At 44.6% G+C, this 60,948-nt stretch overlaps 2 protein-coding genes across 3 annotated transcripts; one reads left to right on the forward strand and one right to left on the reverse strand.

Annotated features, from left to right (window-relative positions):
* Positions 1-4,407: 4,407 nt before the first annotated feature.
* On the reverse strand, positions 4,408-16,819 carry LOC119174478 (serine/threonine-protein kinase 40). The gene is made up of 8 exons (XM_037425392.2): positions 16,542-16,819; positions 14,694-14,779; positions 14,320-14,454; positions 13,842-14,069; positions 12,027-12,195; positions 9,975-10,119; positions 8,599-8,718; positions 4,408-4,902 (listed from the first exon to the last, which is right to left on the reverse strand). The coding sequence occupies exons 1-8, from the start codon at positions 16,669-16,671 to the stop codon at positions 4,497-4,499; spliced, it is 1,419 nt and encodes a 472-aa protein (XP_037281289.1). The 5' UTR covers positions 16,672-16,819; the 3' UTR covers positions 4,408-4,496.
* A 286-nt stretch (positions 16,820-17,105) lies between these two features.
* Positions 17,106-56,752, forward strand: hd (humpty dumpty). 2 transcript variants are annotated; one of them, XM_037425393.2, is made up of 11 exons: positions 17,106-17,231; positions 17,424-17,525; positions 17,976-18,168; positions 20,344-20,431; positions 23,763-23,855; positions 28,700-28,873; positions 40,225-40,594; positions 44,858-44,954; positions 49,972-50,073; positions 51,829-52,018; positions 56,272-56,752. In XM_037425393.2, the coding sequence occupies exons 2-11, from the start codon at positions 17,516-17,518 to the stop codon at positions 56,617-56,619; spliced, it is 1,665 nt and encodes a 554-aa protein (XP_037281290.1). In that variant the 5' UTR covers positions 17,106-17,231; positions 17,424-17,515; the 3' UTR covers positions 56,620-56,752. The 2 variants fall into 2 exon arrangements, with proteins under 2 accessions (XP_037281290.1, XP_075751695.1); XM_075895580.1 differs by having other exon boundaries at positions 17,205-17,345.
* Positions 56,753-60,948: the final 4,196 nt, after the last annotated feature.

Genomic DNA, 60,948 nt, shown 5'->3' on the forward strand with positions numbered 1-60,948 from the left:
GGTCTGATTAGTAGCAGTAAATAGCCAATAAAGTTGTGGACCTTACACCTCTGTTTTCTGTTCATTGCATGTGGTTAGGCCTTTAAGTGCTTTAGAAATGCTTAATTGTGATAAAATCAATGCCTAATCATACTGTGTGGTGTCACCTCACCCAGAGTCATCTATCTGAGAACTTCTGATAATTCAAGCTTCTTGATAATTCAAACAAAATTCAGAGGTTTTGTTCTGTTTAAATTAACAAAGGTCACTGATAATTGTGGCATGTTGTCAATTAAATATAATGGTAATATTGTTTTGTTATTGTTTGTGAACAACTGTTTGAAAAATAAAAAGTTGTAGGATTGTCAGGCTGCCTTTAAAATGGTTGCCTTGCTATTTGCAAACCATTCTGAAGTATTTGGCTGGTATTTGCATTCGATTTGATATGATCACTATTCAAATCTTATTTGATTCGGCCCTAAATTCCACCATTTGCAGACCCCTAGCAAATTAAATTACAAGTGAAAACCCCATGTGAGGTCGAAACTGCCACGATGGCTTTCAGTTGAGAAATGAGAAAGGGAGGTCTTCATGAACGTTATGCCAAGGGCCGCGTAATCCTGCCCTACGAGCCACGCATTGCCGAACACTGATTTAGAGGCACCAGAGGATCAGCGTATTTTCTGAATTTGCATGTTTTTTTTTTGTATTGTCATGGTTCTGCAAGCTACATGACAAATATATTTCGATATAAAATATCGGAGCACCAAAATATATGAAAGTCTGCAACACCAAACATTTCATTTGTGTTTGTACTTGAGCGCAAATAGGACACATCGTTGTTGCACAAACAGTACTTTTAATTGATACTGAGATTTTTAAGAGATTGCAAAGAAGATCGCACATAGAGTGTGGATGGAAATGACAATTTACAGTGTTACTGAAAGAGCAGCGAGTTAAGAGCTTAAATTTACAGCATATAAGCCCTGGTAAAAATATAAAACAGCGCTTATTTTCAAGCACGAGACGGAGAAAAGATGAAACACAAACAGCGCCGAACTTCAAAGAAACGGGCCAGATAAATAGGGGAGACTAGAGTGCTTGCACGAGGCTAGCGGTTTGACATGCGATTCCTCTTTGACAGTGAGCATGCGCGCTCGCCTCGAGAACAGAGCATGAGTCATTGTTTTCACTAAACCAGTTGCAAGTTTCAGGGCTGGGTGCGCCTCACCTTTCTTTCGACCTGTATATAAAATAAGCGCTGTTATATATTTTTATCATGAAACCACACCCACTCGCCGAATTCGCGTCTTCTTCGGCATATGTGCTCTGTCCAGGGATTTTTCACGTTTGATCGTATGTCAGAAAAGTTATGCGTGGGTTTGAGGCAACCCATGAGTTTATGCATAGTGATGCTGTGGCCATAAATTGTTAGGAGAGTCTGGTTATGCACTTGTGTGAAAATATCGTGAGTTTGTTTATACTCACAGTATGCATTGTTCTTAAGTCACTGTTGGTCATCACATTGACGAATATTCCCTTCCTGACAGTCAACTGCTTGCTTTGCATTAGCAAAATGAAGACCCGTTTCAGCATAAAAATGAGAAATGATCTAGAGATTTTTATAAGGTGCGGTGCTACAAAGATGCACTGTTTTCATGAAAACAGGCAAGTGATGTCAGCAACACGAGAGAAAATCTGCCATTAGCTTATGCGATGAGTCGTGTGTCATGGAGTATAAATATGCAGCACTGGGCTGTATATGCCAGATTGTGATCCCCACAATGTGTTGTTACCTTCAGTTTCATGTATTTTATGCAGTAAAACAGTGAACATATAGAGGTAGTATATGAAATTTATACAAATATTTCATTTGAGTGCATTTGTAAAACTGTACTACAACAGATGATAATTTCACAGGGACACATAGGGAAAAAAAATTGACGAATGCAATATGAGGTGAACTTTGCTTGTGATGATGCTTGTAATTACACAGCACCATACGGAGTTGAATACATGAGTAAACAAATCATTCAAGCTTAAATCAATAACTAGACTTACAACAAATAATCAATGCCGATTGTAATTGTCACTACAGTGTTGCCACTACTGCTATAATCGGAAAAAGAAAAGAGAGAGAAGGTAAGTGTTTTTGTGAGAAGTAAAGTCTCCTACACTGGAAAATAAAGACAAATGTGAAATTAAGCCAAGCCCAAAATGTTACACGACTACAACTTCCTAAAAAAACTTTGCACAAAGCTCAGTGGACTTTTAAGATTCTTTGCACTGTTTCTGCAAATGTTTCTTTAGTATTCACAAGGCATATTGTCCAGCAGTAGGTAGCCCTATACTTTTCCAGAGCCCTCTACTACAGCCTCTGTCATAATGCTATCGTGGTTTTGGGATGTAAAGCCCTGACAATTATTAAAGTGCGTAATAAAGGAAAGGTGTAGGGGACCATGAAATGCTTTTACAATTGTTTACAAACCAATTGAGCGAGTAGTGTACAGGTAGATATGGTTTTACACATTTTATCGGGCATTTTGCATAGTGCACCAGCAGAGAGTCGCGCAAAGCATAGTTTAACCTTGAGTGCTTGATGAAGGAGTGCAGGAGAAAAGACAAATGAATATTGTGAGGAGGGCAACCTTCAAGTGGCTGGAGCCTTCTTTATAGTACAAGGTGCTTTGATTAAGTTATGTGACAAACGTCTTTTTTTTAGTTGTAGCATAACTGCTCACACAATTTCGAACAACTTTTTCTGCGTGAAAATAAATGAAAAACATATAAGACAAGTATGATACAAAAGGCATTGAATGCACAAAAAATTGTTCTCACAAAATGACAAAGCTTCTGACAAGAACAAAAAATAGCTGCACTTTATCTCGTACACCCCTGTAGTAGCCTTTTTTTTTGTAACGAAATGATCGTGCAAAGAAAATTTGTGCAAGGAGGGACAGTGTTATAAGAACACTCATAGTGAAACGACATCTGTAGCAGAAGAATTACATGAGTTATGATCTTGTCCTAGCGCATTCCAAACCACAACAAGTGCAATTAATTGCCCTATATTACATCTTACCAATCTTTAATAAGGAAGTACAATTGTTTCGCTTGAAACATTACAAGCCAGTAATTTATGCACTAAAGTTATCGCTAAGACTTCAAAATAGCAGGTGATCGTTGCTGCTAGGGGAATTGTGGCGGAAGCCAACTTGGTGTAAGAGACGATGACATTCCAATTGCTTGCAAGGCTGGACATGTCTGTATTAGATGGTTAGGTCCCTACAGCAATGGAGGTGAAATTGCTTCCACCACCAAAAATAAGCTGGTCACACTAAGCACACCTCAGTAAGTCACCGGTTTTTTGTAGCATTGCTTTCTACTGGGGTTCTCATTGCTCAGAGAAAAGTTTAAGAAAAAAAAAAAGTAGCTGTTAAGTGTAGAAAACACTGTCTCCTGCTTGGGCAGAGTGATCATCTTAAACCTGGCTGCCTTGACACATAGATAGGTAGTACAACCAGTACATCTTCCACAAACTACCTCAAATTTCTTCTGTAAGCAAGGCTCGAGCCACAAGTCAAGGGTGGCGCAAATCAATTATGTAGCACTGTGAAAGCATGGAATACATTCGCTTTACAGCACTATGGAATTCAGTAAATGTGGCTGCTGGAATGACAAACCTGATCAGAGGGCACAATGATCTGTGGCAGAATATAGACAAATCTTGGCGAGTAGAAAGTTGTAACCCGTTACCTTACCATTACCACCTTTGTTCCGAATTCCCAAGGACAGCAGTAACTGTCACTAGACTAAACTACAACTTAACCTCGACACAACAAACTCAGACAAAAAGGGGAATCATAAGTACAGTGAATAAAAAAAGCATGTTTTTCTGACCGACATCCACGCTCATCAAACATACATTTATAACAAATGCAGGAAACAACAGAGCTACCTTTGTGTGTCAGACGAACCTTTGTTACGGCACAGTTTTACTGTGCAAGTAATGGGACAAGCGAGTGACAGAATGATGTGTATGATACAAACAAGTAAAAGTGTGACAAGAGAACAAGTGGTTGTGTAGCTTGCACCATATTTTTGCCCTGAGTGTCCAGTCTCATCTTTCGTGGTACACTGCCAAAGAACAAAAAAAATACACCGGTTGAAGCTCATGTTGAACCCAATTATCATCGTCCAAACAAAAATTGTCGCCATTATCAGTGCCTTTCGCTTCTACAATGCTGAACGTCTGGTACCACTCGGCCACAAACAGCATGCCCGTTATCAACATAACACGCATTCCCGACAAGAAAGTTGCGCGCTTGAAATTTTCACGAGAAGAAGTGCAAGCGAGACCGACGATTATTTGTTTGGAGATGCTAATGCGCCTCCCAAAGGTAGTACAGACACCACTGGCTTTTTGTGCACAGACCAGCGTGAGGGCTATTTTCACAAGCTTTTCCGGTGGGGTTTCACACTGATATTGAACGTTTCCTCGACTGTCAGTGTGGACATCAGGAGGACGACGAAGAACTCGAGGAGGAGGCGGTGTGGCGCAGCATGTTGTGGTACTGCATGCTCTCGATAGCGGTCAGGGGACGGGCGTCAACGTGCACTCGCTGGATGGGCAGCACGCCGGGCTGTCTCCTCTTGGCGGGAGGGCTGACTACAGGGGGCTTTCGAGTGTACGGCGCGTAACCGATGCTGAGGCGCGTACCAAAGATGAAGTCCCCCACGTTGCTTCCTGAAGGGTGTTGCAGTTCGGCCAGACCGGAGGAGGACGGCGACGCGGCCACACTTGCCGAGGCAGAGGACTGCTCTTGACTCTTGAGCGTGTTGGCTTCCTCGCTGCGCGTGTTATCGTCCTCATCAATGTCTGGCACAACTTGGAGAGGCTTTCCACTGGTTGCTAGGGAATTCCTGTCGAAATAGAAGAACGTACCGAGTTGGTAGGCCAGCAAATAAACTAGAGTCAAGGTTTCCAGGCAAAGCGTAAACAACTGCTTTAGTTGAGCAAGATTTACAGTATCTTGAACTGCTTGAACAGACCAGACAATACACAAGACCTTTGATGGCACTCTTACTCTGCCATACAAATCCCCCGTTGGTAGATACGGCTTTGAGCAAGAGTGAAGCACAGCGAATGCTGATAAGATATTCTAAATTGATATTAAAGTAATTTTGTCTTGGGCCCCGCTTCCGACATGGATACTTGCTTAACGTCAGGCTACAGTACTGATTCTGGTGATTTCACACAGTGGTCTGGCTAGTTCTGATGACGTTTGGTACGAAAACTTCCAAAATGTCCACTTGTGCGTCACAAGAACATTCAACATGGCCACTTCAACGTCACCGACGGAGACACAGTGCGGGAAACGTCACAACATGTTGCGCAAGCATGTGACAAGAAGCTCATGCCACGTTGTGATGTCATGGTACGAACCGAAACTAGTTTTTACACACCGTAATTACGTTTTTAGAGTGCACTGACGGTTAGCAGTACATTTGCCAGGCTTTTGAAGACTTGCCCTTTCATAGGAGACAGAAAAGGGACAACTGAAAGCTTTCATGTCAGTGCCCCTTGAAGAGGAGAAAAGAAAATGCAACTGGGAATAGCGTGTCCCTTGGAGAGAGAGAAAAGACATTATTGGACACAATGGGCCGGCAATTCGGTCTCGGTTTTAGGTGGCGGCTCGTAATTCCAGGACATGGGCGACATCCTTGGCCTGCCGAACGGCCCAGAGTTGGTCGTTCAGCTCTGGGCTTTGGAGGGCCGCCTCCCAGCGGCAGGAACGAGTGATCTCGAGGCTCCCAATGATTTGGTATTGACGGCCGCTATAGGGACATCGCGATTGGTGGTGTTTTCACGACTGTCGTCGCCGGCACATTCCGAGAGCATGTGGCTCAGCCTTGCTCTATGTTCGCATGCTTTACACATATCGGTGGGGTATATGTTCGGGTAGAGGTGGCGTAGAACGACCGGGCTAGACTAGAAATAGGTTTGGAGTAAACAGCATCGCGCCCGTTTAAATTCTCGTGTGGTGGCGGGAACCTACGCCTTTCGAGCCTGTAGGGTGATGTCATGGAACGTTGTAAAACGATCACCCCATGACCATTCTGAATCTTGTTGCTACGTGCCTATCAAAGAGCCTTGATCCAAGAGATGCATCGCCCCGCTGTCGGAGTCAGAGGCGGTGGCCACATTCTGAGCCGCGGCTTGGCGAGTGAGACCTCGAGCCGCGACGTGGACCACCTCATTCCCCGCGAGCGGAACGCTGGTGTGTGCCGGGGTCCATAGGAGGAAAACTGTTGGAATTCGGGGTTGTGAGTGCGACGTCGAGTCGCCATATTTGCACATTTGAAGGATGCGGGCCACTTCCCGCGAGGTACGGCCGCGCGCAAAACTGCGGACTGCCGCCTGCGAGTGGCTTATCACAATCTCTGCATGCAGCGCTGCGGCGAGTGCTAAGGCTATCGCGGCTTCTTTGGCCACCTCCGTGTGTCCCATCGTCACAGTGGCGCCCGCGAGGCATTTGCCCTGAAGGTCAACGACCACAGGTGCGTGGGCTCTTCTCCCTTCTCCATATCTCGCAGCATCTACGTATACCACGTCCGTACTGTTACCAAACTTCTTTTGAAGCTGTCTAGCACGCTCGTTACGCCATCTGATGTGGTGCGTCGAGTGCATATTCCTAGGAATCGGCAGAACGATCAAGCGGTCGCGGACTGAGGCAGGGACCTCCACCTTTTCTCCTTGCTGAGCGTGATATCTGATGCCCAGCGACTCAAGGATGTGTCGACCTGTCTTTCATTTGGTTAAGCGTTTGTATTGCGCAATGTCATGGACCTCAATTAACTCGTCGAGTGAGTTGTGAAGTCCTAGCTCTAGAAATCTTTCGGTACTCGCGTTGATCGGGAGGCCGATAGCTCCCTTAAAAGCCTTTCGTATCACGCAGTTTTTTTTTTTTTCTGAGCCTATCCACTTGAGGTAAGGGGCAACGTATGTTATTTGGCTTATTGCGTAGGCTTGCACGAGACTAATTGCGCAGTGTTCACACAGACCGTTACATCTATTCGTGATACGACGCAAAAGTCTGATAGCGTCGTCTACTGAACGACGGAGTCGGCGCACAGTCTCACCATTATGGCCGTTTGCCTGTACGTATGTGTAAACCCAAAATTCGAATTCTGCCTACGTGTGGTATGGGAGTGGCGTCTGCCAACAGAACATGTATTTTGAAGAATTCCCTTTCCTCGCCACGTGGGGTTTTGCGGCCTGTGCTTGTGGGATTGTGGATTAAAATTTTGACTTGGTTGCTGAGCACTCGAGGCCCGTTCCTTGCAAGTACTCCTGAACTTTGTCTACACCCACCTGTAGCGTTCTCTCGACGTGACCGTCACAACCTCCTCCTGGAACCCAGAGGGTGATGTCGTACGCGTATATATTGTGATAAAGTCTGGGTATTTCCATTAATTTCTCTCGTAGCCCCAATAGCACTAAAATAAAAAGTAATGGTGATATTACGGAGCCTTGTGGCGTCCCTTGGAATTATGTTTTTTTTTTAAATTCTAGCTGAGCACCAAGGATTGTGCTTGTGCTGTATTTTGCATAAGCATTCATGGAGGGCCTAAATGAATGGGTACTAATCTTCATGATTAGACGTGCTGTAGACATGGCTGCACCATAAACAGTTAAACACTATGAACAGTTTTTTTACAACGGGTAACTTAAAAAAATATGTCTTGTATTACTATATTCAGAAAAGTCTCTTTCAAGCTGCTAGGAATACAGTTGACGTCCCATCGCGTTCACTAGAAGCTATAGGGAGCGAGCTGTGGTAAAGTGCTTTTTTAGTTGGGTCAATGGCGCTGCTCTCAAAGAAAAAGTTGAGTGCCATGAATTGGAATGATAGCAGTGTTTTGTAATAAAATTAACAGGTGGTGACAGCAAAGGAAGACAAAGTTTGTGAAGTGCATATAGATAGAGACCAGAAAGGAACACATAATGTGGACTGGCACGTTCCTACACTTCTCCATGTTCCTTCATTGTCTCCATTCATGTGCACTGCAAAAATTGGATACCCAAGAATACTTATCAAATAGCCTATGAGCTGATTCTTTTCAAAAGACAAGAAGACTCTACCATATGTGCTTCTTGTATAGCATTTTAAGCATCTGTTCAGCAGTGTACGCACACTTCACAGTTCATAGTGGTGTCAATTTCCACAAAAAGGCTCATTATGTACACTAAAACTCTGAAATTATGTTTTTTGAAAACGGTGTCCTCTGGTTCATTATTCACGTATGCACAATAACACGCACCAATTTCTGGGGAAATTCAACTCATCTCAAGTAGATGCCTTCCTCGGCTACTTACTGCATTTACTTGCGTACTGGCAGCATTAAAAAGTAACTGAAATTAAAAAACACGTCTATGTCTCGTGTGCTAAGCAATACACGAAAGAATATAAACCAAACCCTAAAAAACAGATCTAGTTAGAGCAACACACACAGACACAGTGTAGACTGGAGAGGATCAATCATCGAAGAGTGTGGTTAAAGTTTACATGACCTTGAAGCATGCTGTTTCAATACGCTCAACAAAGAAAAACATACCACACAGCCAATGTGCTTGTGACGGACTCAAGCACCTCATCAGCCTTCATCCTCTGCTTGGGGTTGAGAACGAGAAGCTTGTGAATGACCATCCGCGTGTTCTCCGAAAGAGGTGATTCCCTGCACAATGAAGTCAGGGGCAAAAACACCTCAAACGCTGTACTGTATGACAGTGTGCCAGGCAGTTTGCACTAACCAAGCATGCATGATCGATAGCAGAATCGTGTGGACCACGGCATACCAAGAAAAGCTTCGCAATCTCCGAACACAGCCTAGAGCCCAAATCTTAAAGGGGCCTTGCAATACTTTTCCAAGTAGCCATAGAATGGATTCACTAAGGTACTCATTCATGACTTCTTTGCGCAAACACGTACACGGACACAAGGAAAAGAGGCAAACAACACGGGCGCCTTGTGTCCGTGTACGTGTTTGTGCAAAGAAGTCATGAATGAGTACCAACTCGCCCAACTTTCAGTACTGTTGTCACTAAGGTAGCTTATTGCTTCGTGAATTCACCACCGCAAAAAATTTTAGAGCCCGTCCAGAACGAGCATAGTTACAAAGATTTGTTGCACGCTGTAATTGTTTCCTTTCTTCTCTCGTTCTTATGAATGTGCTGGAAGCTAAGCAGGTATAGTTGGCACGTGAGAAGAAGGTACGTCACGCGCCCCTGGTGATCTTAAGCACTTTCTTTTTTTCTCTTTTTTTTTTCTTTGAATGCGCAGCGTTTAAGTGCGATCGCGCGCGTGCGCATGGACAAGTTGCGGTCTTTCGCGGTGGCCCCAGTAACTCCCAAGCACGCTACACTAAAATCAGCCCGTGGTGTGATACTTGAGCATATACCAAAATGATTTTTTTGGTATATAGCACCATTTGACAAGAAAAGAAAAGCAATTTTTAGCTCACTTTTACACTGTCTTGTGAATTCCAGGCCACGCACTACACAATAAAATTTCGCTTGCGTGTTTTTGGGAGCCTTGACTACCGATCAACCGCATTTTCTGACCATGCTCAAAAAGTGTTGCAGGGCCTCTGTGTACTCAATGAACCATTCCTCGGCCATTTATAATAATTCATACTCTACTGCTGCCCTGCTACATGCCCAGTGTATAAGAACGTCACATATTTGGCACACCAAAAAAATTCTCAGATTTTTTGGAAGATTTCATGGCCACTCAAGGGTAAAAGAAAAAGACAGATGCTGACAGTGGTGTTCAATGGTTTTATGGGCTTATTCTAGTGTAAACTGCAAGTCTTCATAATAGCATTGCTGCTGCTTCAATTTACACTGCACTGTGGACTGCAAAGGCATTGTTATGGTGCCAAAAGAAAGAAAGAGCAGATGGCTGTGCATGCCCTAAAGAAACAACACTTACTTGGGTAGGGTGAATTCAGCAGCCTTGATTTTCCTAAACAGTTCCTGCGGGTTGGAGTCATAGAACGGAAACTGTCCGTAAAGCATGGTGAACAGCACCACACCCAGCGCCCACATGTCACTCGGCTTGCCCAAGTAGGGCTTCCCTGCAAGGCAGATAACACCACTGCAGTCACTAAAGACAATGACTTCTTGGGCCTCTTCTATCCAGTCTCTGCAATGGCATACGATGGTGATAATTTCTGACAGGACTAAGCATGTCTCAAGTGAGTCCTTACTTGGCTACATTTGGACAAAAATAGTGTATCTGGGGTACACTTCGACCACACGACAATAATCACCTATCTCGTGTGCTTTCCTTGGGTCATAGTGACGCGCCACATACTTCCCAGTTGTGAGCAACGCGCGGTTATCGGCATGACATAGCTCTCTTTATTGGAAGTAAGCACACATTTTTCAAGAGAGCAAGCAAGTCATTACTGTTGTGTGGCAGAAAGACACCCTGTATACATTCTTTTGTTTTAGGGTGCAGGCACTTTATGCAGCCCAGTCAATGTAAACCAAAGTGCACAAGGTACACAGCGTGTTGAGGGGAGCTATTGTGCAACATTATTTACATTTCTTTAGTCTAGCCCTCTACTTAATCCAATGATGCGGCAATAAATACTAGTTGAACAAGACTATGAAGATCCAACACTGTCCTAATTCATTGTCAATCATATGAATGAGACATAGGTGTAACACTTCCTTTTTACTGGAAAAACAGAGAGAGGCCAGCATGGCTTGTGAAATATGGAACTGATTTTCATGTCCTCTTCTGATTAAGAACTGATGGCTCAATATTAAGGACAAAAGAATTCTAAAAAAATGATTGATCAGTCTAAACTTATTTGGTAATTCCCATTAGTGTACGCCATGGAAGATGAGTGAATTACATTTAACATATGCATTCAACAAGCGATGCCTTTAAGGGGCTACACACTGTGCCTGCACTGGACACGAGAAATGACAGGAGGGTCATTCCACGCCAAACGTACCAGCTATTTCGGAAACCATCTCAAATGTATGAGAAAAAAATCGTGCTGATTTACTGTATTGCGAACAGTAAATTGCTAGGATATTCTGGACAGAAAAAATTTTTCGGTCATGTGGGTGTCTTCTGAACTTCTCAGAATGTCGTCTAAGGTGTTGTTCGGGAAAAGCTTTTTTTAAAAGTACTGTTTTTTGTTTCTATATGAAACTTGGTCTACATGGTAAGTAAAAGAGCCTGTGTAAGGTATTTGAAGCTAATAATATTAATGCAATTTTTCTGCCACGCACGTCTCCAAGAATTTTGACAAAATGTGTTATGTTTGCGTTTTTTCCATTCTATCATTGCAGTTTGTATGAATATCTGACCAATGAATACTTGCTCAACAGAAGGTATGTTTTGTGGAAAAAACACTTTGAGACCTCTTGAGCTCCTAAACTTTACGATAAAAAATCACTAATTTCACAAAATCGCCATTTTTGTCCATATTGAGATGCAATTGTCACGAGGTGGTGGTTCAATTAAAAATCACCTTTATACCTAGCTCGAAAGGAAATAAACAGTTCTCTTTATGTGGCAAAGTTTATCATTACAAGTTTCGTTTTAAGGAAGAAAATAATTTTTGAAGTTTCCCAGCTATCTTCCCACTTGGTCACACAACAGCCTTTGCCTTGAAGTTCTCCATGCGAAAGCTCAAAAATTATTTTCTTCCTTAAACTAAAATTGTAATAATAAAACTGCACCCTTCTGATTAAAGGTCACAGATGTTGTCCAAGCAAGCCTCCATACTGCCGCCTCTTCACGCTCTTTCGCTTGATGTAGCTGGTCAGCACATCCCTGCTTGAGATGCCCATCTGCAGCCTTTGCAAACGTTTGCTCGCACACAGAAGATACGGGGTAAACTTACCAATTTGAACTTTATAGAGTGACGACAAAAATGTACCTCGAGTGTCCATATGATTGCTATTGCACTAAAACAAAACCCACGTACACATCCAGACGTGCAACAACATTCTCACCTACCGCTGAGCACGTCGGGGCTGATGTAGGCGGGACTTCCGCGTTGGTCCTTAAGAAGGTCATTCTCGTTGATGAGGTGCTTGCCAAGGCAAAAGTTTGTGATGGTGACCTTCCGTTTCCGCTTGTCGAAAACCATATTGCCCAGTTTCAGGTCCCGGTGAACTATGTTCAGCTGCACGAGAAGCCAAGGGGCCAGAGAAGCGAGTGATTTCACAACGCAGTTCTTTGAATCCCGTTACTGGTCAGGAATAAAGACACTGTCAAATGAGCGGCGAGTGCGAGATAAACACGATTGTGCAATGTTTGGGGAGAATTTCAATTTTAGTTTCACAGACTGTTTTTAAATCATCACTTCGCACTTCCCTTTATGCCAACTCTCGCTTCCATCCCGTCACATTACTTCCATGTAGACCTTTTTCACAGACGGCCCCCTGGGCACAGCCACAGGCCTTTCTGGACCGTGCTAAACAGGCGTGTCACAGCTGGGTCATTGCATGTCAGCCTTTGTACTCCCATGCCAAAGCCGATTGGTGTCTTTTCTCTCTTCTGTAGAAATGTCTAAACTCAAGCCACATGCAGGCCTGCATCAAACAGAGGGTGAAGAGAAACTCACAGCACTGATAAGCAGGGCAGCAGCTCACAAAGGGAAGTTACATGTAGCATGTAACAGCTTGCCACAACGGCGAAAACGAAATGCTGCACCATTAACTAACAACCTAATGTCGCAACTTGTAAGATACATTCTCTTGAGACACCATACAATTGAAACAGCTGGTACAACAGGGAATTCAATATCCTTTCCACAACTATACTTTTTCTGGACAAAGAGATGAGACATGCACTGCTGGATAGGAAGCGATGGTGACTAGTCAAACTAATAGGAGCGTGGTGTGCACATGCCTGAGCCAAAACAAAAGAACTGCTTCAGCGCTGCCAGTCTTCCTGTTCCTGTTCTGTCGCTTCTTCACTAACAGCCTTTTCCAATGGGTCAGTCCTACTGCTAACACAATATGAAAATTCTTTGCATACGTATGCTAATCTGACAAGTGATACTGTTACGAGACTGAAGATCTAAGCAAATTTTCAGATGTACAAATGGTCTGTTTGCTGGCTCACAGCTTCAGTCGAATGTAGCCATTTCAAGTTTTTGCTGCCTCTCAGCAGCCTGTCTGACCACACTTCTGCTTCTTGCGGGCAGACTACCAGTGTACACCTGATAGCTTTTCACACCTTCAAAATAATACAAAGCCTCTACCTCCCTTTACAGCAGTGCCAGTGTTTACTGACCACAAGACAAACAATTGCTATAAACAATCAGCTTCAGTTGATTCAGGGTGCTGCCTTAATAAACAATCGAGGCTTTAATGCCTGACATGAGTGGCATCCCTGCAAGGTTAGCAAAACTTGATTTTGTGGAATGTTCCACTGGGCAAGCTGAGCTTTATTGACAAGAATCCAACAAGTTTGTATTGTAAGCATGGAGCTATTTAAATGTAATTGTGTAATCCGGTGATCAAGCGGGCCTTGTCACTGATGAGAGCATTTCAGACCCACAACAAGTGGCAAGGCCTTCGACGCAAGCGCTTACATCAAGAACAACTCAAACATAACAAAAGGGCATCGTCATGAGAGTGACCCTTGTGGCTTATCGGCTTAGAACGTCCATTTGATACCTGCCTGATGGCACGTGCCCCTAAGTTTAGGTGAACATAAAGAGCTTTGAGTGGTAAAAAGTGATCTCTAGGTGCACCTTCAAACTGCATCTTTGTTTTGGCACAAAAAGTCCCAAAAGCTGACGTAATTTTTAGTGGCACTGACCTTGTGCAAAGCGGTGACGATGCGCACAATATCCTGGAAGATGAAGAGGGCCTCCCGCTCCTGAAGGCGCTTCTCCCGAATGACGTAGTGCTGCAGGTTGACCAAGTCGGCCGTGGCCGTGCCAAAGTCGTGCCTGCACAGGCAGTCGAGCACGAGGCACAGGCGCCGCTGCTGCCGTCCCGTGTACACGAGGCCTTCTGCAGTCTCTCGCATGTCCCAAGCACGGTCCTGAGGTGTCGAATGTTGTTATTATGTAGAGAGAGTCGCAGGTTAAAAACAACTGCACCGCTATACAAGTGACATGAAAGATCTGCGAGGGATACACTCAGGTAGCTCCTACAACTTCAGTGTCAAGTATTTTAAGAACTTTATACGCTGTTCATTCTCTTTCAATGCATGTGCTTAGTTGCAAGTGCTCCAAATCAAAATAAAAAAAACTAAAAAGACAACTAGTTAAGAGGCACTATTATGAACTCGCCTTAAATATTCCATGGTGGTGCACAACACCGTCCTGATTGTGAAGCATGGAGAGCAACGAATACTCGGTATGCAATAGCATTTTGCCTTGGCGGTCCTCCTGGGTCTCTTCTTCTGGGCTTCGTATGATGAGAACCTAAAAAGATCACAGCCACAGGTAGGTGCAGCTGTACACAATGGTGTGCTAGAAACAACATAAGTTCATGCAGGAACTTTATGATCTTACAGCTTCCGCAGCTTGTAAAAAAAGTTTCCAGAGTATGCGCGTGACTAGTACGGTTAAAAATGAAGTTGAATATGCAATAGCTAAATATATTTCGATTTCACATATCTGATCACACACTGCGATCCACTGAAGCAACAAAGGATCATTACCTTAATAGTATAAAAGTCATCAGTGCCTTCCTTCTTGGCCAAGCACTGCGTTATGCTGCACACTGGAGAAGTTCCCAACTTTGGACCTGCGATGAGCAGGACACTCAGAGATCGCTGGATGTGGGTAATCAGTATAAAACATAAGATAAAGTGGGAAGTAAGATAAAACACTGAAAATAAAAAGAATGGGCACCTTTTTTTAGGTCTATAATGATGAAATGACCACAAATACATAACATGCAGAGTGCTTAACTCCATGTAAGGATGTATACATAATAGCAAGATTGTTCTGTGTTTTTTTTTGTCACAATAGTTAGGACAACACATCTTAAACAAAATTTTAAAAATATGAAATTGCGTGAAAGACTTAGAGCAAGAAAGATGGCCAAAATCAACCTAAAAAAGCCATGTTACAAGGTGAAAATGAGCGAGCTGTGAGGTAGTGTTCGGGGAGCAAGTTACAGCAGTGTTTTAAAGTAACAAGGGGAAAACTTCGTTGAACTCGCTCCTCGCATAACTGCAAGGCTTCCGTGTCTGGTGCATAAAGGCAGTGCAGATTGTCATTTATATATAATACATCAAAAATGGTGCAAAGAGCTGTTATAGAGAGGGGTTGGCATATATGCAGTCTCAACAAAATAAATGTGATGATGATCCTCACATGTTCTGGTTTGTGGATGTGCAAAAAAAAAATATTGCGTTCGTAAGCTATTTGAGAACTTGAGAATACACCTATGGTAACTTATACGGTCTAGTAAAGGAGCTGTGAAGAGGTAATGCAAGAGTAAAGGCAAGGCCTAGAGGCAGTACATTATATTTATAGTCTGAACATCTGACATGGCTACTATACACAAATTAACAGGCCCAACATATGTAATATGTCAATGTATAAACAATAAATGCCCTTCTGAGAGTCATGTCAAGGTTCGGGCTCCGGCATGTGAGCAATAATGTTTTCTTTCACGTGTAACAAATGTACAAAGAAAGTGGTGTTGCATTTGGCATACAACATATTTTACAAGGTGAACCTAATGCCACTGCTCACCAAAAAAAAAAAAAAAAAAGGTTCAGCAATTACTACAAGCTACTCGGTGCACAAAGTATTATTTTTACTAATGCAGCAGTACTAGCAGCATCCCTACTGATAACAAAACCATTAGTTTTTCATAGATTGTAAGCAAAATGATTCTGAAGAACTATCCGAAAAGAAGCAGCCAAAGGTTTTAGACTGAACTGTGCCAGGCAAAGCAACCCAGAGAAGCTGAGCAATTCAATGTGTGAAGCAGGGTGGGAAATACTTTCATTTCGGCGAAAAATCGGACACGTTTGCAACGAGCCGCGAGGAAGTAGCAGGAAACTAAAATGTTGTTCCGGCAGGAAGGAATATGAATAATGTGACAGACAGGAAGTGACACTTTCGGTCGCGATCCAGCCCGATTCGGATCGAATTCCTCGACTCTGATTGGCTGCCTTCTGCATCTCGCAAGCAAATCACGATTATCAAGAAACTCGACTCCGATTGCGGGCTCGATCGCGACCACAGGTGCTAAAGTTCTAAAGTTATGAGGAGATAGGTTACAAAAGCTTCTGAGGTAATTGGAGTGAAAAACTGTTGGGAACACCGGCGAGATTTACTAGCGTTTTTAGCGTGTTGCGTAAGCTACAGGCTTATCAGTTGGCTTCTTGCGCATCAACAAGAAAACACCGTGCAATTACACGAGGCGTTTTTTCCCCAGCTATGCACTGAGCCAACTACGAAGCTAAAGATGACTTCGATTAGTCCAGCAGTCGCTGTTTTCCGCGCTTATCGTCTCAGTGCGTCATTTGAGACGCACTACGGCTGCTTACCGAGCAAGTATGGGCCCGCCTTCCTGACTCCATTCAGCTTGACGGGCGTGCCTTCTTTCGGGCACTCGCTGTTCGGGCAGTCATCGCTACGAGTTGAAGGACCGGCTTCGTCGTGCGAAGTCGTTTCCATGATCGCACGGACCGGATTACTCTACAAGAGGGAACCGCTTGACAGCACAGGCGTCATTTACGTCGGGTAGCCACTAGGAAGTAAAATCTGCTGCCCGTATGTGCTGAGCGCTCTTTGTCAACCGCTGGGCGAAGGTCTTTTCAGGCACGAAGACGTCTCCCCGTGCGAAGAAAGCGAACATGACTGCAACAGATCGACCAAGGCAGGGAAAATTTTGCCAACAAACTGCAAATAAACATAGCAGACATACATCATAACGCCGCCATAGATGTTAGCTTCGCAGCAACGCTAGTGTCGGAAACAACGTTGTACTTTTAAAAGGCGCATTTAAGATATAAATCAACTGTTAAATAAACATAATTTTTATATTGACACTTGTGAACTATTTTTTTGTTATGTTAAGCACTATATAACTTAGCGTCTTCATTTTCTGCGTGGCATCTACGGTGGCGTGCGTGATCGTTTTGTTTGTGGCGGCTGAATTGGTACGCCAACGGTTTATCGTTGTAGCTTTACTTTCAAACTAGTCTTCGAACAGTCTCGCACAGCAAGATGTTTAGGTGAGTGCCGTTGTGCCAAATCTATCACACTGGAACGTGTAAATGTTTACCTTTCTCCTTCACAAGCGTCGCTTGTTATGCTTCGGCGTCAGTCGTGAGAGGCGCCAATGGAGGGTGGGAGGACTTGGCTTTGTACTTCGTGTGTTCGTTTCTTCCCGAATGTGTACTAATTTTGCTGCTTTCTTTTTATAGCACGGAAACACTACCCTGAATGACGCACAATCAGCCACTCTGCGTCATAAGTCACCTAAAGTTTTCTTTCAAGCCGAGAAACAAAAAAAGCGATGGAGTCCGGTAAGTTTTTCTGGCCAGTTCAAATCTGCGTAGCTTGACAAAAGCCCCATGCATCGGGGCGGTTTTTCCTCTCTTAATGCCTTGTAACTTGTGTTACTGGGCCTTTTCAAACTTGACAATTACCTATCCTTGCCTATTTGACTATGGTTAACGTATAAACATATGCGGAAGCCGTGTTTCCACTTTGTGTGTTCGTTGGATGCTGTCATTTAAACACCCGTTGGTGATGCCCCCATACTATATTCGCTATTGAATTTTAGCCTTTTTTTACTTAACGTGGATATAGCAAGTTGAGGAATTAATGTTCCAGCTGTCGCAATGAGTTACTGTAGCCAAATACCTCATTGCAGCGCAACCTGAACTCAAGTCAACCCACATATCGAATCATTTTCCGAGGGCACTTTCGGAGCATTGAACCAGCGGTGCTCAGTAGTGCGTTTTTTGTTTCAGCCCCCTTAAAAGACGCCGAAAACGCAGCCGCTCCAAAGACGACGCAATGGATGAAGCCTAACGATATCCTCAAGCTAAGCAGGGCTGCTAAGCGTCGTCTCCAACCCAGAGCTCTACAACCGGTCAGCCTGAACGCCATCAACGGTGCTACAACTGTCCCCGTCAAGCGTGAACGCAGTACCAACCCTTTCCGGTAAACTAGCATTACTATGCTTATTTGCAAGGGCAGTGCTGGCATTACGTTTCTGGCCTTGTTTTGTGCACTAAGGGATGGTCTTTCACCTAGAAGACTTGCAAACGACAATAGCAAACATTGGAGTGCTTTCCAAAATAACTTACATTAACAGCCATTTTGCAAACAGTTAGATTTCTCAGCAGACATGTATGTGTTGTGGTCCATGACTGCACAAAAATGATAAAGTGAATGAGCCAGTAGAAGCCGTTGGTGTAGCAGGTTTGGGAAGGGGAGGATTGAACCTCTCCAAACTTCAATTTTGCATGCATATGTATACCCACGCAAACACATGCACAAGCGTGCATAGAGGGAAGTTGAATTTTCCCCTCAAAAAAATTATGTGTGGCTTCTGCTATCACTCACATCAAAGACCAGCAGAGCTGGAAGAAGCCCAGTAAAGTAGACCAAACCACACACTTAGACTAACAGTTACTGGGCTTCTCGCAGCTGAACTGGTCAAGGGCTCGTGTCGCCAGCCTCTGGATCTCCATTTCTTCACCTATACAAACTCTGCTTTCCTCAATCTGAACTCGGGAGCTTCTGTGGTGCTTGGTTTCAGCTTCCACAGCTCTCTTCACGATTAGATTTTTGTTGCCGCTATCGCTCATGGTTCGCTGCTCGATGGCAGTGCGATTGAGCAGCTTCTTCTTCCTCGGTAGTCCCGACCGCAGTCTTTGCCATTGCTAAGCAAATGCCAGGCCACTTGTATTTTCACTGTGGACAAAGGGACCGCTAAAGTCGTCGCGTAGGTTTCATTCTCGAGCTATGAGATTGCACCACGTGCGCCCGCCAAAGCTATGGAACTGAAGACCGTGCCTGCTAGCTGCCATGCCAAAAAAATAGTACTTAAGGTGACTGATAATTTTTCTCGCTAAAATAAATCCTTACTTACTATGAGACCAAAACAGTTGCGGAATGTCGAAGGTAAAATAGTTATTGATCTTTGTAAGAATGCCTTTCTTTCTTTCCATTTCTTGGACGGCACCCACTTTACAGCAGGCCAGTTTTTTAGTCGGCCAGTTTTTCATGGCATTCATGACATAGTGGGTCAGTGTACGGCCGTAAACGTGCTGTTTAGTTCTCCAAGCAAAATATAGACATAATGTGACATTAAAATGTACACTGAAATATCTAAATTCACCCCGCCGCGGTGGTCTAGTGGCTAAGGTACTCGGCTGCTGACCTACAGCTCGTGGGATTGAATACCGGCTGTGGCAGCTGCATTTTCGATGGAGGTGAAAAAGCTGTAGGCCCGTTTGCTCAGACTTGAGTGCACGTTAAAGAACCCCAGGTGGTCAAAACTTCCGGAACCCTCCACTGCAGTGTTCGCATAATCATATGGTGGTTTTGGGACATTAAACCCATCAATATCAACAAGAATCTAAATTCACATTTATTGTGTATACAATTCTCTAAACTCATTAACGATGCCAACGAGCAAAACCAAAAGCAACCTTAAGCTGCTGTACTATTTGTGGAGCAACATAAATTTGCGGAAGCCTCATCTCTGTAGCCTTTGCTTTAATGTCAAGTTGTCACCGTGTATACCACATTCCTCACTCCTCCTCTCCACCTCTCATCCATCAGCTCAGTGAAGCTGTGCATGACGTTGTGGAGCAAATAACAAAATTCTGACAACTCTGCTGTACTATTTCTGTCCATGACCCTGATGGGGGTACTCTGTAAAAACGTTATTGCACTCTAATGTCCTCTGCTCATTGATGACATCAAAACTTCTGGTATAACAATTGGTACGTACAATTCCTAAGCACATGGTGTCATTGCGAATCTCTCTGCTAATGGTCATCTTAGCTCTGATACGTAAAAGGCTGAGTCAAAATTACGCCGATATGACGTGGACTAAAGACAGTGCTAACAAGTGTATATGTATTAGTTGGACCTAAAATGTTGCATTTCAAGCCGTGAGCTCTGTTTACACTGAAGAACCCTGGCTGCTTGAAATGAACCAGTTCTTCCTCCTGCTCCCATAGCTTGAATGTTGATTCCAGATGAGTGATAAAAAACCCACGATTTCACTAACTGTGAACATCCTGCCACTTGACAGAGGTGCTCATGCACTTTGGTTGTTTGATTACATGTTGCACTTTGAGGTAATGTTGCTTATTCTGACAGGTGTCCAGTGCAGAAAAAGCCTCGGTTGGAAGAAGTTTATGCACTACTTCACCGGACAACAGCATCTCCACCAACTTTGTCGCCACAGGTCAGTTTGTTTTTCGTGCTGGCCTGAGTGGATTGCTTGGCATTAACCGCCATTCACGGCCAGCTTATAACTTGGACGTGGTTGGGAGGTATCTTCGAGCGGTGGTGACCTTGACATGTCGCTTGAACATAAATTATCCAGCTAAAATTATTGATGTTTTTTTGTGGCACCACATTTATGACAAGCTTGGGATGATGTTCAGAGGTGTATCTCATATAAATAGCCTTGGAGTCCAAGCAGTGGCTACTTGAACAAATGTCTAATTAGTTGAACTCTGCAAAGCAACTTGCAAGCCACAGGGTTAATGAAATGCACACCTGCATCAAAAAAATTTCTTTCAAATCTTGTGCACAGGATGCCTGTGCACAAACTGGGTTTTAATCACTGATATTTCAACTTATGTTAATGAAAGCCAAGTTCGTGATGATACACTGGATCCCAGTTTCTGCATATTTCTCAGTTAAGGGGAGTTCGGGTCGAAAAACGTGAGTTTTTTCAAAATTATCGTTTTTTTCATTTTTGCCTGTGATAAGATTAGTACCTCTACTGTTGTGAAAAAAAAAAAAAGTACAGGTCGAGACTTAACTGGAAATGCTTTAGGATTGCATCTAAAGAGCACAAAGTGCCTGTTAAAAGGTCCAAAGTGTGCAGTCTTCGAGCACCTTGCCGCCGATAATGCGCCGCCATTTGCCATTGTTGATCGCATTAGCTGAAGAGTCGAGCCTCACTCTTCGAGCAACAACAGTTTCCCTCGCTGATGCGGCGCAAGAAATAATAAAAAGAAGCACACTTCTGCGCGTTTTTCGAGCGCCGCGACTGGCTTATCGCGGCGTACGAATCGGGGACCGCCATTGGCCGCTGCGCGCCTGTATGTGCTGTGAAGCCCATTTGCGGGGTCCATGTCTTGTCGAGCAGGGCAGCTGAACAATGCTTATCTAGTATAATTATCTCCGTTATGAAAAAAAAAAAGCATTGCTCGCAAGTGAAAGCCCTTGTGCGATTGTCACTTGCGACCAATGCATCAAAATAAACCATCTTGCGATCCCTGCCAAACTTGCGGTCAATGCATCAAAATCAAAACCTATGCATCAAAAGTCATTCACACCCGTCAGCCGGAAAGTTTGTGATGCGGCGATGGATGACGTCAGCACCAATCTTGCGTGATTGAAAGAGCTCGCAGTGAGAGAACTTAGAAGGGACGACATTGCCATTATGTACGACGGTATGTGGCACAAACATGGCCACAAGATGACATGACACTGGACTTAGTTTGGATTTCGCAGTCCCGTCGAACTTCTTCTTAGCTTGCAGTTGGCACAAGACTCTGCCAGATGGAGTGGAAGTTTGGCTAGCATTTCATGGCCCTGTCTGTGAGGAGTCAGTTCGAAAAAGCCGAGAGGAACAAACTCATGGGGCTGGCGTATTTTAGTCGCAGTAGCAACTAAAAGAAGGATTGTTCTTTTTGTTGTGCAAATTTCATCAGATTTAATGACATCGTTCATAAATATAAACTCAATTTTAACTTAAAAGCTTGTTTTTTTCGAAACTCAAATTTTTTTTCATTGTGCCCCTCCTTTCTTGGGCACTTCTAGTGCTCGGATCTGCATGAAATTTTGCCCAAATTTTTCTAAAATAGGGTAGATGCAATTATCTAGTTTAAATTTCAATATTTTATTGTATAATAAAAAATTTTATGTAAACCTTTACTAGGGTAGGTGAAATAAGGACTTTTTATGTCTACTATTTTTCACGCCTATTACATATTTTGTATGTGCTTTCTAATTAGTTATTTGCACTCTACACTTAATTTCAAACATTATGAACTATGAATGGTAAAAATTACGGAAGTTCATGGATGAAAAGAGAAGGGGCAAAAGGGTTGAGGTTTTCACTTTGTCATTTAGCAAAGCTAAAAGTAAGCAACTTGAAAGAAAACTAATTATATATTTGAAATCAGCATAAATTGTTCCATAAACAACTCAAGTTTCATTGCTCTAGGGTGAATATTAAAAAAAAAAGTGTCTTCGAGTAGCATCTCCCCTTAAGGTGTGCTTTTGGGGCACAAAGATATAGTGCTATGGTTATTTCTTCGATTGTGTAAATTGTTACTCTATTTTTATTGTGCTCCAATTTGTTTAGCAATAGTTTTTTTTTTAGATGTCATTGTTCTGTGTTATGTAACAGAGGTGCCTTGTTAGAAGGCAAACTTTAATGGAACTGAAAATTGGGCTAGTCGGAGAGGCTTCATTGTGGCTTGTAGCACAATGAATGAAAACATGGTTCTTCTGTCTTTGTTCATTGCATTACTGGGCAGACATTAAACCTGGGCCCTTCAAAAACTATTTCCAGGCTCTTCAATGCGCTTGTTTCTATCTGACAAAACTGTTAATGACAGGTTCTTGAACATTATGCTGGCCTTGGGGAACCCGAGCAGCTTTCATGGAGTGCCGCAGATCTCTTAACTTTTTCCCTCATTGCAGTGGTGTACTTTTAAAATAAAAAAAGTGTATGCTGACGATGTTACTGCATTCAAGTAATGGATCCATTAATGCTGCTGTATTAGTTAAGATATCGTTATTGATATTGAAGGGCATCGCGGTTGACGCAAAACTTTCAGTCATACAGTAAAAGCTTGTTAGTTTGGATTAGACTAAACAAGCACAACTGTCCGTATTAACCAAATGCTAAACTATCGAGAATGTCAAGAAAGCAATAAGTATGTGCCTATTATGTTAATGCACTTTTCATTTTCCTGAGATGTAGCTATTATGCATAAGAGCAGTGCAAAAGTCACGATTTTCATCATTTCAAATTTTCTTCACTACTTGAATGCAGCTCAGGACTTCTCTGTCTTAATCCTAAACGTGCCCTCACGAAGCAGCAACATCATTGTGGGTGGTAACCACGCCTTTCTGAAAAGCCTACAGCCGATTGGCCTTCCATGAACGCGTTTTTTTTATCTCTTTGTGTAGCACATTCGCAGCGCTTTGCGCTAGGCACTCTCCGAGGGTAGTTCTAATATAACCAGTTTGTGGCCAAGTATGACCGAATCGAGGAGAGTTTAATGCCATTGAAGAGTGCATATGTTGGCTGCAACTGCAAAACACGTCCAAATTATAGGGTTTCCTGAATTAATGATTGTTGAAATAACGAGCTGTTACTGTACAGACTGGCTTGTCGAGAAGAGAATGCGAAAACTCTTGTACATATTGTCATTTCCCTGCGTCTTGCTTGCCCGAAGTGATATAAATTAATTGATGTGTAGCCTCTGACCAAATGTTATTGCTCAATCATTTCATTATTTTCTTCTTTTATTTACTGCACTGTTCAGAGACTCGTGGTTTCAAAGGTTGCCGTCGACTCCTATGATGATGAAACAAGGCACTCTCTAGCGGATGGCGCAAAGCCTGAACAGGCAAAAAAGGTGAGCCCACTGTGCGTTGTAGCATGTAAACATAAGACCTGTAGCACTTCCTAGTTCTCCGCCGTCTCCGACTACGTTTACCTTCCGGCACCAGGTCAGGTGCCCCGATATGGTCTGCACAGCTCCATTCATTTCCTCTGAATCCCATACGGAATGAACAAAGTTTATAAAGTCGGCACTTTATTTCATTACATCGAAATTTCGTTAAAGTAAAATTTGACTCCTGTGTGCTTCGCATAGTGGTAAAAGGCTTCTTTTTTGAACAGGGAGTGGCGGTAAAATGCTTGAATAATACTGGACTACAAAAAAAAAAGATGCTGTTAACATAAACAAAAGCAATTTTCTAGAACCTGAGATTTCTGGCCACGGCTTGATGCTGCGCCAGCGAAGATTCCTTCGCTGCGGCTGCACGTCTCGCGTAAACCTGAAATAAATGCAGGCCCTACTTGCTGTGATAGTTTGGAATATGTGAAGCTGGCTTGCCTGTACTGCAGCTGCAGCTTGTAGAGGTGGGCGAATATGAAATCCTGATAATTTTTCAAATGGTGTGTGCTATTCGATTCAAGGTCGACTAGAATTTTGCAATTCAGAACTATTTGGACTTCCCGAAGACAAATGAAGTCGTCAAATTAGTAGTGGCCCCTTCAGATTTTTTAATGTGCCTGACGCCATCCTACTCGAATTGTGGCAAAGTTGCCTTTCTGGCTCTGGTACAGTCGCAAATGTATTGAATCATGAAACCGCTGGGTCCGTTGTGAAGACGATAAATGTGGCAGAGGGGGGGGGGCTCCAGTAATGTTGTTGTTATTGTTGTTGTCTTTATTTCAGAAAAATGTATGTCTCAGATACAAGGGCAAAAGGCAGATGTCCTCTGCCTGACGGGATCCAAGTATCCGAAAGCACCACTCAGAGCATACAATATAAAAAGAAATACAAAATAACACACTAATAATGCATGCATAACATTGTTTTTGTACAGAGTAAATGGAGTACATACTTGTACAGTAATAAAAAAAAAAAGATCAGTGAATCGCTTTTCATCTATATTAGAAAGCATTTTTTCTTTTATGCTGAGTAGTGCCATCTCCGTTGACTTCCCTTGACGAAACCCAAACTGCCCTTTCACAAGGACTTGTTTACTGTAAAATAATTTACATAGTCTATCTTTTATCAAGTATTCTAACAGTTTAGAAAACAAAGGTAGGACAGATATAGGTCTATAATTAGAGATGTTGTCATTAGGCTCACCTTTGTGCAAAACAACCACTCTTGCGATTTTCATACTGTCTGGAAAAACACCCTGACCTAAAGCATCATTACATATGTGCTGTAGTGGGGCACTGATTAAATCGGCAACAGCGATAATTGGTTCAGCCTTGATTTCATCTGCTCCTGCCGCAGTACCTTTATCTAAATTACTCAGGAAAGTGAACACTTCATGCTCACTGCACGGTTTTAAAAAACAAATACTGACGACTGGAGCAGCCATGTACCCATTAATTTCATGCTTTCTATCTTCATTGTGTGACGATTCTCCAGAAGATAGGAAGTGCTCATTAAATTTGTCTGCCAAAGCACCGCCACTATATTCGACATTATCGAGTGTTAGTTCACTAGGGACATGACAGGTAAGCTTGCCCATTAATTCGTGGAGACGATTACAGATTTTTTTTTGGACAGTTTGAGACTGCAGCAAATTTATTCTTGTAATATTCTTTCCGGTCTTATTTAATGTCAGAGCCTAACTTGTTTCTAATTTTTTTATATTCGTTAAGTAAAACTGGGTCTTTTACTTCAATAAATTTGTGAAATAGTTTATCACGTGCCTGAATTAGTTTGTATAACTCCCTTGTTACCCACGGCTTTCAGGACTTTTTGCTAGATTTTTTCACCAATAAAGGAAATGCGCTATCATATTTGTCTTTTATTAACTCAACGAAGATATCACACGCAATACTAGGATTTTTTTCATTGTAAACGTCGCTCCACGAGATGCTTTCGACCATAGCTCGAAACGTAGCGAGATTATCCTGGTTATAACTACGGTATAATATTTGTTGTGTTGGTGGTTTTTTTCGTTTGCTCATTAATCTGGGAAAGAAACAAAATATAGGTAGGTGATCACTTAAATCAAATGTGAGCACTCCTGCTAAAATACTAGACAACTCATGATTTGTGACACAAAGATCTAGTAATGTATCACTCTCCACATTTATTCTCATTGGTGACTGGATTACATTAGAGCAGTCAAATGTATTAATGACCTCAAGAAATAAACAACGTGGCAAGCTGTTTTTTTTAAAGATCAATATTAAAATCTCCAACTAAGATAACAGGCATATTGAGGGTACATGCATATTCAAGGAGGTCACGCATGAACTGAACAAATTCGACAGTTTCACTTGATGGGGCGGTAAGCACAAGCAACCAGAGTTCCAGAACACTTCACAGCAATAGATTCATGAGTACAGAGAAGAGAAAAGTCTGACAATACCTCGTACTGAAGATTTTCTTTGAAGTACAATGCAATGCCACCACCTTTGAGACTTTTTCTGTATACCCCCTCAGATTTGTATCCAAAAAACGGCACATCAGTTTCACTTGTGAACCAAATTTCCGTGAAAGCGAGTATATCGAATTAACGTGAAAAAGCGATATCCTGTCAGTTTCACAAACCAGGGAACTGCGCACCGCTAAATTAAAAGATGAAGCATCGTAGTAAGGCTGCGTGTTTTGTGTTGCCATGAAGAAAAAAAAAGTAAAACAGATAAGAATGACAAGAAAACAGCGGCGATCCTCTAGATTATCTTTTCTAGGTCGGCATCACATGAAATCTGTATTGCTGGTTCACCGCTGCGCTTGCGCACAAACAGCTTCCCATGGCTGTGCCAGGCAGTCATATTGCTTTTCTGTAGTCTTTGCCCTCATCATCCACATAAGCTTTTTGTTCTGTGCCGTCAAATTATCAAGAAAGTACACCGTTGACTTAGACTGCCGCATACCCTGTCTTTTTGCCATCCACTGATCTTTTATTACACGCGAGGAAAAATGGACCAGTATTGCTGGGGTTTTGCCACGTTTAGTTGGCAGTCTATGAAGGCCTTCCACGTCATGTTTAGTTAACTGAGGCAGCTCTAAGTCCTGTGCAATTGCATTGATCATTAGTAACAGATTTTCATTTTCAACCCGCACAAGTCCATGCACTTCCAAATTATTCCTTCGACTATATGGTTCGAGGCTGTTTGTTTGTTGTCGCAATTCCACGACTTCCCGGTCAGCGTTCGTGGTCTCAATGTCTTCAACTCTTTTTTTTGAAAGCAACAATCTCAGTTGACTGAAGCTTCATTTCTGCTAATACTTTATCGTTCTGATCTGAAAAATGCTGCACAGACTTTTCCATACCTTCCACGGTTTCCTTGACCCGGAAAAGGACATCGAGCTTCTGCTTGATTTCGGGCAGTTCATTCAGCTTTTTCTTGATTTCTATGAGCATCTTTTCAGAGAGCGACTGTTCGTTTTGTGCATGCCTCGTTACTTTTGGGGAGCCTCGAGCGGCTAAGATCACGCATGTCTGACATTTCCAGCTTTTTTTGGCAGTGTCTGCCATTGCTTTGTAGTTTGACTTACTCGTACCAGAACAAGCGCCCAAATGATAACCATAATCACACTCTGAACAGATACACTCTGTTGGCAGCAACTGATCACATACCAGGCATATATCGGAAGCAATATTAGTCATTGCGCTCACATTGATGCTCGAAGGTAACAGTGCGGACCCAAGCGCAGGAACACACTTATGGCTGTGCACTCAAAATGAACTGGTAATGGTGTAACTGGAATAACTCAGCAGCATTGGCCCACAACGTATATATATGTGTATATATATAAAAGCAAACTAAGAAGGTAAAGAAAACCAACCTGCGTATTAACAGATTTCTTAGTTGCTTGAGAAGGACCTTGTTGGTGCCACTGCCGCTGAGCGTGTGCTGATCCTTCGTCGGTACAGCAGTCTTTTATATCTTCTGGTCTGGGACGTAGGAACCGTGCCGGCTTGATGGCCAGTGATTATCTACCTTTGCACTGGGGCGTAAGGGTGGCAGTTTGCAGTGTTGACGGAAGGTTCCAAGGTTTCCAAGATTCCTTCGTAGTAACAGATTTCTTAGTTGTTTGAAAAAGACCTCGTTGGTGCCACTGCCGCTGAGCTTTGGGCCTGAAAATTAGGGCAGGAAGTCTAAAAAAATTGGACGCTATAGATTTTAGCATTTAAAATTTGAGATGTTCTTACATATATTGACGTCCACGAGGCAGATTTGAAACTCTGAACTCTGGGTGGAGCAGACCCTTATCCACCACATCAGCTGGGCTTCCTCAGAAGTTGAAAGAGGGGGTGAGACTGAGGAAAGAGCAGCTTTGCCCTTCATGTGTGAAGTGTTGTCGCAACACCTTATTCGCTTCGCACTGAACATTTTTCTATTCGCGCAGCTCTGGTGGCTTGTCACCGAAATTTTGGGTGTCAGTGCTACCCGAATGCTATATTATTCGAGAAACTGCACTACTTGCCTTCTACTGGCTTTGATGAAATTGCAACTATTGCATGCCACAAAATCGAGGGCTGCACTTTAAAATTTATAAAGCAGGGTCACCAATCTAATTGACGTACTATGTTTTCCGTGACTCGAGCACTAGTTTAAATTTATTGTCTCAATCTTTCGCCGTGAAGTTCTTTATGTTGAGAAGTTTGATATAGTTGAACTTCATAACGTTGAGGTCCACCTGTATAGTCTACCCCTGTTGGCAGATTTGTCTCCACGCAAACAAATAAAGATGTCTCCGTGACTGCGCAGCCACCAAGACTGCCAGGTCTTCCCCTGGACTGGAGCCTGAAGACGCGCATTCGCTTCTGCTCGACAAGCCACTTCCCCTGGAGCGGGAGCCTCAAGACGTGTGAAGAGGCCAGTGGAACCACAGGTTTTGTGCGGGCCGTTCACTCGACAGGCTGCGAGGAGTCTGCGGCGGAGGTAAGGGCTACTTGCTGGAGAGCAACTGCCACCTTTCAATCAACATGGCTGAAGCTCCTTGATGGAGTGTACTGTTGCATCCGGTAGTTTTGCCCCTTGAGGAGTTCAGGGGGACATTGAAGCCTGAAGAGACGTAAAATTCATGAATGGGGGTGTCAAAATGTCTGCTCCAGTGACACCTCGTGTTCACGAATTTTCATCCCTCTGAGGAGTTTCATCCCTCTGAGTATCTCAATATCAATCACTAAATCGTTCTTGTCTACAGTGACATTCTAGATGTTCTCAAGTAGTCTATATCAAAGTATATTCTACAGCATAGTTCCAGTTCTGCAGTTTGTAAGGAAGTTTCTGTGCTCACCGAGGCTGCTGAGGGCATGGATTCGATTCCCAGCCACTCCAAAACAGGTCACATGCGGCCATGCTGGCTGCATGTGGTCCAGAGTGGCTCGTTTTTTACCTTTCTGAAAATGATAAAGAGCAGGCATGGCAAGATGAACTTGTGCTCTGCCTACCGACAACTGTGTCTGGTACTGAAGTGAACCTTGGAATTGTCCCGTAGATTTGTCAGTTTCAGAAATGGGAGATTCTTGTCTTAATCACTGTGGGAGAGGGACAGCCTGAAAATATTTTAGGCCCCATAACTTTCTTCTTTGGGCTGAGTTATCAGCAAGCAGATGGAGTGCCTGCCGTGCAGTCATGGCTTTCCAATCTTCATTCCCTTATGATTGTCAGCTGATAAACATCGTTTACAGCTGCTTACCGTGGGGCTGAATGAGAAGGGAATCTGTGAGAAAGTGCTGAAACTGTGTGCGCAAATGAGCTCGCAGGAATGTGCGTTGCTTGTGTGTTGAAACGAGCCCATATGGATCGCACTAATACGACGTCCTTATGGAACTACGGCCCCGCCGCGGTGGTCTAGTGGCAAAGGTACTCAGTTGCTTACCCGCAGGTCGCGGGATCGAATCCCGGCTGTGGCGGCTGCATTCCCGATCTAGGCGGAAATGTTGTAGGCCCGTGTGCTCAGATTTGGGTGCACGTTAAAGAACCCCAGGTGGTCGAAATTTCCGGAGCCCTCCACTACGGCATCTCTCATAATCGTATGGTGGTTTTGGGACGTTCAACCCCACAAATCAATCAATTATGGAACTACGGTAAAAGCTTGTTAACTAGTATTTCATGGGAAACAAATGAAGTTTTTGCATTACAGAATGCCGAATTATTGACTCTTTCAAATGGACCCATGATTGCTGTTCTTATTTTGCACAAAAGCACGGTTTAGATCATCTCATGACAGACTACATTCGTTACCCCATTAGTGTTTTTTTTTTTTTTTTTTCCAACGATGAAACAGTTAACCCCTTTTCTAAGAGGCATGCTCCAGGCAGCAGTTCTTGTCTCTGGGTATAAGACACTGGCGCCTCTTATGCCCATTCGTCTCTTATACCAGTGCTTCTTCGTTTATTGTACTTGCCTTTTGTTACTTTAATGCCTTTCATCCAGTACATTGTGGTCTCAGCATGCACGCTGTCAGTGTAACGTAGAATTCTTGGTGGGAAAATTGTGAGCAAAGATTTTAAAAGGAGGCAACGTAAGCCAGCCAGATGGCACTTGTTATTGTAGGATAAGAGGCTCCCCAATGATGCAAGCTGCTTTTACAGTGTCACGCAGCATTCGAATTCACGCAGCTTGTTTCCTAAAGCCAGTTCCACGTCTTCATTAAGATTTGTGCACACATTCTGGTTATACATTCAAACTCCGCTACAATGAAAATCCCGCTTCAACAAAGGTTTTTCGATTCCCTGCCCGCATCCCATAGGCCCCAATGTATTAAGACTCCCTCCACAACGAATCACTTATTTATTCTCCCGGTTCACTGAAAGTTTCTCGGGACACAAGTCGCTCGATGTGACTCAGACTGAACCACTCTAACTAATTTTAATAAGTTCTAACAATGTAAATTATATAGTAGCAACATTTTTCATCATAAAAACGGCGCGAGAAAGGTACACATGACAGCGGTTCTCCTGTGCACTTGTCCACTTTGTTTTTTTTCCAGAGTTGTTTCTAACAGAGAATTCCTATCAGCTGTCTCGCATTCAGTTTCTACATAGAACATTCTCCTCATTTTCTGACAGCTAAAACGATCGCAAACGTACCTAAGTCGTGTGTAATCCGTCGAAAAATGCAAAGCCAAGCATAAGCTAGCGGACTTGTGCGGGAAGTTCGTGCGCGTTCGCTGCCAGTGACAGTGGATACCATTCGCAAGAAAGCCGTGGAACTCGCTCGGGAAGCTGGGCTCACGAGAGAAGAGTTTCATGCATTGAACTCTTGGGTTCGTCGATTTATGCGACAAAAAGGATTTTCTCTCCGGCGGCGCACATCCATCTGTCAAAAGTTGCCGGAGGAGTTCGAGGACAAGCTCATAAACTATCAATGCTTCGTAAACCGGCTTCGGGAGCAGAACGACTACATGATGGGGCAGATTGGCAACGCCGATGAGACCCCCGTGTGGTTTGACATGCCCTCGTCGACCACGATCACGCAGCGCGGCGCCAAGGATGTGAAGCTGCTGTCCACTGGCAACGAGTACTCGCGTTTCACCGTCATGCTGTCATGCACGGCAGATGGTAGAAAGCTTCCGCCTTTCGTCATTTTCAATCGCAAGACAATGCCAAAGGAAGTGTTCCCGCCCGGTGTTGTCGTTCGCGTCAACAAAAAGGGATACATGGACGAGGCCATGATGCTCGAATGGATACGAGCGGTGTGTAACCGTCGGCCAGGTGCACTGCTGCGTCTTCGCAGCATGCTGGTGTTGGATGTGTTTCGTGGCCACTTGACGCAGTGAAACGCGCACTCGGGGACGGGAAAATGGACCTCGCAGTGATACCATGTGGTATGACGTCCACCCTCCAGCCGCTCAACGTTGTACTAAACAAGCCGTTCAAGGACAGAGTGCGGCTGGAATACCAAGAGTGGATGTCCGGCGACAACCCCAAAACACCGACGGGCCGCCTACAGAGGCCTCCGCTTGCGACTGTTTGTGGCTGGGTGCTTTCCGCCTGGCGCTCCTTGCCGGGTTCCATGGTGGAAAATTCTTTCAAGAAATGTTGCATCAGCAACTCGCTGGATGGCATTGAAGACTACGCACTGTGGGAGGCGGCCAGCGACAAACTCTCGTCTTCAGAAGACGTTGGTGCTTCGTCGGACGAATAGGAGCAGTTGCGATGGTGGTAGAGGGGAGTTCCGACGATCGGGATGCGGTGCGCCAATTCGCGAATAATTGTGGTTCGGCAGTTTTGGGTTGTTTTCTTTTTTTTTCTTTTTCGGTAACCTGAACTTGGGGGGTCGACCTATATTCCCACTCGACCTATAGTCCGGTTTATACGGTATTGACTGCTGGCTTGGCTATCTTTGCGTGTGCCTTTTTTTTTACGCATGTTTAGTGGCTGAGCACCATGCGAATCCAGCCGCATTAGTCCTCGCCCAGTTAGCTCGCTGGTCCTGCACGCTTCGCTTCGTCAGTTACGACCAATGCTTCTTTTTCTCGATCTCTGTCTACGGTTGCCAGGTCCTATGGCAGCGCCGCAGAGCAAGAAACAGAAGTTTCTTTCGCTCGGGCAAAACGCAGAAATTGTTGTGGCAGCAGCTGGACGAAAAAACGGACTTATCGCGGAAGAGTACGGGATCTCGCCAAGCTTGCTGTCGACGATACTTAAGTCCGATGCGAGTATTTCAAAGGTGCTAGCGTCGGGCACATCTGCTCAACGCAAGAAGACGACCCAGCCAGCCCACGAAAAGCTTGAAAAGGCAGTGTATGCCTGGTTTTGTGAAACGAGGGCTAAGAACATACCAATCAGCGGCAATATGATTCAGCAGAAGGCGCTGAACTACACCTGCATTTTAGCCCCGCCGCGGTGGTCTAGTGGCTAAGGTACTCGGCTGCTGACCCGCAGGGCGCGGGTTCGAATCCCGGCTGCGGCGGCTGCATTTCCGATGGAGGCGGAAATGTTGTAGGCCCGTGTGCTCAGATTTGGGTGCACGTTAAAGAACCCCAGGTGGTCTAAATTTCCGGAGCCCTCCACCACGGCGTCTCTCATAATCATATAGTGGTTTTGGGACGTTATGCATTTTAGGCATCACCGAGAACTTCAAGGCAAGTGCAGGGTGGCTGAAGCGCTTCAAAAAATGCCACGAAATCATCGGAAAATTGCTGTGCGGAGAGTCCGCTTCGGCAGACTCTGGCGGTACGTCGTCGTGGATTGCGACGAGTGCTGCCAGCATCGTAGAAAAGTACTCTGCCTCCAACATATACAATGTGGACATGACCGGGCTTTTTTATGAAATGCTGGCAGCAAAGACGCTCGACTTGACAACGAAAAACAGTGCCACTGAGGCAAGCAAAGCAAAGAGAGTCACCGTGTTACTCTGTGAAAATATGGACGGGTCCGACAAGCGGCCCCTTCTCGTCATCGGCAAGAGCGCCAAGCCGCGGTGCTTTAAAGGCACAAGAACTCGCCAGTGAAATACGTCGCGAACAGCCATTTGTGGATGATGCGGGTCATTTTCACTGACTGGCTTTTCTTGTGACAATGAGATGAAAAGGCAAGACCACCGTGTTTGCTCGCTGCTGGGCAATTGTTCAGCGCATCGCCTGAACGGCAACGTCTAGCTGACGCACGTTGAGCTGAAGTTTTTCCCGCCCAACTGCACTTCGCTGATCCAGCCTTTGGATCAAGGCAAGATCAACAGCGTGAAGCATGCATACCGGTCAAGACATTTAGAGTGAATCCTGCTAAATACGAGCATAGCCGTGACACTGAAGTGGACTTGTACATCTGTACAAATGTTGGCCGTCGCATGAATGTCGGCGCAGTGTGAATTTCTCAAGAACTGTTTCGCTCAAGCGGGGTTTCGACCAGGAGTGATGTGCAGTACAAGTGACTATGCACAAGATGCCGACGACCTTGGACCGGGGCAAGACGCATCAACGGTTGCAGCATGGGTAGGTCTCAAGGAAGCCGGCATTGTTTCATAGAACGTAGCATTGAGCGACTACGTAAATGCTGACGCGGACGTGATCGTCTGTGAGGAGCTCAGATATGCTGAGATCCTCAAGAGTGCTCGCGCCGCCGCCGATTCATGCGACGACGAAGAAGCCGGGCATGGTGTTCCGACGGTCCCGACGCCAGTGACCGCATTGCAGATCATGGACTCCTTAGACGTTTTACGTAGTTATCTTGGCGCCCATGACGACGATATCGCCATTTAGCCCCTCACAGACTGTGAGCAGCGCATTCTTTCGTTGCTCGTTCAAAAGTCCAAACAGTAAGAAATAAGCGATTTTTTTTTTCAAATTTGGGAAATGAAATGCTCCCAGAGTGTCGTGCATATCCAGTTTTCTTTATTTACAGCTTTTTTTGCGACAAAGAAATTCTCGCTACAACGAAATTTTCCGCGATCCCCGTGAATTTCGTTGTAGTGGAGTTCGACTGTATCTTCTTTCGATAGTGGGCTGGTTGGCAACAAATTGTTCGATATGGCCAGCAGAATTGTTGCCAGTCTGCAGTGCTACATTGGAGTAGTAGTTCGTCTTCAACAATTGTTTGTATGGCATTGCACAGAGTCAAAACAAAGTTGCCGTATGCTGCAACTGCTTCGGACAAAACGCCGTCCTCATGAATTGCGACTGTGAAGTTCTCAAGGCGTGCAACCAATGCTGTGCCTTATGTGGTGATAGATGCCTAACTGTACTAGAGGCTACAATGACATGAATTGGCATGGGGGGTTCTGTCATTCCTGTTGTTCCCGTTTATATTGTGGCAGTGCAGGCTCAATCGCATAGTTTGCCTTATGCTCTTGACTTCCATGCTTGTTTGTAGCAGACATTTTCACTGCTTGATGCTGCAAGAATAGTGTAAGAGATAACTGGGGTATGGCCAGATATGTTTCAATCTGATGCAGTTGCATTGCACTGCCGAGTGCTCATAGATTGAAATGCAACAATTTAGGGCTAAGTAATGCGCATGCTTTCTTTTCCACTGCCTTCACTTGATGCCAATCGGTGTGATTTTTGTTTGGAACACTTGCGTCAGAGCCATCATCACGTTTGGCAGCTAGATTCACAGCGACACGACATTGTCACCTCGAGCAGCTGTGTCATGACATTGCAGCATCAAATCTTCTGGCATAGCATCTCAATGAGTAGCACTGTACATGACACTTGCAACGACAGCGTTCAGCAAGACTTCTTTTCAGAAATGAAGCCGGCTTTCGTTCCCTTGCTGAGCTGTTTGACACAAATGCAGTGCAATTTGTGAAGATTGCTGTACGAGACTCGATATGGCATATGCCGTTAAGTTATGCGTTTGCTTGCTAGGACTAGGGGACGAGTCTGAATCATCATGCAAGATTTCACAAGATTTGTTTACAACTTCCACATATTACTGTATTTACTCGCATGATTTGCACCCTCAAAAGTTTTGCACACCCCTAATATTTTTTTGCCTTTATTAAAAAAATATATTTACTCTCGTATCTTGCGCTTACACGAACCAGCTCGCCGGCGCGTGCAGTAAGTCTACTGAAGCTTTGGACGAATGCACCGAGCACAGGTTGTACAGAGTAGGCGACCACGGTCATACATAAAACAGGCTGAGAGTGCCAAGTTCCTTCTTCCGAGGACTTCCCCACGGACTATATGGTCCCTAAAATACTGTTCTCTCCCCAAACCTGTTGACTGCTCGAGCGTTTGCCTCCCTCTATCTTTCCATCTCTTCCACAGTTAGCCTCCCCTTATCTCTCCATCTCTTTCACCGTGGGAGTGCCGGCTTGCATCACAGCATGGGCAATTTTCTGCATCTGAGAAGTGCGAGGGCCTGTCGCGCCTACTGCTCCCCTCGTTCTGTGCGTCCGCGCTGCAACGCACGCTTGGTTGATTTCGGAAGTTTAGATTTCGCCATCCATCCGCTGCGTTCTTACAGTTTCCTAGTAATGGGCTTCGAAATTCAAGCTTGCTGTTATAACATTTCTCGAAAAAAGAGAAACCTGCCGCTGCCGAGCACTGCAGCCCGATTGGTACGCAAGAAAGCAGCAGAGGCTGTGCTTGCCAATACAAGTTTCGTGCTGCGTGGAAGACCTCTTCAATTATGTGCGAAAGCTTGGATCCTACGGTATCGTTGTGATGTGGGACCCGGTTTCTCTCAGCAATTTTGGGAAGAGCTTCAAGAAATTGGAGCATTTGAATGCGCTCAATGGAACCGAGGACGCGCTTTGGGAGGGTGGTGACAGCGGCCGCGACGGTGAGTCTCAATTAGACTTCTCGACCAGCGATTCCGACTAAACAGCGCATGATCGGATCTGGCTGGTTGAAGTACATGCTAATTCTGTTAAAATAAACACGTGCACTCCGTTCATGCTTCAACTTTTTTAAATGTATATACTGCACGCATACTACACTGCACGCATACTGGATGCATTTGTGAAATCCGTGTAATTTGTGAACCCCCTTTTCAGAGCTCCAAAAATCTAAAAAAAAAATGTATGAAAATTATTCAAGTAAATACAATACTTTGTTGAAGGCTACCTTGAGAGGTACGTCTGTAAGCACACAGTGTGACTATGCGAGAGTGTCTATAAGGCAATAATGGCAGTGAACATAAACATAGCACATTGAGTGCACTGCAGTACTAGCTTCTCATAAGTGACATATTTGTTTGCTGTGGCCTATTAATAATTCAATCCTTAGGCGACCTCAGGATTTCGTATGAATTTGCAAAAGTTATTAGAAGTTCTCAAAATTATCAGTCAGTATCTAGCGTTGTGATGTTTGTTTCTCAGGGCCACAGTGACATCATAGGTAGTTCTTAGAGATTGCCAGTAAGTTTTCAGGTGCCAGCGATTATACTAGTTCCCGTTATTATGCAATCTGTGTAATTAGGGGGTGAAATGTGCTGCGTCCTGCGAAAGCTGCTAGCCCTTTTTCATTGCTAGAACGCTTCCTGCCATGACACTAGTGTACGGCAGAGAAAGTGACTTTAATAAGTGTTTGGCATGCTAAAGACCAAGGCCACACCGTTCCAGTAGTTATTTCCCACTTCGTTTGCGATTGTCAGTGCTTGTGGTTCGGAAAATTTGACTTTTGTAGGCTGACAATTGGTTTTATTTGTGACTGTAAGTTGCATAAAAATGTGATTGTTCAAATAAACAACAGAGGCATCGTATATTTTCATGCATAGATAAGCAGTAAACCGAAATGTGCAATGTTTGAATCAAGTGATGTTGAAGCACAGTAAAAGCTCGATAATTTGAGCTCTGTAAATTTGACCTTGATGTTACAGTAAAAGCTTGTTAACTCGGATCTCACGGGACCGGAGAAAATGTCCGGGTTAAACGAATTCCGAATTATCGAACGGACCATGAAAGCAGAAGGAAAACGCACACGGTACAGACAAACCTTTATTTCTTAAAGCGTAATTTTTGCCTGCCTCGCCGTCAGAATTTCTGACAGAACTATCTTATTTAATCGCATCAGTTGGTGGTGCGCACGTTCACTGTCGCGAGAACAAACGCAGAACTCCTCGAGGACAGTGAGGGCTTCGGCCGCCTCCTGCACGGTGCAGCGACGTCCCGTCGGCTCATCATGTCTTTCAATATCATAACCTTTGTTTCAAGAACATTTGGTGGCTGCTGTGGCCGCTTGTGTGACTGTCGCCATGAAGCGCGACGGCGGCGACAACGCGCACAAACACAGCTGCAACATGCGAAGTCGCAACACAAAGAACCAAGACACGAAGTAGTACACAAGTAGGCATAGCATGGGCGTAGCGAGCAGCTGTTAGTAGACACTAGATGTGCCGGTGGCCCGAGCGCTTTTGCCGGGTAGTGACTAGCGCCACCTAGCAACTTCCCCCTCATTCACTATCATCATCCTCACATTCTGCTGCAGTTCGCTCGGTTTTGGTTTCTCCAAAACTCCGGTTCTTCCGTCGGTTACGGCAAGCGGTGCTTGAGCCTCCAAGCCGCAAAGATCGCGAGACTCTGGAGTCCCGATAGCCCTCTCCGGAGTTGTCCGAGATAACCGGTGCGTGGCTACTTCCCTCCGAATTAATCAGCATTTGACCTCATTTAAATATACACAGTTTACCCCTCATTTAAATATACACAGGATAAACGAGCTTTTACTGTATTTCAAACTGACGCCCTAGTCCAGTCAGAGCCCTGTGTATCTATATGGGCAGACTCCCAATAATTTGAACAGCTTGCTCTTCATGACGGTTAATTAGAACTCGGTGCCTCCGCTTTTCGTTGCTCCACGCATAAGTTGGCCCAGAGAGTGCCCCGCCGTGGGGGTCTCGGCTGCTCGGTACTCGGCTGCTGACCCGCAGGTCGTGGGTTCGTATCCCGGCTGCGGCGGCTGAATTTTCGATGGAGGCGGAAATGTTGTAGGCCTGTGTGCTTAGATTTGGGTGTACGTTAAAGAACCCTGGGTGGTTAAAATTTCCGGAGCCCTCCACTATGGCGTATCTCATAATCATATGGTGGTTTTGAGATGTTAAACCCCACATATCTATCAATCAAGTTGGCCCAGAGGGATCACAGTGTGTTGCAAAACCAAACTGAATTCATTAAAGAGCCAAAAAAACGAAAGGGCAGCATTTCTTAGGAGATAATATTTCGGATGCTCCACTGGAGCACTTGGCAAGCTACAATTGATGCTCATGGGGTCGCGACAGAAGAATGCAAGCAAATAAAAATTACGGATGGTTGTTGTTGAATGAACCTTGTTCTGGTTCAGAGAACACACAGGAGAGACTCCAAATACTTTTAAATTTCATTGCATTAACCCTACCATGTAATAAATGCATTTTGGAGCATAAATAGCGTCGTATAATTCGGCTTTTAAGGCCCACTGCTCCCTTGTATGAATGCTGGAGTTTGTCTGTGGTGTATTGTTGACTGGGGAATGAATTTTGTTTGCTGTTACAAGCTCCATTTAATCAACAAAATCGCCTGCCACAAAGGTGTAGTAGTGCCTAGTTGGTGATAACGAGCCCAGAAGTGGCTTTGCGTTCTGCATGTGCATTGTGGCACATTGTTTGTGCGTTTTAGTACCCGCCTACTAATTTGAACTTTGCTTAATCCAAACCAGTTTATAGTTTCCCTCGAGTTCGAATTAATGAGCTTTTACTGTACATTGAAAACATAGTGGATCAACCAGAAATTCAAGATTTGCTTAAATTAACCGAAAGTTTTGAGTATTAGAGTTAGAATTATAATGTATGTACACCTCTCTGCACACACACATCTCCGTTCGTATACATATTATGTATACACACATCATACATCAAGTTCAAAACAAAGTTCCCAGTTCATATGCAGCTCCTGTAGTTGTTTGGCAGATTAAAGAGACATTAAAGTCAAATAACAACTTACGTCAGAGTGAAAGCTCAATGTATGACAGCACCTAAAATGACAATATTATCAACTACAGTACCCTACTTACCGAGAAATTGAGGTAAGTGCACAAGAACACAAGCGCCGCAGTAGGACATGTTCAAAATGATCCCGATGACATCAGACGGACTGCCTACAATTGATCACTAGTAATCGATCTAACTGCATTGAATAAAGCACTTTCGGTACATTAAGAGAGGCAATAAAATGCAGCTTATTCGTTTCTGTTTGATTCATGGAAAATAGAACCACCGGACGTTACTATGGGAAATGGCGTGAGTGGTTTGAAAATTAAATTTTCGCGTGGTTACATGAGATGGGTGGTGCCATCTAGCGGCATGCAGTTGAAAAAAAAGCGTCTACAATCTCTGAGCCAATGCAGGGAAATTTATCAATGGCCGTTTTTGCTGCTGTGGCTCTCACTGCTTTCGGTATGTTGCTCCTAGCGCAGTGAAGCCGGGCAACTTTGTGCACGGCAACAGTGATGTGAGATGGACAGGTCGGTCCGCTTCTTTGAGGCAGGTAATTTAAAGCGCACTAACCCGATGCGGACCACTCAAATGTGATTTTATTTCAAAATATGTCCTTCCTTAGCACAAAAGTAACACGAGGTTTCTGGAATGCCATTTCAACAATCGTCGACTTAATAGTTTACTTCAGTGTCCCTTTAAACACATTTGAATCTGTTGTGGTGGATCAATGAATGGTAGGATGCACTTCTCTTGATAAGATAATTGTTTTTGTTGTTTTGTTTTGTTTTGAATGACATTGTTTACCTGCCTTAGAGTATACAGTACTAAAGAAACTGAAGCCCTTCATCATGAGGTTGTATTGTGTGAATTTGTTGAGCCTCATTCTTCCTCCAACAAAAGTTTTGCCATATATTGTTTCTGGTGCAGCGAGGGAGCCTAGACAGCAGTCCACAGGCACGCTTCCACCAGAACTGCCTTGTGTGGATGCACCCGCACCTGCCCTGGATGCGGCTGTTTCCCCGACACGGGGTGATGGCTAACGTGTCGAAGTCCAAGGAGGCGACCTCCCTGTTTGCTGACCCCGCCAGCCCTGCGCGGACCGCCTTGCAAGGGGACTGGGCACAGGGATTCCGCTCCCTGTACCAGCTGCTTCGCGCCCGCCAGTGCCCCTACTTCTACGTCTGCGCGCCCACGTTCACAGTGTTGTTTCGGGCTGCGGGTGTGGCCGGCCTGGCCGACTTGCATGCCTTGATGACGCCTACAACACGGGGCCTCAGGCAGGCACTCCGGGACGAAGGTTGGTGAAAGCATTGTCATGTGAGGATGAATTGTAATGGTAGGTTTGGAGAGGCTGAACTCTGCTAGAACAGCGTGGTTACATGGTACACAGTCGTGCCCTATTCTGCGTGCAACCCATTCTGACAGTTCAGGTTGACTCTGCTGATTTCCATGAAGTAGAGTGCTGCTTTGTGAAGTTGATTTGGTGGAGCAGCCGCTGTGAATCCACCAGTGAAAGATATGGGAGGCGCTTTCAATGTGCCAATGCAATAGACTTTCTCTGGACCAGGATATCTGATATTGGAAGTGTTCTGAAATTCACTAAAAGACAATGCTCTTCTGGTCTTTTTAAGACTTAGCAGGAATGTGCCTCGAATGCTGCAGAATTCTCTCACTGGCAAAGATATCCAGACATTCGTATTTGAGAGCTTTCTTTTACTGTATATATGATGCTGAGTTCATACGCCTGCAGAGACTTAGTGGGCAGTGTGACCAAAGGTATCTATCTGCAGGAAAATGATGCAGATATTTAGTGGAGTACTTTTGATGGCCAGCACAAACAGTACATAGGGCTAGAGGAATGCAGACGACACAGTCGCTGCATCTAGTCCTGTGTATTGTCTGCACTGGTCACCATGAGCATACTCCAACTCGCCCACTTTGCCACCTGATTACAATTCTGGGGCCCTTTGAAACTGCATGAAATTGCTATTCAGAACAAGAGAAAGGCAATACTAAATAGAACTACTAATGCATGAGCTGCATGGTAAAGAGACATGCGGCTTAAAGTTTTTCAATTGGAAAGTGTTCCATGTTAGGGTCCACCATGGCTCTGCTGATGTACCGTAATTACTTGAATCTAACGCGCACCTTTTTTCCGGTTAAGCGAGTTCATAAATCGCATGCGCGTTAGAATAGAGTACGAACAAAAAAATTACGGCCAATCTATTGCCATCGGCAAATCTAAAATGGCCGCCCCCTACGTGCGTCGGCATGGCGCATCGTCCATTTCTGCCTATGTTTCTCATGTGCGGCACTTCGTACGTGTGCTGAGGAGTTCGTCATCTAGTAGTGCATTAGCATCGACGGCGTGGAATGGCCGACTCCAAAAACTCGAGTGCACCACGATGCCGCTTTTACAAGAAAAGTCATCGCGTGTGCAGAAACGGACGGAAATCGGGCCGCATCGCGGTCGTTCGGAGTTCCCGAAACGTGCGTGCGGGACCGGCGGAAACAAAAGCAGAAGATTTTCGACAGCAAAGCTTTACGCAAAGGCTTCAGTGGACCACAGCAGGGTCGGTTTCCGCAAATTAAAGAGCTGCTCGGCGAGTATGTGCTTTAGCAGCGAGCAGCACAGCAGCCCGTGACGGCAGAACTGCTCCAAGTGCGGGCTATGCAATTAGTCTTAGAAAAAGGTCTAATGCGGAGCCAGTTTGAAGCGAGCAGGTGCTGGCTAACTAACTTTACGAAGAGAAAAGGCTTTTCCCTCCGAAGGGGAACATGCATATGCGAAAAGTTTTGCGGAGGAGTACGATGAAAAGCTTCACAGTTTTCAGAGGTTCGTCTTAAACTTGCGGCGCAACAACGACTACCTGCTTGGGCAAATCGGGAATGCCGATCAGACGCCTCTTTACTTCGACATGCCTGGCACCACAACCGTCGAGAAGAAGGGGGCGAAGCAAGTTCGTGTGCTGACATCGGTCCACGGTAAAACTACAGTGACGGCAATGCTCTGTTACACGTCAGATGGGCACAAGCTTCGCCCGTACCTCATATTTAAATGGAAGACGCTCCCGAAAGGAGTCGTTTTTTCGAGTGGTGTGACCGTGCGGGCCAGCGAGAAAAAATGGGTGCGCGTTGCAATCGATGTCTTATGTTTTTTTTTTTTTTTTTTTTTTTGGCGGTGGAAATTGGGTGCGCGTTACAATCGAGGGCGCGATAGAATCGAGTAAATACGGTACTTCCGCATGGAAGTGATGTTGAGATAAATACTAAGAAATTGCAAACAAAAAATTAGAAAGCAAATATCCGTCACGTGGAATCAAACCAGCAACCTCTCTATTTTCAGCGCGCGGTGCTAACCACTATGCCACAAAGCGTTCGTTGTCTGGAGTGCAAACGGCAAGCCATTTCTATACACCGTTTGGCAGTCTTCAGAGCTTCCGAACTTTAGCGTATTTTCGTTATTAGGGACGAGATGATGCGACGGTCTCGAGTTTGTCGTGCTCTCAAGGTCGCCGCCTCTGCAAAGCTCTGCCTGCACGGTCCCTAGGAGCGGGCTTTCTCCTGTGCATGCGCGTTTATCAGACTTGTAATTCGGGAGACGACGAAGGTTGTTTATGAAAGTAGCGCGCTGCTGACACACGACGCTGGAAGAATTGTGACAGTTGTTAGTCCGTGCTCGTCCTGTGTGCGCTAATTTCATTCGTGCTTTCTGCTGAGGTGTGCACTGCAAGTTTTGAGCAGCTTGCCGTTCCTGACGGGACTTTACAATTCGTTGCTGTTGCTTAAACAATGCACAATAAACACTCACCTCTGTACCTCTGTACAGATACACTTCACTTTCGTGTTCCGATTCCTATACAGAGCGATCACCGCGATTTTTTTTTTATACAGTCTATGCTCATTATAACGGACCCATGTACAACAGACTTTCGGTTATAATGGACGATTATTCCACCTAAGTTTGGTCTGTGTATTAAATTAATGCAGTGAAGTTATCTTAAGATTGCGATACAACTGGCTATTGGCTACAGAAGACAAAATGAGCGGCATTTTTTTCGGAAATAGGGTGCATAAATTGCCATGTTGGCGTGGGATGACAATAGACATGAGCATGCTGCTCACTGTGCACTGAAGCCTCAATAGTTGTGGCCGGCAACATTTGTAGCTTTTGGATAAGTCAATCCTCCAGCCAGACCAGTCTGAAACTGCGTTGGTTATGCCAATAGTTTGTGTTGCAACTGACCGAAATGTGGCACAATGTGATCGCATTATCGCCCAATATGCTCGCCAGTCTCTTATTACAAATTTCTGTTTGGGCTAAGTGTAAAAAAAGGTCTTTTTTATGTGTGTGTGTTTTGCTTTTGTCATTCATTGCTGTAACATTGTTAGGCATCGTGACCAGTTTCAAAAGTAAGAAATTATGGTACTCCAAGCAGGCTAGTCTCACTGTGAAGGTAGAATACTATTATTACTGTGAGAAGTGCCTTGGTGCTGCTCAGTTGAGAATTCTGAAACCAACTTTGAACTGTTCAGCTAGCCGTGGAGGTCATGCCAGAGCAACAGCTCCCATGTGGCCCATAGGCGGCTCCATTAAAGCAGATAGGCCTTCCCAACCACACAAATATGAATTTATTCCAAGCCGATCAATAGAGAAAGCCTGCTAGAAATGCTTTATTATCAGGCTAAGCTTTGCAGGGGCCACATAGCATCCCTGCACCTAGTTAATTAATTACAATGCACTGCAATTTTGTTAATAACCGCTGCTGGTGATTGAAGTCTTTAGTAACAATGCTGTCGAACACATTCTGCATGTATCGGCAGAAGTAGCCTGTCCCATACTGCTGAGTGAAATCGAAACTGTCGTCCCTTGGCAACGCAACCCCCCTCCCCCTGCTGTACTTCGGATAGAACGGACTTGTCTGCAAGATTATCAAAGTCCATTGTCACGAGAGTAGACTGCAGTAATTGCTCATCACAATGAAGTCGATATAAGCAGTAATTTGATATACGTGGCTGCCTCATAAAAGCTCATCAAGTAGAGCTAAATTAGCCATGACAACTTCTCAGAAGTTGTACTGAGTGAAACAAGCCCTTATTCACGCACAAAAGTCGGTCAGCTAGCTTTGTCAGGTGCTTCGGCTGGGCGCGAAGAGTGCCTGCTCTAGTCTGTTCAGGCAGATCATGAGGTCGCGGTCGCTGCCCGCGCACTCCACTCTGTTTTGCAATAGGCTTTTCTGCATTTGTGCCACTGTTGGTATTTCGCGTGGCTGTTCATCTAGCGGCTTATCTTCCTCATTGGGGCCTCCAAGCAAGCTACAGTAGACTCGCGATAGATAATTCGAACTCTGATAACGCATACTTTCGGTTAATTAAAAGAGATTCAAGTTTTACTTTGGCTCTCTATTTTTGCAATGTATTTAAGGGGAGACCAGGGCCTTAAAATAGCATTCAGCAGGATGTGCATTCTCGAGTTCTTGTTTAATTTTTTCAATAAAGGTTAGCCGAGCCTTGCATTCTCTCTTAATTGTGTTCTGACTTTTGTTTCCGTCTTTTCCAGGGATTACGTTCAGCATGCCTCTGTGCACCAGCCAAGAACAGATGGACGAGACAGACGGTGCATCACAGTCTCCGCCTTCAGAAGCTAAGAGTGACGGGTAAGCAGACAGCATGCATCTTAGCTCAGCAGTTCAGCGAATGGATCGTTTTATATGGCTCTCAAAAGAGCCATTTATATTAAAGAGAATGCAGGCGTGGCCGGTGCCGCCTCATCGGTTTACATTTTGGCGCAAAAAGGTCTCTTTTTTTTCTCGTGGCATTCCGCTTGCCCGGGATGATGTCTTCCTCAATTTCAGCTAACGTCATGTTGTCGCTAGCGGTACACTGATCACAGGGTTACGGTTGAATCCTGGGACAATGAAATTGATGGGGCAGGAAAAAATTCTTTGTCGTGAAAATTCGTTGTTGCAATTCAAGCAAAAAAAAACATACAAGTCACGCGACTCACTGATGCATAAAAAAAAAAAGGCAAGTTTAATGCCAAAAATCGGCCAGCTTTTGCTGTTTTTGCCTGTTTCCAAGCGATAGTACAACGCGATTTTCTCATGCTGCCAACAGAGCCATAGCTTTGTCGTCATCCTGCACCCCGATGCAACGTCTGATGACGTCGAATGCGTCCAGCACATGTGAAGTCAGAGGCAGCGCGCTCCGTCGCAGTGTTCCAGTGGCTAAAGTACTTGGCTGCTGACCCGCAATTTGCGGGATCGAAACCCGGCTGTGGTGGTTGCATTTACGATAGAGGTGAAAATGTATGCTCATTGCTCAGATTTGGGTGCACGTTAGAAAACACCAGATAGTCGAAATTTCCGGAGCCCTTCACTATGGCGTCTCTCATAATCATACGATGGTTTTGGGACGTCAAACCCCACATATCAATAAATCAGAGGCAGTGTGGAATTACCGTATTTACTCGCGTAATGAACCCACCCCCCACCTTGATCCTTGAAAAAAGGTAAAAAAATTTTTTCATTGTATTTGTTCATTTCATTTCGGTATTATAGCCAGTGCTGTTAATGATCGAAACAACGCTAAATCAACCCATTATATGACTAAATAACACCGCAATGAAAGCCAAAGATAGTTATGCAATCATGCTAAACAGTTGCGAGCAGCGCGAGCGGGAACGATGTCAATTGAGATTTGAAAGTCTCGCCTTGTATGGCAAAGTGCCATCTGTTGAGTGCATGAGGAACCTTTTTGCTGATAACGCCACGCATACACAGCGGCACAAAAACAAAGCACGTGGTGTCGAAAATGGTGCTCGCGCTGCGTCATGGAACACGGCGCAAGCTCGCCATCTGAGACCTATGCAAAACGCTACTGCACCAGCCACGCTGACGGCACTTTGCGCACCCGCAAACGTCTAATGCAACGTTTGTGCGCCGCCATCTGACACTGCGTTTTTGTTGTTGAGAACTTAGTTGGGACACCTGCTGCACAGGGCGCGTTCGGCCGGTATGCTAGCTCCACGAATGGTTATTAACAGCATGCGCTGGAGCATTGGAACCGAGCGGCTGGACGACACTTCGGTGTCGATCCATGCACTTTCATTACGGGACGAAACAAAACAAGCTTCGGGCTACGAAAAAAATTTGCCACGCATTTCACGAGTCAGAACAAGCAGTCGTCACCTAAAATTTTCGCTGTTATGACTCCCGTGACTTTTTTCTCCCGCGTAATGAACCCTCCTCCTGGCGTCAACATTGCTGAAAAAAGGTGTGTTCATTACACAAGTAAATACGGTACGTTGTGCAGATGCGTCGTCTTCGACTGACGAAACACCATCTTCCTGTACACTCTTTATGATACCTTCGTCTATCAATTCCTCCCGCACCATCAAGCAGGAGTCCGCTTGCATGAACTCGCTCAGATGGACGTTGTCCGGCACATTTTCTTGCAGGTCTGCCCATGTGAGTGCGACTTCTTCATCCATTAATTCACTCTCATCGTGACCTCCGTCATCATCACGAGGGTCTATTGCGGAATCTGAAGTCTCGACACACCACAAATCGAATCCGGCATGGCGAAAGCAGTTCACGACAATGGCACTTGCTGTCGCCCTCCACGAAGTGGCAATCATTTGAAGCGCTATAAACATGTAGATTTTTTGCAACCCAACCGGGTGTTTAAAAGTAGCCTTTGAATAAGGTGCTTACGATAGGCGCACCTCACGCTTTGGATGACGCCTTAGTCGAGCATTTGAATAACAAAAGTGCTGTTCCGTAGCAAAAACTAGAGCTCTACGTTCCCAAGCTCCGCCTCCTCAACAGCGTGCGCGGAACAATTGGCAAAAGCAGACAGACCTTTCGTTTGGATGTGTCCCGGTCGAATTCCTGGACTCGGTCTCCAAAAATTGCACGGGTCATTCACGCGCAGCTGTTGACACTGGAAGGCTCAAATTTCCCTTGTAGCAGCGTGGTTTTGCACTTTCGACGATGACCAACAGCGGTCATTTTTCAGAGCCGACCATATTAGCACAAAGTAGCACAGTTATTCTTTTTTTGCTGTGTTTCTCTCCTTGACTGCGCTGCCCCTTAAAATACAGAAACTTTTGTGGAAGAATCTCGTAGAAAAACCAGTCTTGTCGACATTGTAGATATCCGATGGTGCATAGTCTTTCAGGAGGCTTCCGAGGCTGGCCGACATCCATGCGGTAGCGCCATCGTTATCCACCGAAGCGGCTTCACCACACAACCTTTTGCCGACGATACTGTGGCGGGGCTTGAATCGGTTCAGCCAGGCCACCCTGGCTTTGAAATTGTCTATGCCGAGCAGAAAAGCAATATCCAGCGCTTCCTGCCGCACAATATCACCGCTAAGGGCTATTGTGTTGGCCCGCGTCTCCACGAATCGGGTGTAGACTGCCTTATTCAGCGCTTCGTGCACTGGCTGGGTCACCTTGTTAGGTTTGGCCGACGTCCCTGCAGCTTGAGCTCTGTTAATAGCTTCCTTGCTCTTCAATATAGTTGAGAGGGAGCTTGTTGCAATCGCAAACTCTTGAGCGGTGAGAGCCTTCTTCTTGCCGACTTCAGCGTCTGCGATAATGCGGGCCTTGTCTTCAAGCGACAAACACGCGCTCTTTTTTGCCGGCTGCAATATAATTGTTCTTGTTACCGCAGCTTCGGGAAACAATGCATGCGTGTTGTGAACATGTGAAGCTAGTCCTAGTCAAGCTGGAAGCCGTCACCCCGAATGCCTCGCCGCACCCTGCCTTGTTTTGCCTCGCAATTCCGTTTTTGTACCCACATTAATTGGTAGTTCTCGACAATAAAGACATTCCTATAAGCTTCGTAAAAAACAATTAGAAATACTATCGAAATCAAATTATGCATGTTGCTTTTACGCAGACAAGATTCATGCCGTTTTCTTTGAACCTACATGACTGCGAGAGCACATTGCATTGCCATCATATCACGGCATGATGGCCTTGTTTTGTTACAGTTGCGCGACAAGGCTAATCGCGCCTGGTATGCCAGCTTCGAGCAGCTTTTCATGTGCTTTCTTATGTTATTTGATAGTTTGTCAAGGCACTAAAACCCTTTTTAAAAATTTTAGAAAGCTATAATGTGAATGATTTTTGCTCATGGTTGTTCCTGCAAAAAAAAATCGCATCATATCCACGGAGTGATTGATGATGAGTGGGGCGAAGTGTCCACCCATGCATCCGTCCGTCCGCGCGTCAAGCCACGCGTCCATCTGCTTGTCTGACCATTCGTCCGTGCATCCATCTAGTGAACAATCCAAGTACTGACATCTCCCATTTCCCACCCGTGGCTACGTTTGTACAAACATACATGCATACATACATGCATACATACATACATACATGCATACATACATACATACATACATACATACATACATACATACATACATACATACATACATACAAACATATGGAGGGGGGCGAGTGACAGACCCATGCCATAAGGAGCTTTGCCCCTAAATCTTCGTTAATGTAGAAACACAGCTGTGAAGTCGTTCGTATTGGAAGCAATTTCAAAGCACTGAACCCTATGAGGCATCGACGAGGAATGAAAAAAACTTCGTTCTTGCGGAAAGTGCGTTAAAGTGAACTTCGTTGTGCCCGGATTCGACTGTATCAGCGCTCGCTTCAACTTCAAGCTTGTCGGCTTTGTAGACACTCTCTTTGTTCTCGGTGTCAGGGTTGCCGAAATCCTCCGTAACTCGATGATTGATTTCGTCATCGGGCAATTCGACAGAGTTCGAGGTCTTTGTCAGCGTTGGCAAAACCCTCAAAGATAATTCGGCTGAAATCGAAACGCCGGCAGCATAGAAATCGTCGCAGGCAGCGTCTTTAGATCTATGGATGGAAGTTCATCAAACGCCCTTTCTACTCTGGCTCGTGTTGGAGTGTGAAGCCTACATGGCGAAAACAATTCTGGAGTCTCTTGTGTAACGGCCTTTCACGAGTCTGTAAGCACGCTATTGATGTGGTCGCTTGTACCAAGTTAGAAAATTACGATGAGTGCTTGCAGACTGATAATGATCCATTGATTGGCTCCCTTTTGATCACATTTTTGCTCCTAAACCACAAATGTTGGAGATATGGCATGCTGAGAATACCGATGTGATATCTAATGCGCAGGTGTGCTGGAGTTTTGTAGGTTCCAGTCATGTTTACGCAAAACCCCACTGATATTCTGTCTTTTGCATGCTTGCCGCCGGTGCACGTCTCGCCTTTGAATGCGAGCGTCACTAGGAGCATTGCTGCATGCAGCAAATGCATTTTTATTTGAAAGTATTTTTAATGGTTTGTTACTCGCATACTTACTAAATAGTGCTTTTTGTAAAAACTGCATAACGAGGATTCACAAAAAAAAAATCAATAGAGATGAAATTAGAATGCTTTTCCGAAAATCAAACAGCGCCAGCTGAGCCCCCTCGCGGCAACTGTTACAACCTTGTCATTGCCGTGTGACACTGCCACAATACCTTCTCCGTCGAACCCCCTAGGGGAGATTTACGTTGACGGTGTTCAACGGAGTTTGGTGGTGGCCGTGTGACAGGGATATAATAGTGGTCTGATAGTACAGTGCGGGTAATATGTGGCGTTTTTCATTTTTGTGCTGATGGTACCTGTCACATTTGCAGCCAAGAGGAGAATGCACCAGAAGAGGAAACGGTGACCTGGTTGGAAAGCTTGGGCCTCAGTCAGGCGGACTTTCCTTCTCTCAACACATCGCGGAGCAAAATGTATCCTTTCGCGGTTCTTTATTGTGATAACGGTTGTGCAGATGAAATGCATTAGGTCTGTTGGCAGCAGCTTATGCTGTCTATATTCACAGTGCAAGCACATTTGCATGTTGAGGGTTTTACTTCGTTGAAGTACAGTTAAACCTGTTTAATATGAACCTCCATATAATAAAATCCTATATGTAACGAAGTTTTTCCATTTCTCGCCATTACTCCATAGAAGCACATGTATTAATTTGGACTTGTTGCGGAACATGGCGGGGAACGCAAAAACCTGCCAGGAGAGTTTATATAAGGGTGATTCCCCCTAAGATCGAACAAAGCGCGGCTGGTAGACCTCTTCAATTTATTCCAAGATTTTATATATTGTTGGCAATTTGTTTTGCTGGGAAAATTTTTTCCGTAGCGCAGTAAATCAATAATGACGAAGAGGTTGAGTGCCACACATACCTGCTCTGCTGTTTTGTTTTTTTTTTTTGAATTTGGAGGTGAAAAACACGAAATATATTAAAGCTATGTACCTCTCATTTGTTTAGCTATATATATGTGTACTTGCACTACGATCAATTGTATTTCGATTCTCTGCATAGTGTAGATCTTTTTATAAAAATTCTCGAATTTGACCTATAAAACATTTTTTTGCCTAGTTTGCAGGCCTTTATTTTAGAAAGGGCCTATAACTGGGCAGGGAAAATTTTGCATTACTTTTTCAGCATGCTTTTTATAAATCTGCCAAAGCTTATAGTAATAATGTTTCAATAAATAGATATAATTGCACTAACTTCAAGAAAAGAGCATGCAAGGAAACTTCTGACAACGATTTGAAAAAAAAAAAACATTTGTGGTATTTTTTATACTTTCCCCCACTTATTTTCCTGCACATCACCTCTCACAATCAATAAAAACATGTTGCTTTATTTGATTTTACTTGCAGTTACGGCCCGTCAAAAAATGCCCTTGCGCGAGTATAGGCAACGGAATTCCTGCCCGCTAAGTATGGAATGCAAGCCTATACTTCAGTTTCTTAAAAGGCAAACAGCACTGAAATAGCTGTCGACAGCACTGAGGGCGCCAATTTTGTAATCGCTGCAAAAGCAGTGCCGCCCTTCAGCGTCCTACTTCTTTTGCTTTGTAAGCAACACAGAACACAATGTTGTGGGGATAGATGATAATATGTATATTTTAATTTTAAGCACTAATAATGTTGTGAATTAAAGCATTATACAATGTATAATAAAGTGAACAACCCCATAATCCAGCTTCAGGGCTCTTCCGCTTAACTATGTGGCATATAATTTTCCGGAGGCTTTATTGAACACAATTTTAAAAAACATATCCTACTCCAATCGTAATAAAGATACTCGAATCTTGTCACTGTAATTCCTGGTCTTTTCATTTCTCTCGGGATCCAATGACATTCTGGCCAGTTGTCGGTCCCTTGAATATCGTCTTTCAGTCAGTGAGCACTATGCCTATGCAATTACACTAGTCGAAGCAAAGACGGCTGCTTTGTTAGCTTAGAGTGCCATTCACGTAATGGAAATGTGGCTTCAGCTGTGGAAGTGCCATTTGGAGGAAGCTTATGGGCACTCGCATGGATAGTGAACGCAAGCTCCTGTAGTTGGCTGTTTTGCACTCTTCTTTTTTACTGGATCACTGGGAAGATTTAACTATGCATCACATTAAACACGCTTGATGCTTGGCAGTGTTTTGACCTTTCTCGTAGCTTTTCCTTAACCCCGACCTGCCAACTAGGCTGGACGAGACCAGGGATGATCGTCGCCCTAGGTCACTGGTGTTTGTCGAGCGAGGCGAGACGCTGGCGCTCTTCAACTTCCTTCTCAACAGCCGCACCTGTGTCTGTCCCACGGGACCCCTGGCCGGTGTACCCCCAACGCTCATCTCTCCTGTGGCCTTTCACGGAGCCAGTTTGCGATCGCTAAAGGCAAGTGGCATGCAGGCAAAACTCCCAAGTCTCATTGTAGTGGGTTGTGCTATGGTAGGTGCACCGTACTCTGTTGCTGCACATATGACCAGTAACATAAAAAAAATGTCATTTTTGTGGAACCTGTGGTCATGTGAACAAGATTTGATTTCAGCGAAGTCGTCAAGCATGCACTCGCTAGTAGTATAGGCGCAGCTGTGACACCTATGCTGCTGCAATGGTCGTCATGAGAATGTAGTCTGTTGCAAAGGCTCAGCATAAAAAAGCGTCGAATGCAAAACAGGGAAAAAAAGCAGAGAAAAGTGAAAGTATGTGATGTCTCAAACCACGTGAAAGCAACATAACCTGAATTGCAGATTGTCTGTTTATGGCGGCCTCGTTTTTTGTTCCGTGACAACGTGCACCAAGGGAAGAATCCACCAAGAGTCGCTGTTAGAGCATTGCAGACTTTGGTTGCAGCTATGCGTTAGCTCAATAATTATTTTGTTAGTTGGTTTTGTCACAGAACAGACACACATAAATTTATAGACTTGATAGCAGTGTGCTTGGTAACTCAGAGTTGCTCGAGGAAATATTGCTTGCAACTTGTTGCAGTCGTGTCCTTACCGAAATAAAATTCCATTTGCACTGCCGTAAAATGTCGAGCAAGCACCTCCCACCCGAGCAAGCACTCCCGTGCTTTTTCAGGAGATCTTAAATAAGCGCCAAACAAGCACCAATGACTGGTCCAAAACTGAGTGAGCAAGTGGCCTCCCCCCCCAAATATGGTCAGATTATCCTTCACTGTGTGTGTGAGGGACAAACTTATACAGTATGCGTGTATAAGTTTGAATCCCATTGACTGAAAATTTATTCCTCACTAATACTGAATAGCTTTTTTCGAGGTATAGATCACAGACTACAGTGTTCCAGTTGATGACCTCAGTGTCGCATGGCACATGATTTGGCACGTGGCACATGACCCCTAGCACTATCAGAAGTTTCACTTCATTGCCTTGGATCTTCCTAGGCAGCAGCAGCGAAATTCCATTTTATTGAAATCGCGGGTGAACATACTTCTTTATATTGAGGTGAAAAATGAATGTTGTCCAGGAACCATGTTATAAAACTGAAATGTTTTGTGATAGTTTACTCTCGTTACAAGAAACCGGGATAATTAAACAAAACATGTCAGTTTTATCCGAAGTCCATAATAGTCAAACTCCGAAGGGAGGGGGGTGCTTTGCTGTATGGGATAGTTTCAATTCTGCGCAGTGGTATGGAGCAGGCTGGTTCTGGCGATATGCGCTGAATGTATTCCATGGCATGTTTACGAAAGACTTAACTCACCAGCGGTTATTAGAAAAATTGCAGCTAAGTTCTAATTAATAAGCAAGTGCTGTTACACTAGGCGCGGGGATGCCACGCGACCCCTTCACAGCAGCAAAGCTTAGCCCGTTAATAAATTATTCAGCAGGCTTTTGTAGCCCCTTCTGTTGATCGGCTTAGATTAAATTATCTCTTGTGTGTATGGGAAGGCTTATTTGCTTGCCTTCCCGTGCCTCTGAGAATTGTTGCTCCTGCATAGTGTCAACAGCTCGCTGGACAGTCCAAAGTTGGTCTGAGAGTACTGAACTAACCAGGGCCATTTAAAAAAACTAGTTTGCGCGAACACGACACATTCACATGCACACACACCCAGGCATCAAGCATGCACAGCGCCCCATTCAGCAATGCCTAGGTGTGTGTATGTTCATGAATGTGTCGCGTGTTTGGGCGCAAACTAGGTTTAACTAGCCCAGCAACAAGTTCTTTTACAATAGATAAGCAGGGCCAAGCCACACCCTCGTAGTACCAGAGCGTCTTAGTTTGAAAACTTCGGTCGGGTTGTCTAACATCAATGCAATGAGTGACAAACGTCTAAAGCATTACGCAGGCAAAATGTTTTTATTTACGCTTAGCTCGAACAGACATTTGTAATAAGGGAATGGGGAGCACACTTGAGTGACGAGGCAATCACTTGGCAGCTGCATTGCAGTCAGCTGCAACACTTGAAACATGGGCGTGAACAACGTGCCTTCAGACGGGCCTGGCTGAAGGCATAGCTTGGCTGGAAGCCACCATTGTTGCGAGCCAAAATTCTAAATTACTGCCTCGCCCCGCCGCGGTGATCTAGTGGCTAAGGTACTCGGCTGCTGGTCACGGGTTCGAATCCCGGCTGCGGCGGCTGCATTTCCGATGGAGGCGAAAATGTTGTAGGCCCGTGTGCTCAGGTTTGGGTGCACGTTAAAGAACCCCAGGTGGTCGAAATTTCCTGAGCCCTTCACTACGGCGTCTCTCATAATCGTATAGTGGTTTTGGGACGTTAAACCCCACATATCAATTAAATTACTGTTTCGCCACAATGGTCTAGTGGCTGGGGTACTTCGTTGCTGACCTGCTGGTCGTGTGATCTTATCCCAGCTGAGGTGGCTGAATTTTCGATGGAGGCAAAAATGGTGTGGGCCCATGTGCTCAGATTTGGGTGCACATTAAAGAACCTCAGGTGGTCGAAATTTCTGGAGCCCTCTACTACGGCGTCCCTCATAATCATATGGTGATTTTGGGAACTTAAACCCCACATATTATTATTAAAACTCTAAATTACTGTGGGTTCTGTGTGCAGAGAGGGGTGTGGTCAAGTCTGTTAGCACGTGCCAACATGGGAAAAGTGCTCTTTATTGCGCCCACTTTGAAAAAAAAAGATGGTTCTAATTTTTTCACTCTTGCGGATAGTTCCTAGTAACCCAGTCTGTTAAAAGCTAGCCTTCTAAATTACCGTGGTTTTTGTGTGCAGAGAGTGGTGTGGTGAGGTCTGTTCTCAGCCCGTGCCAAATGACAAGAGTACTCTTTATTGCGCCAAATTTGGGGGAAAATTGTACTAATTTTTTCACTCTTGCCGATGGTTCATAGTAACCCAGTCTGTTAAAAGCTACCCTCTGTCCATTAATTTGGTACAAAGGCTAAACCTAGGCAAATGATAGTCAGTTGCATCCGAAAGCCTGTTGTATGTGGATCTGTTACAATGCGCATAGAGTGTATAGATTTCTGCTAATCATGTTAAGCCACTTCATTACATCGATGCCTTCGTTTGTGTCAATATCAGTGCCCCTTCCGTCAAGAAATGTGAGAACCTGGCTACTCTCTTCATTTGTATAAGATGCTGAAGTCATTTATGCAGTAAATGATTTTACGCTCATAACATCCCGCTTGGTGGAAAAACTGCTAACAGCAATTTTTCTGCTTTTAACAGTATTTCGGTCATAAGGAGCTTTAACAGACACTACACAAAAATAACTTGAGCTGTATTATGGTGAACAATGTCGCCAATACAGGGAATGTCATGCAGGGTCGAAAGAAATTTGATAAGCCATAATATACTGTTATGAATTTTGCTCTGTCGCGATGGTTGCGGTGGCGAAGAGCGGCGAGCCGTCGAGCGGACTTCGCTGAAGCCTTAGCCCGAAGGCGAAACAGGGAGGCAATCCGTTTTGAAAACAGCAACAAAAGTAGTGTTTACTGTAGCAGGTTGTCGTTTGTACAGAGCCGGCCAGCACGACAACGTCGGCTGGGGCAAAATCTTCTAACATGGGGCCGGCTCGGCCTTAAATAGCGTCTTTGGTCCATTCTCTCAGACCAGTTCTCGGGCTCGGAGGGGGAGACGTAGCCATACCCGGAACTGCAAAGTGGTTCGGCGGAGGAAGCGACGTTATCCCCGGAACTGCACGATTCTTCTGCACGGAAGGCGGCGCTGGGAGGGGGGGGAGACAGTTTGTCGAAACAGGGCTCGATCTTGTGAGACGTGCTCCCGAACGAGGAACATGTCTGTGGCACAACAATACACAGATTTGAGATGTAGGTGGTGATGCTGCATTTAAGTTGACGTGCAAGGTCATCTAGATGATATGTACTTTGTTGACATAGTTTTGGTAAAACATACATTCCATTCGGAAGTAACCAGGAGTCCTGGGTATGCGATTGCAGCAAGCCTCAGAGACATTGATGCGATGCCAGTGTTTACAGAGACATTGATGCGATGCTAGTGTTTATTATAGAACACCAGATGGTTGAAATTTTTGGAGCCCTTCATTACGGCTTGCCTAATAATTATATTGAGCGTTTTGGCATGTAAAACCCCAGATGTTATTTGTTAGAACTCTTGACTAAATCAGCACTGCTTGAAACTCCCTAGAAAAAAAGAGCACCCTCTAATGCGCAGTCTCCCTCATCCTTAGGTGCGGCAAGGCTGGGTCAAGCAAAACAACACGGACATGCACATGGTGGAGATGAGCGGACCCATCCTTCCGAGCGCACTGCATGGCCTGTGTACCCTGTTTGGAAGCAGCCAGGATAAGGGCGCCTTCTCATTCGTGGCATCGGCCGACACTCCCACGGCGGCCTTCAATGCCTTCCAGCCTCAGCCGCAGGCTGCACCTGCCGCCTTTGCGACTGAGGCACTCAAGGACTGCGGCCTGTCGCAGCCCTTCGTGCAGCAGATTTGTGGGAAGCCCAATGGACCTTTGCCCGTGCTCACCCATGTTCATGTTGAAGACGGCAGCTATGACATCTCTGGTTGCCGCTAGGAGGGCTTGCTCGCTTGCTCAGAGACGGCTACGAAACTCTGCGTTTTCTATTGCTTGTGTCATCACGATGGGACTGTCAAGGCAGCAATGATGCACAGAGTATAGACTGCGAGTGTTTAAGTGTTTGCAAACTTTCCTTGCTGCCTTTGCAGCTTCGGGAGAACCATGCTCATGCCTAGCACGAAAGGACATAGCACATTGGCTCAATGCATTTCCAATTTTAGGCTTGGGCAGGCATTGAGATCATGGGACTAACGAACGGAACGTTACTGGTGTTTTCATCAGTGCTCTTGTCTTTGTGCTCAAGTTTTTTTTTAAGGCATAGTGAGGGGTCTGTGAAAGGATTTTTGCCGCTTTAACGTCTCTGGAACATGTCACGAGTTATGACATGGGTCTTGTTTGTCTAGTGCTTCGATACAGTTCCTGCAGCAGTGTCAATGCAGTGAGATACTCTGAGACTGTGGTTATGTGGTGCATGGTGTGCTTGCAACTAAACACCGTTTGCTCATATATACAGCCACGATACACACATTGACTTGCATAGGAATGTTGAGGTAACATTCTAACGACTCTTGTGTATATACAGAGGTGCAAAGACACAGTGAAAGTAGTTTTATATGTTCTTGTTAACAAACTAGACATCGCTTATTTTTATTCAGGATGTAAGAAGCTGTACAACTCGAGAAGAAAAATACAACTCTCGAATGGGACAGCAATGTCATTTTTTCGGTTAAGAACAGTTCGTTTTACAGTGGGTCTTAGGAATAGGGGTGCGCTATCACTGTGGCATTGCTCAAAAGCAAGTCTTCTCATCAGTGTAGTAAATCTCTGTAATGAATGCGCAACTAAAGAGACTACAAGTTCCATCAGCAAGAAGACTGCAACGCTTGGAAATGTTAGCATATACTTGTTTGCCACTGTTTGGTCAAGTGACCTGACCAGACCAGAAACGTGCTGTCATTCAGAGAGCTCTCTGGTGGTTCTAGAACCAAAAAGCGTATTTATGCGGTCACCTTCGGTACAGTGCGGCATGTTTTATGTGAATTCCACTGAAGAAAAGAACTGCTAGCACTTGGCAGTAGGCAGATATCCAAGCATGTGATGAGTTGCAAATGACCGCATTCTCAATGACAGTTGCCTTTACTGTTGGTGGACAACATCTATGGCCTTCCCTGTGCTTCAAGAAACGTCGAACCGCAGTATATGCTGATATAGTGAAGCACAAAAACTGTAAATATTTCTCGGTGATATCAGCACGTTGACAATGTATGCTTATGACGAATATAGTACTAGTATATGTGGACTGTATTTTAGTGTCTGACACAACTTCGTTTATCAAGGTTTTGCTGAACGGAAAGCAGTGCAAAATACCTGCCCCTCATTTTTTCATCATAGTTTTAGTTTTATTGTGTGAGCCGGTTTAGTAAAAAAGTTCGTCGACAGCTTTAATGTGTGTGACATGCTGCTATAATGCAGTGTGGTTATTGCAGTGCTGAGGTGCGATGATACGCTGTAGTATATTGCGTGACACTTGTTAACTTGCCTGCAGTGTTGTGTAGACTGTCGCTTGCCAACGAGACCTTACAATGTCTGATGACCGTTGTGGGCAGTTTGTGCTTTCTGCTTGTCTGTGAAAATTTGTACAGGGCTGGTTTTAAGACACCTGTCTAAGGTCTGTTATATTGGGGGTGTAGGTAGCAGCTTTTCTTTGCATCTGTTTGTATTTTGAGAGACTGTAAGGTAGGTTTACTGCACTTCATTTATTTTGCATTGTAAATAGTAATTTTATACGAGTCTTGCGCAGTTCTTTTGTTGTGAGTAAACATCATCACTGGACGAGCGAAGCAACGAAATTGAAATTGTTACTTGTTCAAAAAAGCTGTCGCATTCACCACCTTCATATTGACTGTACAAATTTATGTGTACCCAATGTTATAGAGGAATTTTTATGGGCACTCGGTGAAATTGTTTTATCTGTTTTTAAAAGTAAAGTGAATGGCTGTTGTTTTGTGCTTCAATGGTTGCCTTCTGCATGTGTGCCATGGTAGCGTCTGTGTAGCGCCAAAGATAAAATTTTGGAGAAAATGCAAAACTGGCAGATCTGTGAAAGCTATGGCAGCTATGCTTCACAAAATAAAACTGCCGGTATTTGATTGGTTTAAAACTGCATTGCACTTACTTCTTTCAGTCTCTGCACAGGAGGTATTGACGTGCAGTTCATGGAACACTGGCTCTTTATAGCGTCTTGAAGGGGTCATGAAACACTTTTCGAAATAATCGTCGAGTGACCTCAGCATCACTGTTCCGTAAACAAATCGGTTGCTGCAAAATTTAAGTGTGCGTAATGAAACGCAATCTTTCTCTCCCATTGAGATCCCTCTGTGCGAGTGTGGCTCACTTTGTAATGTTGGCAGACTACAGAGCGCCACGCCGGCATCCTAGCATGTTGCAAGAAGTTCATCTGGCCAAACAATGTCAACCATTCACCAATAGCATGCTGCTTGCTAATAGCATGCCTAACAGCAAGTGCGTGCTCCCGTTACACCAAGAGTGTGCATCTGTTGTTTGGCTCGGCGTGCTTGCGCGGCATAGGGAGCTTCAAAGGCGACGGTCAGGTGCAGCCCTAAGGAGCGTTGCACCTAAAAAAAATCCACGCATCTTCACACAGCGAATGATGACGAGTGGGCAAAGAGTGGTCGTAAGGTTCGTAATGTCTACATTGAAGTTGCCATGTAGTATGAAAGACCTATGCACGGACAGACTGTGTGTAACAAGGCATGGATTGCCCCGAGAAGAACACAGTGAAGTGTCAATGTGCTTCGCCCCTAAAAAGCCCTGAATGTCGAAATTAAAAGAGACCTGCCTCTGCTTGAGGTGTGTTTACAGACTGCATATCTTCATTTTGAGAAAGCTTCTGGATAAGGAACTTGTGTTGTGTAGCTGCTACACTAGGAAGTTGCAAGGCCTTAAGAATTTTGAAATTCGCTGAACGGGCTAGATTTACAAAGTGTGTGACGAAAGTCTTGTTTGGTGTAAATAAAAACGTGCAGGCGTGTATAGTTGCATGTAAATGGCATCTTGGAAAGGATTCGCGAAGTGCATACACGTGATCCCTTGTAAATATAAGCAAGGCCTGATGGTTGCCGTGCCAACATAGGAGGCAAACTGCGATGGACGCTGTAACGCTTCATTCACTGTAGGCATTCACTGAAGGTAAAAGACCAGCACTAAGCACATGACATGTCCTCTCTTTAATGGAACTGGTGCTATAGCAGTTCCATTTGTGTAGGGAAGGGGCGGTGAGAAACTTAACGTGCATATAAACGGCACTAAGCAAGTTGAAATAGGCCCTAAGCCCCGCCGTGGTGGTCTAGTGGCTAAGGTACTCTGCTGCTGACCCGCAGGGTGCGGGATCGAATCCTGGCTGTGGCGACTGCATTTTCTATGGAGGCCAAAATGCTTTAGGCCAGTGTGCTAGAATTTGATTGCACGTTAAAGAAACCCAGGTGGTCAAAATTTCAGGAGCCCTCAGTTACAATGTCTCTCATAATCTAATGGTGGTTTTGGGACGTTAAACCCCACATATGAATTAATAAAGTGGTCTCTAAGCACGAGCATGTCCGCCTTGGTGGATCAGTGGCCAGGGGGCTTGGCTACTGACTCGAAGGTCGTGTGTTTGATATGTGTTTGATGGAGGTGAAATTGTAGAGGCCAATGTACTGTGCAATGTTAGTGCACGTTACAGAACACCAGATGGTCAAAATTTCTAGAGCCCACAGTGTCTACAGTGTCTCTTAATCTTGTCGCTGTTTTGGGACATGAAACCCCATACGTTATTAAACTTGAGCTCATGATGTGTAGGTTCATGGACGATAGCAAGAAAGAAACCTTAATAGGCTTATGCTAAGCAGGGCCTGGAAGTAAAACCATGAAGGGGCCCTAAGCACCCAGATGTTGGAATATAGTTGTCTAGTTTCAATAGTGCACATGGCTACGAAGAACATGTTGCGAGCATTTTTTTTTTTTTTTTGCAAAGGAACTGCAGTAGGGGAATTCCATGTGTAACAGGTTCGTCACCCAATTAACAGTGTCCTCCCCAAGAGATGTCACATTATAACGACCAGGTGGTGACACGGCCAGCGTTAGGCGCGCCGTAAAGGCTGCAAGAGAAGCACGAGATTCCTTTTTTATCGTGGTACCCTTTCGATGTGTGGTGTCGCCACTTTGCTAATTGTTGATTGTTACTGCAGTTTGAACTTAATGTGCCAAAATATATAGGAGGTGATTTAGAGGCCCTTTAATAGAAGGACCAAATTGCTAACTGCCTGT

This window comes from Rhipicephalus microplus, chromosome 5, assembly GCF_043290135.1.
Source record: "Rhipicephalus microplus isolate Deutch F79 chromosome 5, USDA_Rmic, whole genome shotgun sequence".
Lineage (NCBI taxonomy): Eukaryota > Metazoa > Arthropoda > Arachnida > Ixodida > Ixodidae > Rhipicephalus > Rhipicephalus microplus.

Coding starts and splice junctions, on each gene's coding strand:
- LOC119174478 (XM_037425392.2), bottom strand. CDS start 16,671: ATGGAAACGACTTCGCACGACGAAGCCGGTCCTTCAACTCGTAGCGAT. Junction 8,719..9,974: donor GCTGAATTCACCCTACCCAA/GTAAGTGTTGTT, acceptor TTCATTGTGCAG/GGAATCACCTCTTTCGGAGA. Junction 4,903..8,598: donor ACAAGCACATTGGCTGTGTG/GTATGTTTTTCT, acceptor CTATTTCGACAG/GAATTCCCTAGCAACCAGTG.
- hd (XM_037425393.2), top strand. Junction 18,169..20,343: donor CGCAGTACCAACCCTTTCCG/GTAAACTAGCAT, acceptor TTATTCTGACAG/GTGTCCAGTGCAGAAAAAGC. Junction 44,955..49,971: donor TCAGAAGCTAAGAGTGACGG/GTAAGCAGACAG, acceptor TCACATTTGCAG/CCAAGAGGAGAATGCACCAG.